Raw genomic sequence first — 67,998 nt, 5'->3', positions numbered from 1 at the left:
TCCTTGAACTTTCTTTGAGTATCAGCCATATTTCTGTCAATCTGATTGTTTTTTTACAAATAATTTTGATTCGACAGAATTGGCTGTAGGGCAAACTGTTTTTCAAGGGAAGTGGGTGACAACTATCGGCCCTCAACCAACTGTTACGATCAGTAGGTTTCCTGTAAAGATCGGTGGGTGACAACTATCGGCCCTCAACCAACTGTTACGATCAGGTTTCCTGTAAAGATCGGTGGGTGACAAGTATCGGCCCTCAACCAACTATTACGATCAGTAGGTTTCCTGTAAAGATCGGTGGGTGACAAGTATCGGCCCTCAACCAACTGTTACGATCAGTAGGTTTCCTGTAAAGATCGGTGGGTGACAAGTATCGGCCTTCAACCAACTATTACGATCAGGTTTCCTGTAAAGATCGGTGGGTGACAAGTATCGGCCCTCAACCAACTATTACGATCAGTAGGTTTCCTGTAAAGATCGGTGGGTGACAAGTATCGGCCCTCAACCAACTGTTACGATGAGCAGCTTTCCTGTAAAGATCGGTGGGTGACAAGTATCGGCCCTCAACCAACTGTTACGATCAGTAGGTTTCCTGTAAAGATCGGTGGGTGACAAGTATCGGCCCTCAACCAACTATTACGATCAGTAGGTTTCCTGTAAAGATCGGTGGGTGACAAGTATCGGCCCTCAACCAACTATTACGATCAGTAGGTTTCCTGTAAAGATCGGTGGGTGACAAGTATCGGCCCTCAACCAACTATTACGATCAGTAGGTTTCCTGTAAAGATCGGTGGGTGACAAGTATCGGCCCTCAACCAACTATTACGATCAGTAGGTTTCCTGTAAAGATCGGTGGGGTGACAAGTATCGGCCCTCAACCAACTATTACGATCAGTAGGTTTCCTGTAAAGATCGGTGGGTGACAAGTATCGGCCCTCAACCAACTATTACGATCAGTAGGTTTCCTGTAAAGATCGGTGGGTGACAAGTATCGGCCCTCAACCAACTATTACGATCAGTAGGTTTCCTGTAAAGATCGGTGGGTGACAAGTATCGGCCCTCAACCAACTGTTACGATGAGTAGGTTTCCTGTAAAGATCGGTGGGTGACAAGTATCGGCCCTCAACCAACTATTACGATCAGTAGGTTTCCTGTAAAGATCGGTGGGTGACAAGTATCGGCCCTCAACCAACTATTACGATCAGTAGGTTTCCTGTAAAGATCGGTGGGTGACAAGTATCGGCCCTCAACCAACTGTTACGATGAGCAGCTTTCCTGTAAAGATCGGTGGGTGACAAGTATCGGCAAGTCTGTCATGGAAAGAGCAGGTGTTCTTAATGTTTTGTACACTCAGTGTATATCAGTGCTTTTTACTTTTCAATAAAAGTAGCCTTCAGTGCAAATATTCTCCCTCAATCATGTGTTATGGAGTGTGTTTATTTTCCAGGCAATTTGAGTTTTGACTTATTTCTCCTACAACACATCCTGACTCTCCTCCTCCACTCTGCTGTTCTGGGGAGCGTTCAGCGGAAAGCAACGTTTTGGAACGATCAGATAGATATATATAGTAGTAATAATAATAATAATTATTATTATTAATATATTTGCAAAAGCGCTTTCCACTATACAAGAAAATTCTCAAAGTGCATAAAATAAAATAATTATAATAACAAATAACCATATCATGAAAAGCAACAAAGTCTAGGAGGGTAGCTACAGGATAGAGATATCAAACTGTCTCAGAGGAGTGCTGATTTAGGATCAGTTTTGCATTTAAGATCACAATGAATAAGATTAGAGGACAGAGGGGTGTGACCTGGGCCCTTATCCACAAAGAGTCTCAGAGTAGGAGTGCTGATCTAGGATCTTTCCATATAATCAATAAAACTGATCCTAGATCAGCCCTACTCTGAGAGGTTTAATACATACAGCCCCTGGTGTTCTGTGGAGCCTGGTCTCCCCTCCTGATTCACTGATCACAGCACAGACCATCCCCAACAGAACACAGACCATCCCCAACAGAACACAGACCATCCCCAACAGAACACAGACCATCCCCAACAGAACACAGACCATCCCCAAAAGAGCACAGACCATCCCCAACAGAACACAGACCATCCCCAACAGAACACAGACCATCCCCAACAGAACACAGACCATCCCCAAGAGAACACAAACCATCCCCAACAGAACACAGACCATCCCCAACAGAACACAGACCATCCCCAACAGAACACAGACCATCCCCAACGGAACACAGACCATCCCCAAGGGAACACAGACCATCCCCAACAGAACACAGCGACCATCTCTAACAGAACACAGACCATCCCCAACAGAACACAGACCATCCCCAACAGAACACAGACCACCCCCAACAGAACACAGACCATCCCCAACAGAACACAGCGACCATCTCTAACAGAACACAGACCATCCCCAACAGAACACAGACCATCCCCAACAGAACACAGACCATCCCCAACAGAGCACAGACCATCCCCAAAAGAACACAGACCATCCCCAACAGAACACAGACCATCCCCAACAGAACACAGACCATCCCCAACAGAACACAAACCATCCCCAACAGAACACAGACCATCCCCAACAGAACACAGACCATCCCCAACAGAACACAGACCATCCCCAACGGAACACAGACCATCCCCAAGGGAACACAGACCATCCCCAACAGAACACAGCGACCATCTCTAACAGAACACAGACCATCCCCAACAGAACACAGACCATCCCCAACAGAACACAGACCATCCCCAACAGAACAAAGACCATCCCGAACAGAACACAGCGACCATCTCTAACAGAACACAGACCATCCCCAACAGAACACAGACCATCCCCAACGGAACACAGACCATCCCCAAGGGAACACAGACCATCCCCAACAGAACACAGCGACCATCTCTAACAGAACACAGACCATGCCCAACAGAACACAGACCATCCCCAACAGAACACAGACCATCCCCAACAGAACACAGACCATCCCCAACAGAACACAAACCATCCCCAACACAACACAGACCATCCCCAACAGAACCCAGACCATTCCCAACAGAACACAGACCATCCCCAACGGAACACAGACCATCCCCAAGGGAACACAGACCATCCCCAACAGAACACAGCGACCATCTCTAACAGAACACAGACCATCCCCAACAGAACACAGACCATCCCCAACAGAACACAGACCATCCCCAACAGAACACAGACCATCCCCAACAGAACACAGACCATCTCCAACAGAACACAGACCATCCCCAACAGAACACAGACCATCCCCAACAGAACATAGACCATCTCCAACAGAACACAGACCATCCCCAACAGAACACAGACCATCCCCAACAGAACATAGACCATCTCCAACAGAACACAGACCATCCCCACCAGAACACAGAACACAGACCATCCCCAACAGAACACAGACCATCCCCAACAGAACACAGACCATCCCCAAAAGAACACAGACCATCCCCAACAGAACACAGACCATCTCCAACAGAACACAGACCATCTCCAACAGAACACAGACCATCCCCAACAGAACACAGACCATCCCCAACAGACCATCTCCAACAGAACACAGACCATCTCCAACAGAACACAGACCATCCCCAACAGAACACAGACCATCCCCGACAGAACACAGACCATCCCCAACAGAACACAGACCATCCCCGACAGAACACAGACCATCCCCAACAGAACTCAGCGACCATCTCTAACAGAACACAGACCATCCCCAACAGAACACAGACCATCCCCAACAGAACACAGACCATCCCCAACAGAACACAGGCCATCCCCAACAGAACACACAGACCATCCCCAACAGAACACAGACCATCCCCAACAGAACACAGACCATCCCCAACAGAACACAGACCATCCCCAACAGAACACATACCATCCCCAATAGAACACAGCGACCATCCCCAACAGAACACAGACCATCCCCAACAGAACACAGACCATCCCCAACAGAACACAGACCATCGCCAACAGAAGACAGACCATCCCCAACAGAACACAGACCAACCCCAACAGAACACAGACCATCCCCAACAGAACACAGCGACCATCCTCAACGGAACACAGCGACCATCCCCAACAGAACACAGCGACCATCCTTAACAGAACACAGACCACACAGACCATCCCCAACAGAACACAGCGACTATCCCCAACAGAACACAGCGACCATCCCCAACAGAACACAGCGACCATCCCCAACAGAACACAGACCATCCCCAACAGAACACAGACCATCCCCAACAGAACACAGACCATCTCTAACAGAACACAGACCATCCCCAACAGAACACAGACCATCCCCAACAGAACACAGATCATCCCCAACAGAACACAGGCCATCCCCAACAGAACACACAGACCATCCCCAACAGAACACAGACCATCCCCAACAGAACACAGACCATCCCCAACAGAACACAGACCATCCCCAACAGAACACAGACCATCCCCAATAGAACACAGCGACCATCCCCAACAGAACACAGACCATCCCCAACAGAACACAGACCATCCCCAACAGAAGACAGGACCATCCCCAACAGAAGACAGACCATCCCCAACAGAACACAGACCAACCCCAACAGAACACAGACCATCCCCAACAGAACACAGCGACCATCCTCAACAGAACACAGCGACCATCCCCAACAGAACACAGCGACCATCCCCAACAGAACACAGACCACACAGACCATCCCCAACAGAACACAGCGACCATCCCCAAAAGAACACAGCGACCATCCCCAACAGAACACAGCGACCATCCCCAACAGAACACAGCGACCATCCCCAACAGAACACAGACCATCCCCAACAGAACACAAACCATCCCCAACAGAACACAGACCATCCCCAACAGAACACAGACCATCCCCAACAGAACACAGACCATCCCCAACGGAACACAGACCATTCCCAAGGGAACACAGACCATCCCCAACAGAACACAGCGACCATCTCTAACAGAGCACAGACCATCCCCAACAGAACACAGACCATCCCCAACAGAACACAGACCATCCCCAACAGAACACAGACCATCCCCAACAGAACACAGACCATCCCCAACAGAACACAGACCATCCCCAACAGAGCACAGACCATCCCCAACAGAACACAGACCATCCCCAACAGAACACAGACCATCCCCAACAGAACACAGACCATCCCCAACAGAACACAAACCATCCCCAACAGAACACAGACCATCCCCAACAGAACACAGACCATCCCCAACAGAACACAGACCATCCCCAAGGGAACACAGACCATCCCCAAGGGAACACAGACCATCCCCAACAGAACACAGCGACCATCTCTAACAGAACACAGACTATCCCCAACAGAACACAGACCATCCCCAACAGAACACAGACCATCCCCAACAGAACACAGACCATCCCCAACAGAACACAGACCATCCCCAACAGAACACAGCGACCATCTCTAACAGAACACAGACCATCCCCAACAGAACACAGACCATCCCCAACGGAACACAGACCATCCCCAAGGGAACACAGACCATCCCCAACAGAACACAGCGACCATCTCTAACAGAACACAGACCATCCCCAACAGAACACAGACCATCCCCAACAGAACACAGACCATCCCCAACAGAACACAGACCATCCCCAACAGAACACAGCGACCATCTCTAACAGAACACAGACCATCCCCAACAGAACACAGACCATCCCCAACGGAACACAGACCATCCCCAAGGGAACACAGACCATCCCCAACAGAACACAGCGACCATCTCTAACAGAACACAGACCATGCCCAACAGAACACAGACCATCCCCAACAGAACACAGACCGTCCCCAACAGAACACAGACCATCCCAACAGAACACAAACCATCCCCAACAGAACACAGACCATCCCCAACAGAACACAGACCATTCCCAACAGAACACAGACCATCCCCAACGAAACACAGACCAGCCCCAAGGGAACACAGACCATCCCCAACAGAACACAGCGACCATCTCTAACAGAACACAGACCATCCCCAACAGAACACAGACCATCCCCAACAGAACACAGACCATCCCCAACAGAACACAGACCATCCCCAACAGAACACAGACCATCTCCAACAGAACACAGACCATCCCCAACAGAACACAGACCATCCCCAACAGAACATAGACCATCTCCAACAGAACACAGACCATCCCCAACAGAACACAGACCATCCCCAACAGAACATAGACCATCTCCAACAGAACACAGACCATCCCCAACAGAACACAGACCATCCCCAACAGAACACAGACCATCCCCAACAGAACACAGACCATCCCCAAAAGAACACAGACCATCCCCAACAGAACACAGACCATCTCCAACAGAACACAGACCATCTCCAACAGAACACAGACCATCCCCAACAGAACACAGACCATCCCCAACAGAACACAGACCATCTCCAACAGAACACAGACCATCTCCAACAGAACACAGACCATCCCCAACAGAACACAGACCATCCCCGACAGAACACAGACCATCCCCAACAGAACACAGGCCATCCCCGACAGAACACAGACCATCCCCAACAGTACACAGACCATTCCCAACAGAACACAGACCATCCCCAACGAAACACAGACCATCCCCAAGGGAACACAGACCATCCCCAACAGAACACAGCGACCATCTCTAACAGAACACAGACCATCCCCAACAGAACACAGACCATCCCAAACAGAACACAGACCATCCCCAACAGAACACAGACCATCCCCAACAGAACACAGACCATCTCCAACAGAACACAGACCATCCCCAACAGAACACAAACCATCCCCAACAGAACATAGACCATCTCCAACAGAACACAGACCATCCCCAACAGAACACAGACCATCCCCAACAGAACATAGACCATCTCCAACAGAACACAGACCATCCCCAACAGAACACAGACCATCCCCAACAGAACACAGACCATCCCCAACAGAACACAGACCATCCCCAACAGAACACAGACCATCCCCAAAAGAACACAGACCATCCCCAACAGAACACAGACCATCTCCAACAGAACACAGACCATCTCCAACAGAACACAGACCATCCCCAACAGAACACAGACCATCCCCAACAGAACACAGACCATCTCCAACAGAACACAGACCATCTCCAACAGAACACAGACCATCCCCAACAGAACACAGACCATCCCCGACAGAACACAGACCATCCCCAACAGAACACAGGCCATCCCCGACAGAACACAGACCATCCCCAACAGAACTCAGCGACCATCTCTAACAGAACACAGACCATCCCCAACAGAACACAGACCATCCCCAACAGAACACAGACCATCCCCAACAGAACACAGGCCATCCCCAACAGAACACACAGACCATCCCCAACAGAACACAGATCATCCCCAACAGAACACAGACCATCCCCAACAGAACACAGATCATCCCCAACAGAACACATACCATCCCCAATAGAACACAGCGACCATCCCCAACAGAACACAGACCATCCCCAACAGAACACAGACCATCCCCAACAGAACACAGACCATCCCCAACAGAACACAGACCATCCCCAACAGAACACAGCGACCATCCTCAACAGAACACAGCGACCATCCCCAACAGAACACAGCGACCATCCTCAACAGAACACAGACCACACAGACCATCCCCAACAGAACACAGCGACCATCCCCAACAGAACACAGACCATCCCCAACAGAACACAGACCATCCCCAACAGAACACAAACCATCCCCAACAGAACACAGACCATCCCCAACAGAACACAGACCATCCCCAACAGAACACAGACCATCCCCAACGGAACACAGACCATCCCCAAGGGAACACAGACCATCCCCAACAGAACACAGCGACCATCTCTAACAGAACACAGACCATCCCCAACAGAACACAGACCATCCCCAACAGAACACAGACCATCCCCAACAGAACACAGACCATCCCCAACAGAACACAGCGACCATCTCTAACAGAACACAGACCATCCCCAACAGAACACAGACCATCCCCAACGGAACACAGACCATCCCCAAGGGAACACAGACCATCCCCAACAGAACACAGCGACCATCTCTAACAGAACACAGACCATCCCCAACAGAACACAGACCATCCCCAACAGAACACAGACCATCCCCAACAGAACACAGACCATCCCCAACAGAACACAAACCATCCCCAACAGAACACAGACCATCCCCAACAGAACACAGACCATCCCCAACAGAACACAGACCATCCCCAAGGGAACACAGACCATCCCCAAGGGAACACAGACCATCCCCAACAGAACACAGCGACCATCTCTAACAGAACACAGACTATCCCCAACAGAACACAGACCATCCCCAACAGAACACAGACCATCCCCAACAGAACACAGACCATCCCCAACAGAACACAGCGACCATCTCTAACAGAACACAGACCATCCCCAACAGAACACAGACCATCCCCAACGGAACACAGACCATCCCCAAGGGAACACAGACCATCCCCAACAGAACACAGCGACCATCTCTAACAGAACACAGACCATCCCCAACAGAACACAGACCATCCCCAACAGAACACAGACCATCCCCAACAGAACACAGACCATCCCCAACAGAACACAGACCATCTCTAACAGAACACAGACCATCCCCAACAGAACACAGACCATCCCCAACGGAACACAGACCATCCCCAAGGGAACACAGACCATCCCCAACAGAACACAGCGACCATCTCTAACAGAACACAGACCATGCCCAACAGAACACAGACCATCCCCAACAGAACACAGGACCGTCCCCAACAGAACACAGACCATCCCAACAGAACACAAACCATCCCCAACAGAACACAGACCATCCCCAACAGAACACAGACCATTCCCAACAGAACACAGACCATCCCCAACGAAACACAGACCATCCCCAAGGGAACACAGACCATCCCCAACAGAACACAGCGACCATCTCTAACAGAACACAGACCATCCCCCAACAGAACACAGACCATCCCCAACAGAACACAGACCATCCCCAACAGAACACAGACCATCCCCAACAGAACACAGACCATCTCCAACAGAACACAGACCATCCCCAACAGAACACAGACCATCCCCAACAGAACATAGACCATCTCCAACAGAACACAGACCATCCCCAACAGAACACAGACCATCCCCAACAGAACATAGACCATCTACAACAGAACACAGACCATCCCCAACAGAACACAGACCATCCCCAACAGAACACAGACCATCCCCAACAGAACACAGACCATCCCCAACAGAACACAGACCATCCCCAAAAGAACACAGACCATCCCCAACAGAACACAGACCATCTCCAACAGAACACAGACCATCTCCAACAGAACACAGACCATCCCCAACAGAACACAGACCATCCCCAACAGAACACAGACCATCTCCAACAGAACACAGACCATCTCCAACAGAACACAGACCATCCCCAACAGAACACAGACCATCCCCGACAGAACACAGACCATCCCCAACAGAACACAGGCCATCCCCGACAGAACACAGACCATCCCCAACAGTACACAGACCATTCCCAACAGAACACAGACCATCCCCAACGAAACACAGACCATCCCCAAGGGAACACAGACCATCCCCAACAGAACACAGACCATCCCCAACAGAACACAGACCATCCCCAACAGAACACAGACCATCCCCAACAGAACACAGACCATCCCCAACAGAACACAGACCATCTCCAACAGAACACAGACCATCCCCAACAGAACACAAACCATCCCCAACAGAACATAGACCATCTCCAACAGAACACAGACCATCCCCAACAGAACACAGACCATCCCCAACAGAACATAGACCATCTCCAACAGAACACAGACCATCCCCAACAGATCACAGACCATCCCCAACAGAACACAGACCATCCCCAACAGAACACAGACCATCCCCAAAAGAACACAGACCATCCCCAAAAGAACACAGACCATCCCCAACAGAACACAGACCATCTCCAACAGAACACAGACCATCTCCAACAGAACACAGACCATCCCCAACAGAACACAGCGACCATCCCCAACAGAACACAGACCATCTCCAACAGAACACAGACCATCTCCAACAGAACACAGACCATCCCCAACAGAACACAGACCATCCCCAACAGAACACAGACCATCCCCAACAGAACACAGGCCATCCCCGACAGAACACAGACCATCCCCAACAGAACTCAGCGACCATCTCTAACAGAACACAGACCATCCCCAACAGAACACAGACCATCCCCAACAGAACACAGACCATCCCCAACAGAACACAGGCCATCCCCAACAGAACACACAGACCATCCCCAACAGAACACAGATCATCCCCAACAGAACACAGACCATCCCCAACAGAACACAGATCATCCCCAACAGAACACATACCATCCCCAATAGAACACAGCGACCATCCCCAACAGAACACAGACCATCCCCAACAGAACACAGACCATCCCCAACAGAACACAGACCATCCCCAACAGAACACAGACCATCCCCAACAGAACACAGCGACCATCCTCAACAGAACACAGCGACCATCCCCAACAGAACACAGCGACCATCCTCAACAGAACACAGACCACACAGACCATCCCCAACAGAACACAGCGACCATCCCCAACAGAACACAGACCATCCCCCAACAGAACACAGACCATCCCCAACAGAACACAAACCATCCCCAACAGAACACAGACCATCCCCAACAGAACACAGACCATCCCCAACAGAACACAGACCATCCCCAACGGAACACAGACCATCCCCAAGGGGAACACAGACCATCCCCAACAGAACACAGCGACCATCTCTAACAGAACACAGACCATCCCCAACAGAACACAGACCATCCCCAACAGAACACAGCGACCATCTCTAACAGAACACAGACCATCCCCAACAGAACACAGACCATCCCCAACGGAACACAGACCATCCCCAAGGGAACACCAGACCATCCCCAACAGAACACAGCGACCATCTCTAACAGAACACAGACCATCCCCAACAGAACACAGACCATCCCCCAACAGAACACAGACCATCCCCAACAGAACACAGACCATCCCCAACAGAACACAGCGACCATCTCTAACAGAACACAGACCATCCCCAACGGAACACAGACCATCCCCAAGGGAACACAGACCATCCCCAACAGAACACAGCGACCATCTCTAACAGAACACAGACCATGCCCAACAGAACACAGACCATGCCCAACAGAACACAGACCGTCCCCAACAGAACACAGACCATCCCAACAGAACACAAACCATCCCCAACAGAACACAGACCATCCCCAACAGAACACAGACCATTCCCAACAGAACACAGACCATCCCCAACGAAACACAGACCATCCCCAAGGGAACACAGACCATCCCCAACAGAACACAGCGACCATCTCTAACAGAACACAGACCATCCCCAACAGAACACAGACCATCCCCAACAGAACACAGACCATCCCCAACAGAACACAGACCATCCCCAACAGAACACAGACCATCTCCAACAGAACACAGACCATCCCCAACAGAACACAGACCATCCCCAACAGAACATAGACCATCTCCAACAGAACACAGACCATCCCCAACAGAACACAGACCATCTCCAACAGAACATAGACCATCCCCAACAGAACACAGACCATCCCCAACAGAACACAGACCATCCCCAACAGAACACAGACCATCCCCAACAGAACACAGACCATCCCCAACAGAACACAGACCATCCCCAAAAGAACACAGACCATCCCCAACAGAACACAGACTATCTCCAACAGAACACAGACCATCCCCAACAGAACACAGACCATCCCCAACAGAACACAGACCATCTCCAACAGAACACAGACCATCTCCAACAGAACACAGACCATCCCCAACAGAACACAGACCATCCCCGACAGAACACAGACCATCCCCAACAGAACACAGGCCATCCCCGACAGAACACAGACCATCCCCAAAAGAACTCAGCGACCATCTCTAACAGAACACAGACCTTCCCCAACAGAACACAGACCATCCCCAACAGAACACAGACCATCCCCAACAGAACACATGCCATCCCCAACAGAACACACAGACCATCCCCAACAGAACACAGACCATACCCAACAGAACACAGACCATCCCCAACAGAACACATACCATCCCCAACAGAACACAGACCATCCCCAACAGAACACATACCATCCCCAATAGAACACAGCGACCATCCCCAACAGAACACAGACCATCCCCAACAGAACACAGACCATCCCCAACAGAACACAGACCATCCCCAACAGAACACAGCGACCATCCTCAACAGAACACAGCGACCATCCCCAACAGAACACAGCGACCATCCTTAACAGAACACAGACCACACAGACCATCCCCAACAGAACACAGCGACCATCCCCAACAGAACACAGCGACCATCCCCAACAGAACACAGCGACCATCCCCAACAGAACACAGCGACCATCCCCAACAGAACACAGACCATCCCCAACAGAACACAGACCATCCCCAACAGAACACAGACCATCTCCAACAGAACACAGACCATCCCCAACAGAACACAGACCATCCCCAACAGAATACAGACCATCCCCAACAGAACACAGGCCATCCCCAACAGAACACACAGACCATCCCCAACAGAACACAGACCATCCCCAACAGAACACAGACCATCCCCAACAGAACACAGACCATCCCCAACAGAACACAGACCATCCCCAATAGAACACAGCGACCATCCCCAACAGAACACAGACCATCCCCAACAGAACACAGACCATCCCCAACAGAACACAGACCATCCCCAACAGAAGACAGACCATCCCCAACAGAACACAGACCAACCCCAACAGAACACAGACCATCCCCAACAGAACACAGCGACCATCCTCAACAGAACACAGCGACCATCCCCAACAGAACACAGCGACCATCCCCAACAGAACACAGACCACACAGACCATCCCCAACAGAACACAGCGACCATCCCCAACAGAACACAGCGACCATCCCCAACAGAACACAGCGACCATCCCCAACAGAACACAGCGACCATCCCCAACAGAACACAGACCATCCCCAACAGAACACAGACCATCCCCAACAGAACACAGACCATCTCCAACAGAACACAGACCATCCCCAACAGAACACAGACCATCCCCAACAGAACACAGACCATCCCCAACAGAACACAGGCCATCCCCAACAGAACACACAGACCATCCCCAACAGAACACAGACCATCCCCAACAGAACACAGACCATCCCCAACAGAACACAGACCATCCCCAACAGAACACAGACTATCCCCAATAGAACACAGCGACCATCCCCAACAGAACACAGACCATCCCCAACAGAACACAGACCATCCCCGACAGAACACAGACCATCCCCAACAGAACACAGACCATCCCCGACAGAACACAGACCATCCCCAACAGAACTCAGCGACCATCTCTAACAGAACACAGACCATCCCCAACAGAACACAGACCATCCCCAACAGAACACAGACCATCCCCAACAGAACACAGACCATCCCCAACAGAACACAGACCATCCCCAACAGAACACAGACCATCCCCAACAGAACACAGCGACCATCCTCAACAGAACACAGCGACCATCCCCAACAGAACACAGCGACCATCCTCAACAGAACACAGACCACACAGACCATCCCCAACAGAACACAGCGACCATCCCCAACAGAACACAGACCATCCCCAACAGAACACAGACCATCCCCAACAGAACACAGACCATCCCCAACAGAACACAGACCATCCCCAACAGAACACAGACCATCCCCAACAGAACACAGACCATCCCCAACGGAACACAGACCATCCCCAAGGGATCACAGACCATCCCCAAGGGATCACAGACCATCCCCAACAGAACACAGCGACCATCTCTAACAGAACACAGACCATCCCCAACAGAACACAGACCATCCCCAACAGAACACAGACCATCCCCAACAGAACACAGACCATCCCCAACAGAACACAGCGACCATCTCTAACAGAACACAGACCATCCCCAACAGAACACAGACCATCCCCAACGGAACACAGACCATCCCCAAGGGAACACAGACCATCCCCAACAGAACACAGCGACCATCTCTAACAGAACACAGACCATCCCCAAGAGAACACAGACCATCCCCAACAGAACACAGACCATCCCCAACAGAACACAGACCATCCCCAACAGAACACAGCGACCATCTCTAACAGAACACAGACCATCCCCAACAGAACACAGACCATCCCCAACGGAACACAGACCATCCCCAAGGGAACACAGACCATCCCCAACAGAACACAGCGACCATCTCTAACAGAACACAGACCATCCCCAACAGAACACAGACCATCCCCAACAGAACACAGACCATCCCCAACAGAACACAGACCATCCCCAACAGAACACAGCGACCATCTCTAACAGAACACAGACCATCCCCAACAGAACACAGACCATCCCCAACGGAACACAGACCATCCCCAAGGGAACACAGACCATCCCCAACAGAACACAGCGACCATCTCTAACAGAACACAGACCATGCCCAACAGAACACAGACCATCCCCAACAGAACACAGACCGTCCCCAACAGAACACAGACCATCCCAACAGAACACAAACCATCCCCAACAGAACACAGACCATCCCCAACAGAACACAGACCATTCCCAACAGAACACAGACCATCCCCAACGAAACACAGACCATCCCCAAGGGAACACAGACCATCCCCAACAGAACACAGCGACCATCTCTAACAGAACACAGACCATCCCAACAGAACACAGACCATCCCCAACAGAACACAGACCATCCCCAACAGAACACAGACCATCCCAACAGAACACAGACCATCCCCAACAGAACACAGACCATCCCCAACAGAACACAGACCATCCCCAACAGAACATAGACCATCTCCAACAGAACACAGACCATCCCCCAACAGAACACAGACCATCCCCAACAGAACATAGACCATCTCCAACAGAACACAGACCATCCCCAACAGAACACAGACCATCCCCAACAGAACACAGACCATCCCCAACAGAACACAGACCATCCCCAACAGAACACAGACCATCCCCAAAAGAACACAGACCATCCCCAACAGAACACAGACCATCTCCAACAGAACACAGACCATCTCCAACAGAACACAGACCATCTCCAACAGAACAGAGACCATCCCCAACAGAACACAGCGACCATCCCCAACAGAACACAGTGACCATCCCCAACACAACACAGACCATCCCCAACAGAACACAGACCATCCCCAACAGAACACAGACCATCCCCGACAGAACACAGACCATCCCCAACAGAACACAGTGACCATCCCCAACAGAACACAGACCATCCCCGACAGAACACAGACCATCCCCAACAGAACACAGACCATCCCCGACAGAACACAGACCATCCCCAACAGAACTCAGCGACCATCTCTAACAGAACACAGACCATCCCCAACAGAACACAGACCATCCCCAACAGAACACAGACCATCCCCAACAGAACACAGACCATCCCCAACAGAACACAGACCATCCCCAACAGAACACAGACCATCCCCAACAGAACACAGCGACCATCCTCAACAGAACACAGCGACCATCCCCAACAGAACACAGCGACCATCCTCAACAGAACACAGACCACACAGACCATCCCCAACAGAACACAGCGACCATCCCCAACAGAACACAGACCATCCCCAACAGAACACAGACCATCCCCAACAGAACACAGACCATCCCCAACAGAACACAGACCATCCCCAACAGAACACAGACCATCCCCAACAGAACACAGACCATCCCCAACGGAACACAGACCATCCCCAAGGGATCACAGACCATCCCCAAGGGATCACAGACCATCCCCAACAGAACACAGCGACCATCTCTAACAGAACACAGACCATCCCCAACAGAACACAGACCATCCCCAACAGAACACAGACCATCCCCAACAGAACACAGACCATCCCCAACAGAACACAGCGACCATCTCTAACAGAACACAGACCATCCCCAACAGAACACAGACCATCCCCAACGGAACACAGACCATCCCCAAGGGAACACAGACCATCCCCAACAGAACACAGCGACCATCTCTAACAGAACACAGACCATCCCCAACAGAACACAGACCATCCCCAACAGAACACAGACCATCCCCAACAGAACACAGACCATCCCCAACAGAACACAGCGACCATCTCTAACAGAACACAGACCATCCCCAACAGAACACAGACCATCCCCAACAGAACACAGACCATCCCCAAGGGAACACAGACCATCCCCAACAGAACACAGCGACCATCTCTAACAGAACACAGACCATCCCCAACAGAACACAGACCATCCCCAACAGAACACAGACCATCCCCAACAGAACACAGACCATCCCCAACAGAACACAGCGACCATCTCTAACAGAACACAGACCATCCCCAACAGACACAGACCATCCCCAACGGAACACAGACCATCCCCAAGGGAACACAGACCATCCCCAACAGAACACAGCGACCATCTCTAACAGAACACAGACCATGCCCAACAGAACACAGACCATCCCCAACAGAACACAGACCGTCCCCAACAGAACACAGACCATCCCAACAGAACACAAACCATCCCCAACAGAACACAGACCATCCCCAACAGAACACAGACCATTCCCAACAGAACACAGACCATCCCCAACGAAACACAGACCATCCCCAAGGGAACACAGACCATCCCCAACAGAACACAGCGACCATCTCTAACAGAACACAGACCATCCCCAACAGAACACAGACCATCCCCAACAGAACACAGACCATCCCCAACAGAACACAGACCATCCCCAACAGAACACAGACCATCCCCAACAGAACACAGACCATCCTCAACAGAACACAGACCATCCCCAACAGAACATAGACCATCTCCAACAGAACACAGACCATCCCCAACAGAACACAGACCATCCCCAACAGAACATAGACCATCTCCAACAGAACACAGACCATCCCCAACAGAACACAGACCATCCCCAACAGAACACAGACCATCCCCAACAGAACACAGACCATCCCCAACAGAACACAGACCATCTCCAACAGAACACAGACCATCTCCAACAGAACACAGACCATCTCCAACAGAACAGAGACCATCCCCAACAGAACACAGCGACCATCCCCAACAGAACACAGTGACCATCCCCAACACAACACAGACCATCCCCAACAGAACACAGACCATCCCCAACAGAACACAGACCATCCCCGACAGAACACAGACCATCCCCAACAGAACACAGTGACCATCCCCAACAGAACACAGACCATCCCCGACAGAACACAGACCATCCCCCAACAGAACACAGACCATCCCCGACAGAACACAGACCATCCCCAACAGAACACAGCGACCATCTCTAACAGAACACAGACCATCCCCAACAGAACACAGACCATCCCCAACAGAACACAGACCATCCCCAACAGAACACAGACCATCCCCAACAGAACACAGACCATCCCCAACAGAACACAGACCATCCCCAACAGAACACAGCGACCATCCTCAACAGAACACAGCGACCATCCCCAACAGAACACAGCGACCATCCTCAACAGAACACAGACCACACAGACCATCCCCAACAGAACACAGCGACCATCCCCAACAGAACACAGACCATCCCCAACAGAACACAGACCATCCCCAACAGAACACAGACCATCCCCAACAGAACACAGACCATCCCCAACAGAACACAGACCATCCCCAACAGAACACAGACCATCCCCAACGGAACACAGACCATCCCCAAGGGATCACAGACCATCCCCAAGGGATCACAGACCATCCCCAACAGAACACAGCGACCATCTCTAACAGAACACAGACCATCCCCAACAGAACACAGACCATCCCCAACAGAACACAGACCATCCCCAACAGAACACAGACCATCCCCAACAGAACACAGCGACCATCTCTAACAGAACACAGACCATCCCCAACAGAACACAGACCATCCCCAACAGAACACAGACCATCCCCAAGGGAACACAGACCATCCCCAACAGAACACAGCGACCATCTCTAACAGAACACAGACCATCCCCAACAGAACACAGACCATCCCCAACAGAACACAGACCATCCCCAACAGAACACAGACCATCCCCAACAGAACACAGCGACCATCTCTAACAGAACACAGACCATCCCCAACAGAACACAGACCATCCCCAACGGAACACAGACCATCCCCAAGGGAACACAGACCATCCCCAACAGAACACAGCGACCATCTCTAACAGAACACAGACCATCCCCAACAGAACACAGACCATCCCCAACAGAACACAGACCATCCCCAACAGAACACAGACCATCCCCAACAGAACACAGCGACCATCTCTAACAGAACACAGACCATCCCCAACAGAACACAGACCATCCCCAACGGAACACAGACCATCCCCAAGGGAACACAGACCATCCCCAACAGAACACAGCGACCATCTCTAACAGAACACAGACCATGCCCAACAGAACACAGACCATCCCCAACAGAACACAGACCGTCCCCAACAGAACACAGACCATCCCAACAGAACACAAACCATCCCCAACAGAACACAGACCATCCCCAACAGAACACAGACCATTCCCAACAGAACACAGACCATCCCCAACGAAACACAGACCATCCCCAAGGGAACACAGACCATCCCCAACAGAACACAGCGACCATCTCTAACAGAACACAGACCATCCCCAACAGAACACAGACCATCCCCAACAGAACACAGACCATCCCCAACAGAACACAGTGACCATCCCCAACAGAACACAGACCATCCTCAACAGAACACAGACCATCCCCAACAGAACATAGACCATCTCCAACAGAACACAGACCATCCCCAACAGAACACAGACCATCCCCAACAGAACATAGACCATCTCCAACAGAACACAGACCATCCCCAACAGAACACAGACCATCCCCAACAGAACACAGACCATCCCCAACAGAACACAGACCATCCCCAACAGAACACAGACCATCCCCAAAAGAACACAGACCATCCCCAACAGAACACAGACCATCTCCAACAGAACACAGACCATCTCCAACAGAACACAGACCATCTCCAACAGAACAGAGACCATCCCCAACAGAACACAGCGACCATCCCCAACAGAACACAGTGACCATCCCCAACACAACACAGACCATCCCCAACAGAACACAGACCATCCCCAACAGAACACAGACCATCCCCAACAGAACACAGCGACCATCCCCAACAGAACACAGCGACCATCCCCAAGAGAACACAGCGACCATCCCCAACAGAACACAGACCATCCCCAACAGAACACAGACCATCCCCAACAGAACACAGACCATCCCCAACAGAACACAGCGACCATCCCCAACAGAACACAGCGACCATCTCCAACAGAACACAGACCATCCCCAACAGAACACAGACCATCCCCAACAGAACACAGACCATCCCCAACAGAACACAAACCATCCCCAACAGAACACAGACCATCCCCAACAGAACACAGACCATCCCCAACAGAACACAGACCATCCCCAACGGAACACAGACCATCCCCAAGGGATCACAGACCATCCCCAAGGGATCACAGACCATCCCCAACAGAACACAGCGACCATCTCTAACAGAACACAGACCATCCCCAACAGAACACAGACCATCCCCAACAGAACACAGACCATCCCCAACAGAACACAGACCATCCCCAACAGAACACAGCGACCATCTCTAACAGAACACAGACCATCCCCAACAGAACACAGACCATCCCCAACGGAACACAGACCATCCCCAAGGGAACACAGACCATCCCCAACAGAACACAGCGACCATCTCTAACAGAACACAGACCATCCCCAACAGAACACAGACCATCCCCAACAGAACACAGACCATCCCCAACAGAACACAGACCATCCCCAACAGAACACAGCGACCATCTCTAACAGAACACAGACCATCCCCAACAGAACACAGACCATCCCCAACAGAACACAGACCATCCCCAAGGGAACACAGACCATCCCCAACAGAACACAGCGACCATCTCTAACAGAACACAGACCATCCCCAACAGAACACAGACCATCCCCAACAGAACACAGACCATCCCCAACAGAACACAGACCATCCCCAACAGAACACAGCGACCATCTCTAACAGAACACAGACCATCCCCAACAGAACACAGACCATCCCCAACAGAACACAGACCATCCCCAAGAGAACACAGACCATCCCCAACAGAACACAGCGACCATCTCTAACAGAACACAGACCATGCCCAACAGAACACAGACCATCCCCAACAGAACACAGACCGTCCCCAACAGAACACAGACCATCCCAACAGAACACAACCATCCCCAACAGAACACAGACCATCCCCAACAGAACACAGACCATTCCCAACAGAACACAGACCATCCCCAACGAAACACAGACCATCCCCAAGGGAACACAGACCATCCCCAACAGAACACAGCGACCATCTCTAACAGAACACAGACCATCCCCAACAGAACACAGACCATCCCCAACAGAACACAGACCATCCCCAACAGAACACAGACCATCCCCAACAGAACACAGACCATCCCCAACAGAACACAGACCATCCCCAACAGAACACAGACCATCCCCAACAGAACATAGACCATCTCCAACAGAACACAGACCATCCCCAACAGAACACAGACCATCCCCAACAGAACACAGACCATCTCCAACAGAACACAGACCATCCCCAACAGAACACAGACCATCCCCAACAGAACACAGACCATCCCCAACAGAACACAGACCATCCCCAACAGAACACAGACCATCCCCAAAAGAACACAGACCATCCCCAACAGAACACAGACCATCTCCAACAGAACACAGACCATCTCCAACAGAACACAGACCATCTCCAACAGAACAGAGACCATCCCCAACAGAACACAGCGACCATCCCCAACAGAACACAGTGACCATCCCCAACACAACACAGACCATCCCCAACAGAACACAGACCATCCCCAACAGAACACAGACCATCCCCAACAGAACACAGCGACCATCCCCAACAGAACACAGCGACCATCCCCAAGAGAACACAGCGACCATCCCCAACAGAACACAGACCATCCCCAACAGAACACAGACCATCCCCAACAGAACACAGACCATCCCCAACAGAACACAGCGACCATCCCCAACAGAACACAGCGACCATCTCCAACAGAACACAGACCATCCCCAACAGAACACAGACCATCCCCAACAGAATACACAGACCATCTCCAACAGAACACAGACCATCTGCAACAGAACACAGTTTATCAGTGAAGAGTAGTCTACACTGTACAGAACACAGTTTATCAGTGAAGGGTAGTCTACACTGTACAGAACACAGTTTATCAGTGAAGAGTAGTCTACACTGTACAGAACACAGTTTATCAGTGAAGAGTAGTCTACACTGTACAGAACAATGAATGAAAGGGAAGATATCAATTGCATTTGTGACGCATATAAAATGTATAGTCACATTTGTGTTTTTATTTAATTTAAGAGGAATATTTTAATTTCTGATTCATTCTGGGTATAACTTGAGTCCTCCCAATGGTTTCCTATTGTCAGGTCGCATCAATTCGAATCTGGTATCACAACAAAATAGTCAGCACATTGTAACTTCTGATTTCTTTGTACTTTAATTAATGCAAACACTTGAATGGTAAATAGGTGGTTCGTATATACGGGCTCCCTGTAACACCTCGCAGGGCAGACAGAGAACTGAGTTACACATCCTTTGTTCTTCATTAAATACTCTGACAGAGATAGTTCCCGCTCACTGCTGGCCTGTCAGAGGGAGGATGAGCGTGGTTTAAACTTACTCATCCTATCGTTGGCGTGCAGGTTGGTCCCAACCTCGAGACGCCTCCTGTTGCCGGGCGTAGTTATTATCTTTGGCAGTCGATTTATCTTGTGACTGCACAATGTACAGTTCTCTAAAACCCCCGACACCCCTCTGCATATACATTTCACCCATATCCTGCCCTTATCTTTTAACAAGCTCTTCCACATCCCTGATTCACAGCATCTGCATTCTTTCCATATGACTCAACATCCCATGAGCCCCTTCCTCTCACACAGCAGTATGCTCTTATCATATAGAGTATAAACTTAATATTATAGCATAGCTTCTTTCTTATATTATATAGGTTATGCAAACAAATAGTTGGTCAAACCCTAACACTATTGAAATGTATTTATACGTATTGTTGCCAGTAGTGAGGAAGCAAATGGTACGTTTTTTTCTTCACATCTGGTCACTTTTTTTATGAACTGCTGGAGCTTCCTCATTCTTCTGAGAGAAGCCTAACAGGACAGACGAAAACGTTATCCTGCCGCATCTTGTCTCCTGTTTTACAGGTTGGTACTATGTACAAACACATAATGTCACATAATAGTAATTGGACAAGGTTAGCTAAATGTAGACGAGTCTGTAGACGAGTTGTGAAGTGTGTACTGGTTAATATAACCGAGTAGAACCAGGCTTAGTTTTCCGGACGGTAGGCTAGCTAGTTGTTGTGAAAGTACTGTATTATAGTGGGGGAGGGGAAACTGGTGTCAAGTAGAAACACAATGTCGAAGGGCTGGAAGTGAAATGGACGTGAGTGAGGACGAGTTAAGTGAAGTGGAAGGGATAGTGAAGAGCTCAGAACCCGAGCCTTTTATCGACAGACATGTTGAAGAAGAATCTGGTCCAGTAGGAGTGACATTTTTGGAGAGTGGATTGGATCTGATTGGATCCTGGCCTTTTGGCGGGTCCATGTGTGGTTTCAGCGTGGGTGTAAAATGAGTTGAGTCAGTGAAGGTTATCTGTAGTGGGCTTGTGATGTGTACTTCTTCCTCCCAGAGGGAGCTGGCGATCAATATCACGCAACTCGGGACCAGATCTGTTGTTTGCTTTGTTCTTAGGAACAGGGCGCCATTTAAAGGAGTGATTTACTGGGGGAGCTGGAAATGTGAAGGAGAACCAGTTGAAGGAGAAGATTCCCACCTCGTCGTTTGTTGTGATGTAGGCAGGATGGAGTGAAGGATGAGACAGAAGAGTCACTAGCTCTATTCGGACGCGATTAGTTTTACTGGGAGAGGTCGGGTAATGTAATGATGTGCTCCAGCACAAAACAGCACATCTGTAATTTTAGTCCCGTCCGAATCTGCCATGTCATACATTTGTACATGGCAGGAGAGCAGTGGTGGAAAAAGTACCCAATTTTCATACTTGAGTAAACGTAAAGATACCTTAAAAACAAAATTACTCAAGTAAAGTGAAAGTCACCTACTTGAGTAAAAGTCTAAAAGTATTTGGTTTTTAATGAACTTAAGTATCAAAAGTAAAACTATAAATCATTAAACATTTATTATATTAAGCAACGATTTGTATTATTATTATTATTTACGGATAGCCAGGGGCAGTTAAACACTCAGACATAATTTACAAACATAGCATTTGTGTTTATTGAGTCCTCCAGATCAGAGGCAGTAGGGATGACCAGGGATGTTCTCTGTTTAGTGAGTCCACCAGATCAGAGGCAGTAGGGATGACCAGGGATGTTCTCTGTTTAGTGAGTCCTCCAGATCAGAGGCAGTAGGGATGACCAGGGATGTTCTCTGTTTAGTGAGTCCACCAGATCAGAGGCAGTAGGGATGACCAGGGATGTTCTCTGTTTAGTGAGTCCTCCAGATCAGAGGCAGTAGGGATGACCAGGGATGTTCTCTGTTTAGTGAGTCCTCCAGATCAGAGGCAGTAGGGATGACCAGGGATGTTCTCTGTTTAGTGAGTCCACCAGATCAGAGGCAGTAGGGATGAACAGGGATGTTCTCTGTTTAGTGAGTCTACCAGATCAGAGGCAGTAGGGATGACCAGGGATGTTCTCTGTTTAGTGAGTCCTCCAGATCAGAGGCAGTAGGGATGACCAGGGATGTTCTCTGTTTAGTGAGTCCTCCAGATCAGAGGCAGTAGGGATGACCAGGGATGTTCTCTGTGTAGTGAGTCCTCCAGATCAGAGGCAGTAGGGATGACCAGGGATGTTCTCTGTTTAGTGAGTCCTCCAGATCAGAGGCAGTAGGGATGACCAGGGATGTTCTCTGTTTAGTGAGTCCTCCAGATCAGAGGCAGTAGGGATGACCAGGGATGTTCTCTGTTTAGTGAGTCCACCAGATCAGAGGCAGTAGGGATGAACAGGGATGTTCTCTGTTTAGTGAGTCTACCAGATCAGAGGCAGTAGGGATGACCAGGGATGTTCTCTGTTTAGTGAGTCCTCCAGATCAGAGGCAGTAGGGATGACCAGGGATGTTCTCTGTTTAGTGAGTCCTCCAGATCAGAGGCAGTAGGGATGACCAGGGATGTTCTCTGTGTAGTGAGTCCTCCAGATCAGAGGCAGTAGGGATGACCAGGGATGTTCTCTGTTTAGTGAGTCCACCAGATCAGAGGCAGTAGGGATGACCAGGGATGTTCTCTGTTTAGTGAGTCCTCCAGATCAGAGGCAGTAGGGATGACCAGGAATGTTCTCTTAATAAGTGTGTGAATTGAACCATTTTCTTGTCCTGCTAAACATTCCAAATGTAACGATGTACTTTTGCGTGTCAGGAAAATGTAAGGAGTAAAAAGTACATTATTTTCTTTAGGAATGTAGTGACGTCAAAGTAAAAGTTGTCAAAAATATAAATAGTAAAGTACAGACACCCAAAAAAACTACTTAAGTATTACTTAAAAGTTTTTTTACTTAAGTACTTTACACCACAAACTCCAAAGTCCTCTGATAATACTAGTCCCGTGCGAATCGACATCCTTTTGCGAGAAATGTCTGAGTTTGACAGGTGTTTTGTTGCTCACGGTTTGAGCAAGAAAACAACTGATTTGATGAATTGAACAATGTGCTGGGCATAGCCTATATATGAAGGGCCTACATGTACCAACTTCCACAGTGAATCCTTATGTATGCCAAATGCATAATTCAAAATATTGTGCCTATTTAATGCAACCCTTGCTGTTAATAGATGGCAAAGCAGCAGCAAACTGAGCTAAACGTTTAGAACAAGTTCACTTTCTCATTCATAGCCTAAAAACACATATCAGGTGGAAGTGCCCTGTTTAGCTCACATCTGAAGGCTGGGGACATTTAGGACGTCTACTGCGGATCACTAAAACATCCTAATGATTATGATGAAACTTCCTCAATTAAAATAGTAGTATGGCGACACTATAACGTTACCAAATATGGTGTGGTATGGTTTAGAAACTTGGGAACTAAGCTGGAGTTATCAGTGTAGGCTGTTATCTAAGCTGGAGTTATCAGTGTAGGCTGTTATCTAAGATGGAGTTATCAGTGTAGGCTGTTATCTAAGCTGGAGTTATCAGTGTAGGCTGTTATCTAAACTGGAGTTTTCAGTGTAGGCTGTTATCTAAACTGGAGTTTTCAGTGTAGGCTGTTATCTAAACTGGAGTTTTCAGTGTAGGCTGTTATCTAAGATGGAGTTATCAGTGTAGGCTGTTATCGCCCGGACTTGTTGAATAAATGTAATAAGATCAACGTGGACTGCAAAAAAATGTAAAACATATTTAGCAAATATGAGCAGGCTATTTAACAAACTAGGCTATAAAGGACTAACATTTAAATTGGAGTTGGATGACAACGCAATACATTAAAGACCGTAAATACACAACTTGAAGCAACCACATATTTAGCCATGGAGCAGATTCTGATTGGCCAGTTTTGGGCCAAACCTCGACACATCGATAACTTGTTTATTCATTAAAAAACCCAGCACTTTAGTGAAAACCCAGCCGTGTCAGGTAGTGAAAATATAACCAAATATTAAGGACACACTGCCGAACCTATAACATGCTAGCCAACGTTAGCATGTTAGCTTGAGTGCTTGACTGCTGTTGTGAAGCCAGAACGCTCGGATCAACCCTTCTCCACGGCCAGAGCATCCCGTGAGATCTCTGAACCCTCTGAGAGCAAAACGCTCTGAATTTATGACCGGATAATCTGACAAAGCTCTGAATTTACGACCGGATAATCTGACAAAGCTCTGAATTTACGACCGGATAATCTGACAAAGCTCTGAATTTACGAACGCCCAGCGCGCACTCTGGCACTCCAGATTGAATTTATGAACACACCCTGTGTTGTTACACAATAGTATGGCGATAATAACACAAGTTTAGCAATCTAAAACTTTTCAATAATTGACCACTGTCTTTTGAACACACCTGTAATAACACAAGTTTATCAATCATGTCATCATAAGAGACTGTTTGGCTCACATTTCACTAATCATTTGGCATTTTCACAGATGACTGTCTACTCAACTAAATTGTAAAATGTAAAACAAGGTGATTTTCTAATTGTTATTATAATTATATCTCTCTCCATTACCTTCTATAGCTTGACCAAAAAGACAGTTGTTTTATTAATTTACTACCATCTGGTTTAGACAGGACCTCTCCAGAAGTTGAGGGTGGGGCAGGTATGTTACGCTCACTGCATGGGGGAGGGGGATTTATACAGTACCCTATATACACCACCGGTCAAAAGTTTTAGAACACCTACTCATTCAAGGGGTTTTCTTTATTTTTACTATTTTCTACATTGTAGAATAATGCAAAGCTGTCATCAAGGCAAAAAAAAAATGTAATGTTTTTTTTTACATTTAACTAGGCTAGTCAGTTAAGAACAAATTCTTAATTACAATGACGGCCTAACCCGGATGACGCTGGGCCAATTGTGAATGCTATAATTACAATGACGGTCAGCCTTGTTAGTGTTTATGTCTTTATATATATATATATATATTACAATGAGAAGGGAAGGATACAGGTCAGTCTTGTTAGTGTTTATGTCTTTATATATATATATATATATATATTACAATGAGAAGGGAAGGGTACAGGTCAGTCTTGTTAGTGTTTATGTCTTTATATATATATATATATATATATATATATATTACAATGAGAAGGGAAGGGTACAGGTCAGTCTTGTTAGTGTTTATGTCTTTATATATATATATATATATATATATATATATATATATATATTACAATGAGAAGGGAAGGGTACAGGTCAGTCTTGTTAGTGTTTATGTCTTTATATATATATATATATATATATATATATATATATATATATATATATATATATATATATATATATTACAATGAGAAGGGAAGGGTACAGGTCAGTCTTGTTAGTGTTTATGTCTTTATATATATATATATATATATATATATATATATTACAATGAGAAGGGAAGGATACAGGTCAGTCTTGTTAGTGTTTATGTCTTTATATATATATATATATATATATATATATATATATATATATATATATATATATATATATTACAATGAGAAGGGAAGGGTACAGGTCAGTCTTGTTAGTGTTTATGTCTTTATATATATATATATATATATATATATATATATATATATTACAATGAGAAGGGAAGGGTACAGGTCAGTCTTGTTAGTGTTTATGTCTTTATATATATATATATATATATATTACAATGAGAAGGGAAGGGTACAGGTCAGTCTTGTTAGTGTTTATGTCTTTATATCAGGTCATTATATTAATACAATTACAATGAGTTGATGCATGTACAGGGAGGAAATTGTATTTCACAAAATGTTCTGAAACAAAGGGGAAGTGAATCCGTATCCAAAATGTGGTCCCCATTCAAATGTAATTTGATCTATCATGACAAGTGAAAATGAGTCTACTCTTATAGTGAGAACCCATGTTATAATTGATATGTGATTGTGTTTCTTTTTGATCACACTGTAAACTTTGTTTTATTGAGTCCATTAAATGATGTTCAATTCATTGAACCACTCCTAGTTTGTTGTCAGCCTGATCCACCATCCTGACCTCTGAAACGAGAGCACAAAGTCAAAGGAGTCCTCAGTATGAGCACAAGGCGTTGAAAATTAATACACCTTTTGGGTTGAAAAGACGTCTCTTAACCAATCACTGGGCTTCCTATTCTTCAAACACCAAGACAGTATCATCATCATAAACCACAACAGTAGAACATCAGTGGTCTGTATCAGGGGAACACAACAGCAGTACATTAGTGGTCTGTTGTTGCGCATCTACAGACTATCCTAGAGAGTTACCAATGATAGCTGTAGTTGCTAACAACAAAAGTTGAGCTTGAATTTAGTGAAGAAACACCAGAATCAGAATTAGAACAATGAAGTTTGAAGAAAGCAAAGTCTCAAGTCTTTGGCATTGTGTTGATGCTAGTCCCACTAAGATAGCCATCACAGGGCTCTGTTTATCGCAGTGCCTTAGACCATTGCGCCACCCGGGAGGCCCATCAATTCCTTTCTTGAATGAATTGTTTTCACTTGTGTCTGCCAGTCACTTCTAATTGGAGAATAAACAAACCTACAAGCTGTAGGCTACTATACAATCACAACTTACTTTGCAACTAGTTGGAGTCAACTTAACTCATTGAGTGCCATTGGTACTGACAATACAGTAGGCTTGTTGTGTCTGTTTTACAAGCCGAAGACAGAAGAAAGGTGCTGGTGTATCTTGTAGTATTTTGTTCTTTATTAAAAACCCTGCAACCTACCTGTTATTGTCAACCATAAAATATCTAATAATATTTTTTTTAATAATGATTTCACAGGTCCAATGGCAGCCATGGTGAAATCTGAGCCTCTTGATGGCAATGTAAGTTAATACATGTATTTGTGTAAAATAAGTAATTTTTGTTTTAGTTGCAATCTATGCATGCCTTTTGATGGGTCACGTAATAAAAGCCTCATATTTACTTTTTTTTAATAAAATCAAAGTTGTTGTTCAGGATGCCTGATATGAATGACAGGGCAGGTAGCGTTGTCCTGGCATCTGCCAAACCCAGATTTGTCCGTCGGACTGCCAGACGGTGAAGCGTGATTCATCACACCAAAGAACGCGTTTCCACTGCTCCAGAGTCAATTGGTGGCGAGCTTTACACCACTCCAGCCAACGCTTGGCATTGCACATGGTGATCTTAGGCTTGTGTGTGGCTGTTCGGGCCATAGAAACCCATTTCATGAAGCTCCCGACGAACAGTTCTTGTGCTGACGTTGTTTCCAGAGGCAGTTTGGTACTCGGTAGTGAGTGTTGCAACCGAGGACAGACAATTTCTATGTGCTTTTATGTGTTCCGTTCTGTGAGCTTGTGTGGCCTACCACTTCGCAGCTGAGCCGTTGTTGCTCCTAGATGTTTCCACTTCACAATAACAGCACGTATATATAGTGTATGAAGGGGTGTTCACATACTGCTGTATATATAGTGTATGTTGAAGGGGTGTCCACATACTGCTGTATATATAGTGTATGAAGGGTTGTCCACATACTGCTGTATATATAGTGTATGTTGAAGGGTTGTCCAGATACTGCTGTATATATAGTGTATGTTGAAGGGGTGTCCACATACTGCTGTATATATAGTATATGTTGAAGGGTTGTCCACATACTGCTGTATATATAGTGTATGAAGGGTTGTCCACATACTGCTGTATATATAGTGTATGTTGAAGGGGTGTCCACATACTGCTGTATATATAGTGTATGTTGAAGGGTTGTCCAGATACTGCTGTATATATAGTGTATGTTGAAGGGGTGTCCACATACTGCTGTATATATAGTGTATGAAGGGTTGTCCACATACTGCTGTATATATAGTGTATGTTGAAGGGTTGTCCACATACTGCTGTATATATAGTGTATGTTGAAGGGGTGTCCACATACTGCTGTATATATAGTGTATGTTGAAGGGGTGTCCACATACTGCTGTATATATAGTGTATGTTGAAGGTGTGTCCACATACTGCTGTATATATAGTGTATGTTGAAGGGGTGTCCACATACTGCTGTATATATAGTGTATGTTGAAGGGGTGTCCACATACTGCTGTATATATAGTGTATGTTGAAGGGGTGTCCACATACTGCTGTATATATAGTGTATGTTGAAGGGGTGTCCTCATACTGCTGTATATAGTGTATGTTGAAGGGGTGTCCACATACTGCTGTATATATAGTGTATGTTGAAGGGGTGTCCTCATACTGCTGTATATATAGTGTATGTTGAAGGGGTGTCCACATACTGCTGTATATATAGTGTATGTTGAAGGGGTGTCCACATACTGCTGTATATATAGTGTATGTTGAAGGGGTGTCCTCATACTGCTGTATATATAGTGTATGTTGAAGGGGTGTCCACATACTGCTGTATATATAGTGTATGTTGAAGGGGTGTCCACATACTGCTGTATATATAGTGTATGTTGAAGGGGTGTCCTCATACTGCTGTATATATAGTGTATGTTGAAGGGGTGTCCTCATACTGCTGTATATATAGTGTATGTTGAAGGGGTGTCCTCATACTGCTGTATATATAGTGTATGTTGAAGGGGTGTCCACATACTGCTGTATATATAGTGTATGTTGAAGGGGTGTCCACATACTGCTGTATATATAGTGTATGTTGAAGGGGTGTCCACATCCTGCTGTATATATAGTGTATGTTGAAGGGTTGTCCACATACTGCTGTATATATAGTGTATGTTGAAGGGGTGTCCACATACTGCTGTATATATAGTGTATGTTGAAGGGGTGTCCACATACTGCTGTATATATAGTGTATGTTGAAGGGGTGTCCTCATACTGCTTTATATATAGTGTATGTTTGATTTTATTTTATTTGGATCTCTTTTAGTCCCCATTTGGACTAATCTTCCAAGAGTCCTTAAATATTAAAATACAATTTATATACGAACACATTTTCACATATAACACACTATTACAAACATACATAATATACTAACGTAATAAACCAATAAATAATCAATCTAAAAAATATGGATTCTTCATCTACTGTAATCCCACAACATTTCTGTGTATTATATTTAAATTGTTTTAAAATAATGTTTAAATTTATATATTGAAAGGTTTCTGGTTTGCTCAGTTAATTTATTCAATTTCTTTATTGCTCTAAATCGAAATGTTCTTTTGCCTATTTCTCTTTTCTGTCTGGATAACGCATAGATGGTGGCCAATCTATTCCTAGTATTTACGGAATGTCTGTCTCTTACCAACTGAATACCGTTGTGAATAGAACTTGGCCGTTTTAAATGATGTATATTATGAAATAAAATAAGCATGTTTTTTTCAATTATCTTGTTGATTGATGACCAACCAAGAACATTGCGTATGACTGCAACAGAAAAACCATATCTCCACCATAAAACAATCCTTGCTTCTTTGTTCTGTGCAATCTGCAGCCTCCTAACTTCACTTGATGATGCATTTCCCCAGACCACAGAACAGTAGTTCACTTGACGCTCAATTAAAGCTTGTGTTATTTGCTTAAGAATTTTTCCTGGTAAATATTTAGCTATCCTTCTGATTATACATGCTGTTTTAATATTTTTTTTACATAGATTAGTTATTTGAGACGACCATGGTAAGCAGTTGTCTAGCTGCACTCCTAATAGTTTGGTTTCTGCCACTTCTTCAATTTGTACTCCTCCCATACTTAATTGTATCCCATGCTGTTTTGGCCTTTTCCTAGTGGAACAGACCAACATATCTTTGGTTTTCTTGGTGTTTAAAACAAGTTTGTTCTGGCAAACCCACTCCCTAATATTCTTCAAATCTCCTTGTAAAGCTTGCTGTACCTGTTGAACCGATTGTCCTGCTGCATAAATTGTAGTATCATCTGCAAATATAGTAGCTTGAGTTTCAGCTAAGGCATAGGGAAGGTGGTTGGTATATATTAAATAAAGAAGTGGCCCAAGGCAGCTGCCCTGCGGTATTCCACAGTTTAACACATGAGGGGAAGAAAATGAACCATTGATATAGGTGGACTGTTTCCTGTCAGTTAGATATGACTGTACCCAATTCAATGTTACCTCCTTAAAACCATAATGCATTCATTTTGTCAAAATTATCTCATGATCCACTAAATCAAATGTTGCACTGAAATCTAAAAATAGTACCCCCACAAACTTGCCATTATCCATAGCATTGAGCCACTGGTCAGTCATGTCAACCAATGCAGTGGTAGTGGAATGATTTTTGCGATAAGCATGCTGATTGGCTGTAATCAGATCATTATTTTCCATGTACTCTCATATTTGTCTACTCACAATACCCTCCAATATCTCACTGAATGTAGGGAGTAGACTAATTGGTCGACTATTGGCAGGAGTAGCGGGTTCTTTGCAGTCTTTTGGAATAGGACACAGTTTAGCATGCTTCCATACATTTGCAAACACCCCCTTTTCCAGTGACCAATTAAATATGTATCTCAGTGGAACTGCAATCTGGGGAGCAGCACAGCGAAGCAAAAAATTGTCCATAAGATCATAACCTGTAGATTGACCATCAGGTAATGACTTCAAAAGGTTTAACACCTCCTCCACTGACACCGTTTGCAGACTAAAAGAGCGGATCTTGTTGCTCATAATATGATCATCAATCCATTGGACAATTGCTTGTTTGGAAGAATGTATGTTTACATTGTTGCTCAGTAAATTAATTTTCTTTGTGAAAAAATCTGCAAAATGATTGGCAATATCAATTGGTTTTGTTATTATTCTCCTGTCAACCTCCACACTAGATGGGCATGATGAGATAGATGTACCAAGTAAACCCTTAACTGTATTCCATACCTTTTTAGAATCATTTTTACAATCAATAAAAGCATTGTTGAAAAATAACTTTTTTTCCCTTTGATTCAATTTAACTGCATAATTACGCAATGTTCTATAATTCCGTTCATCAATTTCTGATTTTGATTTGGCTGCTAAGACTTTTAACATATTTCTTTGAGAAAAAGCCTCACCCAGTTCATCAACAATCCATGGAGATGGACGAGCACCAACTGTACTCTTTCTTACTGGGGCATGTTGAAGGTGTGTCCACATACTGCTGTATATATAGTGTATGAAGGGGTGTCCACATACTGCTGTATATATAGTGTATGAAGGGGTGTCCTCATACTGCTGTATATATAGTGTATGTTGAAGGGGTGTCCATATACTGCTGTATATATAGTGTATGAAGGGGTGTCCACATACTGCTGTATATATAGTGTATGAAGGGGTGTCCACATACTGCTGTATATATAGTGTATGAAGGGGTGTCCTCATACTGCTGTATATATAGTGTATGTTGAAGGTGTGTCCACATACTGCTGTATATATAGTGGATGAAGGGGTGTCCTCATACTGCTGTATATATAGTGTATGAAGGGGTGTCCACATACTGCTGTATATATATAGTGGATGAAGGGGTGTCCTCATACTGCTGTATATATATAGTGGATGAAGGGGTGTCCACATACTGCTGTATATATAGTGGATGAAGGGGTGTCCTCATACTGCTGTATATATAGTGGATGAAGGGGCGTCCTCATACTGCTGTATATATAGTGGATGAAGGGGTGTCCACATACTGCTGTATATATAGTGTATGAAGGGGTGTCCTCATACTGCTGTATATATATATAGTGGATGAAGGTGTGTCCACATACTGCTGTATATATAGTGCATGAAGGGGTGTCCTCATACTGCTGTATATATAGTGTATGTTGAAGGGGTGTCCTCATACTGCTGTATATATAGTGTATGTTGAAGGGGTGTCCTCATACTGCTGTATATATAGTGTATGTTGAAGGGGTGTCCTCATACTGCTGTATATATAGTGTATGTTGAAGGGGTGTCCTCATACTGCTGTATATATATAGTGTATGTTGAAGGGGTGTCCACATACTGCTGTGTATATATAGTATATGTTGAAGGTGTGTTCACATACTGCTGTATATATAGTGTATGTTGAAGGTGTGTCCACATACTGCTGTGTATATATAGTATATGTTGAAGGTGTGTTCACATACTGCTGTATATATAGTGTATGTTGAAGGTGTGTCCACATACTGCTGTGTATATATAGTATATGTTGAAGGGTTGTCCTCATACTGCTGTATATATAGTGTATGTTGAAGGGGTGTCCTCATACTGCTGTATATATAGTGTATGTTGAAGGGGTGTCCACATACTGCTGTATATATAGTGTATGTTGAAGGGGTGTCCACATACTGCTGTATATATAGTGTATGTTGAAGGGGTGTCCTCATACTGCTGTATATATAGTGTATGTTGAAGGTGTGTCCACATACTGCTGTATATATAGTGTATGTTGAAGGGGTGTCCACATACTGCTGTATATATAGTGTATGTTGAAGGGGTGTCCACATACTGCTGTATATATAGTGTATGTTGAAGGGGTGTCCTCATACTGCTGTATATATAGTGTATGTTGAAGGGGTGTCCACATACTGCTGTATATATAGTGTATGTTGAAGGGGTGTCCACATACTGCTGTATATATAGTGTATGTTGAAGGGGTGTCCACATACTGCTGTATATATAGTGTATGTTGAAGGGGTGTCCACATACTGCTGTATATATAGTGTATGTTGAAGGGGTGTCCAGATACTTTTGGTCATGTAGTGTATGTGTATCCATATTATCATGATAAACATGGTATTTCATATTCTGAAAGTCCATATTGTATTTTCTTTAGAACCTTCAAACTCCTGTTATTTTTCTCTTCCAGGGTGATTCACTGTCAGATCAAAAGATGGAGAAGGTGAAGATGGCTGAGCCTAATGATAGCATGGTCAGTATAATGTTTATAACACATTCATTTGTTTTCTACCATGAAGTATTAGTTTGATCAATATTTGTTTTGTTTTAAATTTTCATAATAAGAGTAACATAATTATTTATTAAATGAGAGAAATGTATATTTTGTGGATAAAAGCTTCTGCTAAATGGCATATATTATATTACTTTATAAAAGCACATGCTATATTGATATGCATGAGCTGGAAACATATACAGGAAGTATTCATACCTCTTGACTTATTCCACATTTTGTTGTGTTACAGCCTGAATTCAAAATGGATTAAATTGTTAGTTTTTTCTCGCCCATCTGAACACAGTACCCCATAATGACAAAGTGAAGACATGTTTTTCGAAAAAATTTACGAATGTATTGAAAATATAATACTGAAATATTTAATTTACATACTGTAAGTATTCACACCCCTTTGCTATGACACTCCAAACTGAGCTCAGGTGCATCCAATTTCCTTTGATTATCCTTGAGATCACTACAACTTCATTGGAGTCCACCTGTGGCCAATTAAATTGTTTGGACAAAATTTAGAAAGAAAAACAAGTCTATCTAAGGTCCCACAGTTCACAGTGCATGTCAGAGCAGAAACTAAACCATAAAGTCCAAGGAACTGTCCGTAGATCTCCAAGATAGAATTGTAATGAGGCATATATCTGGGGAAGGGTATAAAATAATTTCTAGAATGTTGAAAGTTTCCAAGAGCACAGTGGTCTCCATCATTAGGAAATGGAAAAAATATGGAACTAAAACAAACTGAGCAACCGGGCAAGAAGGACCTTGGTCATGGAGGTGACCAACAACTCAATGACCACTCTGACAGAACTACAGAGTTCCTTGGCTGAGATGGGAGAACCTGCCAGAAGGACAACAGTCTCTACAGCACTTCACCAATCTGGGCTTTATGGGAGAGTGGCCAGACGGAGGACACTCCTGAGAAAAAGGCACATGACAGCAGGCCTGGAGTTTGCCAAAAGGCACGTGACAGCAGGCCTGGAGTTTGCCTAAAGGCACGTGACAGCAGGCCTGGAGTTTGCCAAAAGGCACGTGACAGTAGGCCTGGAGTTTGCCAAAAGGCACATGAAAGACTTTGAGATCATAAGGCAAAAGATTCTGTGGTCTGAGACAAACATTTTACTCTTTGGCCTGATGAGAACCTGCTTCAGAGTGCAAATTACCTTAAACTGGGGCGAAGATTTACGTTCTAGTAGGACAATGACCCCAAGCATACAGCCAACGCTGTAAGCAACGCTGGAATGACTTCAGAACAAGAATGTTAAAGTCATTGCGTGGCCCTGCCACAGCCCAGACTTGAATCCCATTGGAAATTGGTGGAAAGACTTGATGATTTGCTGCTCACCGCTGCTCCCCATCTAAGTTAACAGAGCTTGAGAAAATCTGCAAGGAAGAATGGGAGACAATTCCCAAATCCAGATATTCAAAGCTGATACAGGCATATCCAAGACGACTCAAAGCTGTAATATCCACCAAAGGTGCTTCTACAAAGTATTTACTCAGGGGTGTGAATACTCATAAAAATGAGATTTCTGTATTTCATTTTCAATACATTTGTAAAAATGTCTAAAAACACGTTTTCACTTTGTCATTATGAGGTATTGTGTGTAGATGGTTGAGAAAAAACATCAAATGAATCCATTTTCAAATCAGGCTGTACCACAACAAAATGTGGAATTAGTCAACAGGTATGAATAGAATACTTTCTGAAGGCTCTGTAGCTCTAAATGATTCCACCATGAGTAGGAAGATACTACTCTCCAGCAGGAAGTAGAGCCATACAAATAGTATGTACAGTTGAAGTCGGAAGTTTCCCTACACCTTAGCCAAATACATTTAAACTCAGTTTTTCACAATTCCTGACATTTAATTCTTGAAAAAATTCCCTGTCTTAGATCAGTTAGGATCCACACTCTATTTTAAGAATGTAAAATGTCAGAATAATTTTAGAGTGATTTATTTAAGCTTTTATTTCTTTCATCACATTCCCAGAGGGTCAGAAGTTTACATACACTCAATTAGTATTTGGTAGCATTGCCTATAAATTGTTTAACTTCGGTCAAACGTTTTGGGTAGCCTTCCACAAGCTTCCCAGAATAAGTTGGGCGAATTTTGCATTCCTCCTGACAGAGCTGGTGTAACAGAGTCAGGTTTGTAGGCCTCCTTGCTCGCGCACACTTTTTCAGTTCTGCCCACAAATTTTCTATGGGATTGAGGTCAGGACTTTGTGATGGCCACTCCAATACCTTGACTTTGTTGTCCTTAAGCCATTTTGCCACAACTTTGGAAGTATGCTTGGGGTCATTGTCCATTTGGAAGACCCATTTGCGACCAAGCTTTAACTTCCTGACTGATGTCTTGAGATGTTGCTTCAATATATCCACCTAATTTTCTTTCCTCATGATGCCATCTATTTTGTGAAGTGCACCAGTCCCTCCTGCAGCAAAGCACCCCCACAACATGATGCTGCCACCCCCGTGCTTCACGGTTGGGATGGTGTTCTTCGGCTTGTAAGCCTCCCTCTTTTTCCTCCAAACATAACGATGGTCATTATGGCCAAACAGTTCTATTTTTGACTCATCAGACCAGAGGATATTTCTCCAAAAAGTACGATCTTTGTCCCCATGTGCAGTTGCAAACCATAGTCTGACTTTTTTATGGCGGTTTTGGAGCCGTGGCTTCTTCCTTGCTGAGTGGCCATTCAGGTTTTGTCGATATAGGACTCGTTTTACTTTGGATATAGATACTTTTGTACCTGTTTCCTCCAGCATCTTCTCAAGGTCCTTTGCTGTTGTTCTGGGATTGATTTGCACAGTTCGCACCAAAGTACGTTCATCTCTAGGAGACAGAACGCATCTCCTTCCTGAGTGGTATGATGCCTACATGGTCCCATTGTGTTTATACTTGCGTACTATTGTTTGTATAGATGAATGTGGTACCTTCAGGCGTTTGGAAATTGCTCTCAAGGATGAACCAGACTTGTGGAGGTCTACACATTTTTTTCTGAGGTCTTGACTGATTTCTTTTGATTTTCCCAAGATGTCAAGCAAAGAGGCACTGAGTTTGAAGGTAGGCCTTGAAATACATCCACAGGTACACCTCCAATTGACTCAAATGATGTCAATTAGCCTATCATAAGCTTCTAAAGCCATGGCATCATTTTCTGGAATTTTCCAAGCTGTTTAAAGGCACAGTCACCTTAGTGTATGTACACTTCTGACCCACTGGAATTGTGATACAGTGAAATAATCTGTCTGTAAACTATTGTTGGAAAAATGACTTGTGTCATGCACAAAGTAGTTGTCCTAACCCGACTTGCCAAAACTATAGTTTGTTAACAAGAAATTTGTGGAGCGGTTGAAAATGAGTTTTAATGACTCCAACCTAAGTGCATGTTAACTTCTAACTTCAACTGTATGAGGGCAATACAAAATTAGCTATTTGTTGACTATATTGCTTTTAAGTCATATAAAAATAAAAAACATGTTTATTGCCAGTCTACAATATAAATATTATAGATACATACTATAGATATGAGTTAAAATAAGTGCATTGCAATTTGTTTATTTCTGTGTAGTCATGTATATTCAGTATACACCTATGTGTCAATGTAAGTGTACATACAGTGCCTTCGGAAAGTTTTCAGACCCCTTGACCTTTTCCACATTTTGGTAGGTTACAGCCTTATTCTCAAATGGATTAAATTGTTTTTTTTCTTCTCATCAATCTACACTCAATACCCCATAATGACAGTGAAAATGTTTTTCAAAATTGTTGCTAATTTATATTTAAAAAAAGAAAACGGAAATATCACATTTACATAAGTATTCAGACCCTTTACTCAGTACTTTGTTGAAGCACCTTTGGCAGTGATTACAGCCTCGAGTCTTCTTGGGTATGACGCTACAAGCTTGGCACACCTGTATTTGGGGTGTTTCTCCTTTTCTTCTCTGCAGATCCTCTCAAGCTCTGTCAGGTTGGATGGGGAGCGTCGCTGCACAGCTATTTTCAGGTCTCTCCAGAGATGTTTGATCGGGTTCAAGTCCGGGCTCTGGCTGGGCCACTCAAGGACATTCAGAGAGTTGTCCCGTCACCACTCCTGCATTGTTTTGGCTGTGTGCTTAGGGTCGTTGTCCTGTTGGAAGGTGAACCTTCACCCCAGTCTGAGATCCTGAGCGCTCTGGAGCAGGTTTTCATCAAGGATCTCGCTATACTTTTCTCCGTTCATCTTTCCCTCGATCCTGACTAGTCTCCCAGTCCCTGCCACTGAAAAACATCACCACAACATGATGCTGCCACCACCACAGTGCTTCACCATAGGGATGGTGCCAGGTTTCCTCCAGAAGTGACGCATGGCATTCAGGACAAATAATCTTTTTTCTCATGGTCTGAGAGTTTTTAGGTGCCTTTTGGCAAACTCCAAGCTGGCTGTCATGTGCCTTTTACTGAGGAGTGGCTTCCGTCTGGCCACTCTACCATAAATGCCTGATTGGTCGAGTACTGCAGAGATGGTTGTCCTTCTGGAAGGTTCTCCCATCTCCAAAGAGGAACTCTAGAGCTCTGTCAGAATGACCATAGGGTTCTTGGTCACCTCCATGACCAAGGCCCTTCTCCCCTGATTGCTCAGTTTGGTCGGGCGGCCAGCGCTATGAAGAGTCTTGGTGGTTCCAAACTTCTTCCATTTAAGATTGATGGAGGCCACTGTGTTCTTGGGGACCTTCAATGCTGCAGAAATGTTTTGGTACCCTTCCTAAGATTTGTGCTTCGACACAATTCTGTCTCAATTTTGAGTCTCATACCAAAGGGTCTGAATACTTATGTCAATAAGGTATTTCTGTTGTTTTTTTCTCAATACATTTGCAAATATTTCTACACCTGTTTTTGATTCATCACTATGGAGTATTGTGTGTAGATTGCTGAGGATCTTTTTTATTTAATCAATTTTAGAATAAGGCTGAAACGTAACAAAATGTGGAAAAAGTCAAGGGGTCTGAATACTTTCTGAAGGCAGTGTATGTGTATTCATATTAATGTCATTTTCATTGATTTCCTCACAGAATGGACATCTTCACTGCTTTCTCTTCAGATTCCCTGATAAAGAAGTCCAGCATGAAATCACCTGTAATAGCCCTTGCAGCGTGTTACAGGCTCTTGAAACAAGTTCCAAATTCTGTGAACTAAGGGAAAAGACTTGGAAACAGAAGATGGAGACAAGACAACAAGAGAAGACAATGCAAAGACAAGACCTTGTTATACAAACAACAAAAGGAAAGAAACCAATAGCAACACACTTCCCTTGTCATCTGCTTGAGAATGGTCAAATACTCACCATATCAACCATTTTCAATGATAGTGGAGAGGCCACAGCTGAACCAACACAGATTTATACAGGAAATAAGCAATACGTCAGTTTTTTTATTGAATCTAAAGGTGGTAAGAAAACCAAAACCAAGCAACTGCTCAAAAACAAAAGCCTTGAAAAATTTAGCCCTCTTTGCATCTACGGCATCTGTGGAGAGACAGTGGAGACAGCACTAACAAGAGATGGACGCTTCCATGACAATGTGTTCACTAAAACTTGCATTCTCGTTGAATCAGACTCAGATCCACCGAGGTGTGTTGAGATGAATGTACTAGTTGACTGTCTGGATAAACAAACCTTCAAAATGATCCTGGAAGAGAAAAACCCAACACAGGCTGCAACTGCCCCTCCACAAGCTGGTTCTAACCTTCTGAAAGAAGATGAGACGAACTCCATACAACTCCCCATGTTTAACACAAGCACTGAAACATCAGCTGCAGGGGAACCCCACAAAAAACAGGAACAGCTAGTCACAGTGCCAGATTCTGCTGATATTTTGAAGATTCTTCGCCACCAGTTTACTGATTTGGTGAAACAGATGAAGAAGAGGTACAATAAGAAGAAATATTCTGGGGTGCGAAGTCATTTAAGGGGGGAATTTGGAAAGAGCACCCAGGGTTTCTCTGAAGTCTACACAGTAAAGAAGCTGATGGAACTGAGTGACTCAGTCTGTATGATCGATGTCGAGGGGGTCGGGCAAGGCACTGGCTTCCTGCTGTTTGATCATTACATTCTGACAAATGCACATTTGTTTGAAAAAGATGGCATCTTGTATGTTGATGGAAATTACCATATCTCAGCCAAAGTAACTGCCACATTCAACAAAGAAAATCCCAATGGGTCAGATCTGAAGGTGATTGAGGTGAAATCAGAGATCATTGACTTTCAATGGGGATCTGACCACTACAATCGACATGTGGACTTTGCTGTACTAGAGCTTCAGGACATTGATACCTCAACCGGTCTTCTCCGTAGATATAGCCCAGATCCAAAGAAAGGTGGAGTCTGTCTCATTGGACACCCAGGTGGAGGAGTGAAAAGAACAGACCCCACCACCATTATTGAGAGAGAAAGAAGAGGTGAGGCTTTCCAAGGAGAGTTTGGGAAAAATGACAGAATGGATATGCTGATCAATACATCCATAGAAGAGAATAAAGTGAAGTATGACATGCTCATGAATCCAGACAACACTGATGTGACCTATGACACCTGCCTCTTCCATGGAGCTTCTGGCTCCCCAGTCTTTGATGAATCCTGCCATGTGATAGCCATGCACACTGGAGGGTTCCCCTACAAATATGAAGGAGTGAAGAGTGTGATTGAGTATGCCATCCCTCTCCTCACCATACTGGAGAACTTTCTGATCAAGATGAAGGACAGAAACAATGTTGAAATACTGACCAAGTTCACCAGAGAAGCCTTGACATGCCCCCATTTGCATGATTTCATTTACAATTTTATCAGACACCTGGTAATGGAATGGAAGCCCTCATTCAGTGCAGCCTTGACAGCAGTCTGGGAAGCAGTTGAGGAAAATGAGAACCATCTAAGAATTAAAGAACATCTTAGAAAATGGATCATTTCAGAAAAGGAGGCAGTACTGGAAAAAATTCAGAAAGCAGGAAATGAAGCTTTGAAAGAGTTCATGTTGAAAAACGACTTTTTGATTTGACGATCTTGTCAAGTTATCCAAGACTGATGATGACGATGAGCCCATTGATGAATAATAAGAGATTGTGTTGCAAATACATTTAAGGATAGTCAAATTACAAAATGGCACAATGGTTTCTTTACCTTGTAATGGACAAGGTATGACGGCAATCCATGTTTGTTTACCTGGCCACTGTTTTCAAATGCTGACGTATGTCAGTATGTATGTTGCACTAACCTTAGTGTCTTTCAGGCATTTCAAGGTAGATGACCTGTTCTCAGACCAAGGTACATGTTTTTTCTCTTGAAGACCATCTTGCCTCACCGTCAGCCCTCTATATAACTACCTAACCACCCCATCAGCCCTCTATATAACTACCTAACCACCCCATCAGCCCTCTATATAACTACCTAAGCACCCCATCAGCCCTCTATATAACTACCTAACCAACCCATCAGCCCTCTATATAACTACCTAACCACCCCATCAGCCCTCTATATAACTACCTAACCACCCCATCAGCCCTCTATATAACTACCTAACCACCCCATCAGCCCTCTATATAACTACCTAACCACCCCATACAGCCCTCTATATAACTACCTAACCACCCCATCAGCCCTCTATATAACTACCTAACCACCCCATCAGCCCTCTATATAACTACCTAACCACCTCATCAGCCCTCTATATAACTACCTAACCACCCCATCAGCCCTCTATATAACTACCTAACCACCCCATCAGCCCTCTATATAACTACCTAACCACCCCATCAGCCCTCTATATAACTACCTAACCACCCCATCAGCCCTCTATATAACTACCTAACCACCCCATCAGCCCTCTATATAACTACCTAACCACCCCATCAGCCCTCTATATAACTACCTAACCACCCCATCAGCCCTCTATATAACTACCTAACCACCCCATACAGCCCTCTATATAACTACCTAACCACCCCATCAGCCCTCTATATAACTACCTAACCACCCCATCAGCCCTCTATATAACTACCTAACCACCCCATCAGCCCTCTATATAACTACCTAACCACCCCATCAGCCCTCTATATAACTACCTAACCACCCCATCAGCCCTCTATATAACTACCTAACCACCCCATCAGCCCTCTATATAACTACCTGAACCACCCCATCAGCCCTCTATATAACTACCTAACCACCCCATCAGCCCTCTATATAACTACCTAACCACCCCATCAGCCCTCTATATAACTACCTAACCACCCCATCAGCCCTCTATATAACTACCTAACCACCCCATCAGCCCTCTATATAACTACCTAACCACCCCATCAGCCCTCTATATAACTACCTAACCACCCCATCAGCCCTCTATATAACTACCTAACCACCCCATCAGCCCTCTATATAACTACCTAACCACCCCATCAGCCCTCTATATAACTACCTAACCACCCCATCAGCCCTCTATATAACTACCTAACCACCCCATCAGCCCTCTATATAACTACCTAACCACCCCATCAGCCCTCTATATAACTACCTAACCACCCCATCAGCCCTCTATATAACTACCTAACCACCCCATCAGCCTTCTATATAACTACCTAACCACCCCATCAGCCCTCTATATAACTACCTAACCACCCCATCAGCCCTCTATATAACTACCTGACCACCCCATCAGCCCTCTATATAACTACCTAACCACCCCATCAGCCCTCTATATAACTACCTAACCACCCCATCAGCCCTCTATATAACTACCTAACCACCCCATCAGCCCTCTATATAACTACCTAACCACCCCATCAGCCCTCTATATAACTACCTAACCACCCCATCAGCCCTCTATATAACTACCTAACCACCCCATCAGCCCTCTATATAACTACCTAAGCACCCCATCAGCCCTCTATATAACTACCTAACCACCCCATCAGCCCTCTATATAACTACCTAACCACCCAATACAGCCCTCTATATAACTACCTAACCACCCCATCAGCCCTCTATATAACTACCTAACCACCCCATACAGCCGTGTGGAGCTCCGTTTGTTCTTCTTGTCATCTGGGCTCCCGAGTGGCTCAGCGGTCTAAGACACTGCATCTCAGTGCTAGAGGCGTCACTGCAGTACCTGGTTTCAATCCAGGCTGCATGACAATTGTCCCAGCATCCTCCGGGTTTGGCCGGGGTAGGTTGTCATTGTAAATAAGATATTGTTCTTAACTGACTTGCCTGGTTAAATAAAGGCCCTGTGACTTAACTCTACCCACAGTGGAGGTCAGATGTCGGTGCCTGGTTGCAAGGTGGACACGCAACACACACAACACACGCGCAACACACGCGCAACACACGCGCAACACACACGTAACACACACAACACACACGTAACACACACAACACACACACAACACACGTAACACATACAGCTGTTTGCTGTAATTGTCTGGTTCCTTATGATGTCCTTTGTATTTTCTGCATTTTTCTGAGACTTTGGGAAAAGGTTCAATAAATAGATAGAGGGAACATTCTAGATGCAACTGTCAAAATATAATTAAAAAAATGTATTATTGTGTTCTACATTTTTGTTACTTTGAGTTTTGGTCACTTGTCTTTGGTTTCACTTGTCACACTTTTTTTTAAGATAATAGCTCAATACTTTTTCATTTTGACGATACTTTTGTACTCTTCTGAGAATGTCTTCATAATTTCTTTGTATAAGGTGGTAATTGTCTTTATATTGGAATTCTGTATCATGTTGAAATTGTTATAACTCATGAAATGAAAACAACCATGCATGAAACTAGTGACAGACTAATCAATAAATGTGTTGACAATTACAGCTTGCTTATTGCTTCTTATTGCAAGTGGACCAAACAATGGTGTGTCTGATCACATCACTGTGACCACACAATGGTGTGTCTGATCACATGACTGTGACCACACAATGGTGTGTCTGATCACATGACCGTGACCACACAATGGTGTGTCTGATCACATGACTGTGACCACACAATGGTGTGTCTGATCACATGACCGTGACCACACAATGGTGTGTCTGATCACATGACTGTGACCACACAATGGTGTGTTTGATCACATGACTGTGACCACACAATGGTGTGTCTGATCACATGACTGTGACCACACAATGGTGTGTCTGATCACATGACTGTGACCACACAATGGTGTGTCTGATCACAAATAACATGAATCCATTTAGTCGACAGAGTATTATTGTCATGCTGCATTTCATCTAATGTCCTGGCTGTAGACCTTGTGATTTATATAGAAATATCTCCATGGTGATTTAGCCCTCAACTACAGCAGAAGAGGCAACCCTTTCTTTGCCACTAAACAGTGTAGGGTGAGACAGTGGTACATGTCTATTACATAATCAATACTTTCAGTGAAGTGATAAATAAGCAGAAAAGTACAACAAATAATGATACAGATATTATGTAACGTTTTAGACTAGAACAGAACAGAAAATGATTGGTCGTCAGTTCAACAACCATCAAGTCCTAATTCTTTCCTTTTTTATATATTAATAACTAGGTTAAATTCAGTGAAATCTCTTTGATTTTAAGAACACCACCAAAAGAGGTGCTGCATGAATCTCCTCAATGACATCTGGATTTATCATTTTGACTTATGTCATACATTTTTGCTAACCATAAGGGCTGTACAGCCCTACATTACTGGCTTCCATCGAAAATTGCACCCTATCCCTTATATAGTGCACTTTTGACCAGGACCCAAGGTAGTGCACTATATAGGGTATAGGGGTGTCATTTGGTACGTAGCCACATGCAGTTCTCATGGCTGCTGGTTCCAGTCCCACGGTTGTCTGTGTAACAGGTGTCTGAACGCTGAAGAATATGATGTGTTTTGTCCTACTGTCTGTGTTTCTACTGTCTGTGTTTCTACTGTCTGTGTTTCTACTGACTGTGTTTCTACTGTCTGTGTTTCTACTGTCTGTTTCTACTGCCTGTGTTTCTACTGTCTGTGTTTCTACTGTCTGTGTTTCTACTGTCTGTGTTTCTACTGCCTGGGTTTCTACTGCCTGGGTTTCTACTGTCTGTGTTTCTACTGTCTGTGTTTCTACTGTCTGTGTTTCTACTGCCTGTGTTTCTACTGCCTGGGTTTCTACTGTCTGTGTTTCTACTGTCTGGGTTTCTGCCTGGGTTTCTACTGCCTGGGTTTCTACTGTCTGTGTTTCTACTGCCTGTGTTTCTACTGCCTGTGTTTCTACTGTCTGGGTTTCTACTGTCTGGGTGTCTACTGTCTGTGTTTCTATTGACAATACTTTCCTGACATTCTTAAGCCAAAACTGGATAATGTGAACGAGCAGTCCCAAGAGCAGAAACTGGATTAATGCAGCTACATACCAGCTTGGACTGAGGACCTAGTGAGCAAACACTACTGTACCAGAGGTAGCAGGCTTCGGGGCTTTAGCAATATCTCTACTGATAGATATAATCACGTTTGCCTTCAAGACCCTGACCCCTCAAGAGAGCATGGAAGACGTTCTGAACCGTGTGTTTGCAGATGAGGCGTCCTCTGTGAGCGATGTCATAGAGGAAGGCCTGAAGACGATGTCATAGAGGAAGGCCTGAAGACGATGTCATGGAGGAAGGCCTGAAGACGATGTCGTGGAGGAAGGCCTGAAGACGATGTCATAGAGGAATGCCTGAAGACGATGTCATAGAGGAAGGCCTGAAGACGATGTCATGGAGGAAGGCCTGAAGACGATGTCATGGAGGAAGGCCTGAAGACGATGTCATAGAGGAAGGCCTGAATACGATGTCATAGAGGAAGGCCTGAATACGATGTCATAGAGGAAGGCCTGAAGACGATGTCATAGAGGAAGGCCTGAATAGGATGTCATAGAGGAAGGCCTGAAGACGATGTCATAGAGGAAGGCCTGAACACGATGTCATGGAGGAAGGCCTGAAGACGATGTCATGGAGGAAGGCCTGAAGACGATGTCATAGAGGAAGGCCTGAAGGCGATGTCATAGAGGAAGGCCTGAAGACGATGTCATGGAGGAAGGCCTGAACACGATGTCATGGAGGAAGGCCTGAAGACGATGTCATGGAGGAAGGCCTGAAGAGACGGAAGATGAACATGATGTGGAAAAGATGAAGAGATGCAAAGATGCAAACGTTGTGGATGATGGCCACATGAAGACTCGTCCTCTCAAGATCTGGATCAACGGAGACCCCTTCCATGTCCAGATGCTGATCCACCTGGCTTGACTGGAGGAGGGGGCTGATGGCTGCTCAGCGCATGCAGCCATCTCAACCTACCAGAACAACCTGAAAGAACTTCTCCTTAAAAGCTGACCGCCCCCTGAAATCGGGCATTAGGATTACTTCAAAAAAAGATATATATGTTTACATTACTTATTTTATAAAATCCCCACTGTTCTATAAGTCAAAAGACGGAAATCCAGACCTTCTAGGACCATGTAAAGGTCCTTTGTCGGATAAACATGTATCTACCTCCCTCTGGTGGTTGGCTGCATCATTACATCAATGTGTATCACTTCACTCCGACATCACATCAAATTGGGGCAGTCCTGAGAAAAACATTTATCCAACTCGACTGCTTCACAGCACAGACATGGCAAAGCAATTGCTGAATTTGTCTCGAGCAGTTGAATCTAAATATATAACTTTCATAGCTCTACAATAAAGAATGTGACCTACACACTTCCTTAAACCTAAAATAAATAAAGAAGTAATTATGTGTGGAAGTAAAGAAATGTTTTATGTTGGAGGCAGACACATTGCATATGCTACAGAACAACAAAATGGAGCCCTTTACCTAGCCCTTCTCCCCTTGTCTATAGGAGTAACACACGCTGTCTAAATGGCCCAAATGTTGATTTAGACATTGACAAATGTAACAGATTTTGACGATCACTAATGTCATGATATGTTTGGTAAAGTCGTAAAGAAGGTGAAATATTTTGGGTACATTTTCCTAAAACAATATATGGACATAATATAAAGTATGAAAATACTTATTTTATATCATATTTGTATATGTTTTATTATACTTTTATTGTGTACTAGATCATATGGGTTGAAGTGTTTATTGTGTACCAGATCATATGGGTTGAAGTGTTTATTGTGGACTAGATCATATGGGTTGAGTGTTTATTGTGTACTAGATCATATGGGTTGAAGTGTTTATTGTGGACTAGATCATATGGGTTGAAGTGTTTATTGTGTACTAGATCGTATGGGTTGAAGTGTTTATTGTGTACTAGATCGTATGGGTTGAAGTGTTTATTGTGTACTAGATCGTATGGGGAAACGTTTTTTTTCTCAGACATACAGTGTACGTGGAAAGTATTCAGACCCCTTAACTTTTTACAAATTTTGTTACATTACAGCCTTATTCTAAAACAGATTAAATTGTTTTTTCCCTCATCAATCTACACACAATAGTACACCTGGGGTGAGTTACTAGTATAGTTAGTAGTTAGAGGAGTACACCTGGGGTGAGTTACTAGTATAGTTAGTAGTTAGAGGAGTACACCTGGGGTGAGTTACTAGTATAGTTAGTAGTTAGAGGAGTACACCTGGGGTGAGTTACTAGTATAGTTAGTAGTTAGAGGAGTACACCTGGGGTGAGTTACTAGTATAGTTAGTAGTTAGAGGAGTACACCTGGGGTGAGTTACTAGTATAGTTAGTAGTTAGAGGAGTACACCTGGGGTGAGTTACTAGTGTAGTTAGTAGTTAGAGGAGTACACCTGGGGTGAGTTACTAGTATAGTTAGTAGTTAGAGGAGTACACCTGGGGTGAGTTACTAGTATAGTTAGTAGTTAGAGGAGTACACCTGGAGTGAGTTACTAGTATAGTTAGTAGTTAGAGGAGTACACCTGGGGGGAGTTACTAGTATAGTTAGTAGTTAGAGGAGTACACCTGGGGTGAGTTACTAGTATAGTTAGTAGTTAGAGGAGTACACCTGGGGTGAGTTACTAGTATAGTTAGTAGTTAGAGGAGTACACCTGGGGTGAGTTACTAGTATAGTTAGTAGTTAGAGGAGTACACCTGGGGTGAGTTACTAGTATAGTTAGTAGTTAGAGGAGTACACCTGGGGTGAGTTACTAGTGTAGTTAGTAGTTAGAGGAGTACACCTGGGGTGAGTTACTAGTATAGTTAGTAGTTAGAGGAGTACACCTGGGGTGAGTTATTAGTATAGTTAGTAGTTAGAAATGACCTGTGAAATGATTCAAATCAAATGTATTGGTCACATACACGTGTTTAGCAGATGTTATTGCGGGTGTAGTGAAATGCTTGTGCTTCTAACTCCGACAGTGCAGTAATATCTAACAAGTAATATCTAACAGTTTCACAACATTTACCCCAAAATACACGTAAATCTAAGTAAGGAATGGATTAAGAATATATACATATGTCAGAGCGGAATTGGACTAAGATACAGTGGCACAGTATAGAATACAGCATATACATATGAGATGGGTGATGCAATATTTACACAGAATTAAAGTGACTAAGATACCGTAGAATAGTATAGAATACAGTTTATACATATGAGATGGGTGATGCAATATTTACACAGAATTAAAGTGACTAAGATACCGTAGAATAGTATAGATTACAGTTTATACATATGAGATGAGTAATGCAAGATACTGAAACATTAAAGTGCCTATTGTTTCATTTCCTTAAAGTGGCCAGTGATTTCTAATCTATGTCTATAGGCAGCAGCCTCTGATGTGCTGGAGATGCTGTTTAACAGTCAGTGGTGTAGTATAGAATACAATACAGTATATACATAAGAAATGGGTGATGCAATATTTAAACACAATTAAAAGTGACTAAGATACCGTAGAATAGTGTAGATTACAGTTTATACATATGAGATGAGTAATGCTAGATACAGAAACATTATTAAAGTGGCTAATGATCCATTTCTAAAAGTGGCCAGTGATTTCTATGTCTGTCGAAAGGCAGCCGCCTCTGATGTGCTAATGATGGCTGTTTAGCAGTCTGATGGCCTTGAGATAGAAGCTGTTTTTCAGTCTCTCGGTCCCAGCTTTGATGCACCTGTACTGACTTCGCCTTCTGGATGAAAGCGGGGTGAACAGGCAGTGGCTCGGATGGTTGATGTCCTTGATGATCTTTTTGGCCTTCCTATGGCATCGGGTGCTGTAGGTGTCCTGGAGGGCGGGAAGTTTGTCCCCGGTAATGCGTTGGGCAGACCGCACCACCTTCTGGAGAGCTTTGCGGTTGTGGGCGGTGCAGTTGTTGTACCAGGCGGTGATACAGCCCGACAGGATGCTCTTAATTGTGTAGCTGTAAAAGTTTGTGAGGGTTTTAGGTGCCGAGCCAAATGTCTTTAGCTTCCTGAGGTTGAAGAGGCGCTGTTGTGCCTTTTTCACCACACTGACTGTGTGGGTGGACCATTTCAGTTTGTCAGTGATGTGTATGCCGAGGAACTTGAAGCTTTCAACCTTCACTGCGGTCCCATTTATGTGGATGGGGAGTGAACCCTCTGCTGTTTCCACGATCATCTCCTTAGTTTTGTTGATGTTAAGTGAGAGGTTATTTTCCTGTCACCACACTCCCAGAGCCCTCACCTCCTCCTTGTAGGCTGGCTCATCGTTGTTGGTAATCAAGCCTACCACTGTAGTGTCGTCTGCAAACTTGATGATTGAGTTGGAGGTGTGCTTGGCCACACAGTCATGGGTGAACAGGGAGTACAGGAGGGGGCTGAGCACGCACCCTTGTGGGGCCCCAGTGTTGAGGATCAGCAAAGACGAGGTGTTGTTTCCTACCTTCACCACCTGGGGGCGACCTGTCAGGAAGTCCAGGACCCAGTTTCACAGGGCGGCATTCAGACCCAGGACATAGAGCTTGATGATGAGCTTGGAGAGTACTATGGTGTTGAATGCTGAGCTATAGTCAATGAACAGCATTCTTACATAGGTATTCCTCTTGTCCAGATGGGATACGGCAGTGTGCAGTGTGGCGGCGATTGCATCATCTGTGGATCTATTGGGGCAGTAAGCAAATTGAAGTGGGTCTAGGGTGACAGGTAAGGTGGAGGTGATATGATCCTTGACTAGTCTCTCAAAGCACTTCACGATGACAGAGGTGAGTGCTACGGGGCGATAGTAGTTTAGTTCAATTACCTTTGCTTTTTTAGGTACAGGGACAATGGTGGCCATTTTGAAGCATGTGGGGACAACAGACTGGGATAGGGAGAGATTTAATATATCTGTAAACACACCAGCCAGCTGGTATGCGCATGCTCTGAGGATGTGGCTAGGGATACCATCTGGGCAGGCAGCCTTGCGAGGGTTAACACTCTTAAGTGTCTTACTCACTTCGGCCATGGAGAAGGAGAGCCCACGGTCCTTGATAGCGGACCGCGTCAGTGACACTGTATTATCCTCAAAGCGAGCGCAGAAGGTGTTCAGCCTGTCCGGGAAGCAAGACGTCGGTGTCCTGGTCGCTAGTTTTCCCTTTATAATCCGTGATTGTCTGTAGACCCTGTGATGGGGTTCACCTTGGGGTCATGATAGGGGCTGCACCAAATGATTGATGTATTATTATAATTGATTATGCTTATTTTGTATTAATAGAAGGGGAAGGGCTATAAGACCCCTCCCCCACTACATTTACAGGGTCCTGGACCACAGATTAGCAATATATATATTCATTATAAGGTTTAATAATGTTCCACAGTTCATTTCTAGTCTCTGCCTTTTATAGAAACGGTCTGAGAGATGTGTGAGTTATTGAAGTCAAAACAGGTTGTCTGTGAGAAAGCGCCTCAAGGCTAAAAGAGATTCATAGACACAGAACCCTGCAGGGGAGTAAAGAGATAAGAGACAAGTCAGACACACCACTGTAAACCACACGGGAATGGAAAAATTACTGCTGAGCCCTTAGAAAACACTGGAACTATTGTTCTCTCCTGCAATTTTGTATAACTGTATATGCATGGGCTTGGTCTCATGAGTAGAAGGTGTTGACGTAGGCAGTTACATCACTAGGGGTTCGACTGCAAGCATATTAAAGCAACTTTGACCTTTTTTTATTTTGCAGAACTTACTCTGAAACATGCCTGCTGTGTTTTCGTTGTCAACTTCTGTCTGCAATTGCATTAATAAATGTTTAATTGATTTACTTAAAGAAGATATTGTCCGATTGCTGATTTCACCAATAAGCCAATGATTGATAAGGAACAAGGAACCTACCCCAACACCTGCTACATACGTCTCGTGTCTGAGCCTTTCAACTGAGTCTCAACTTTGTCCCTATACCGACGTTTAGCCTGCTTGATTGCTTTGCGGAGGGAATAACTACACTGTTTGTAGTCTTCCATATTCCCAGTCTTCTTGCCCTGGTTAAATGCGGTGGTTCGCACTTTCAGTTTTGCGCAAATGCTCCCATCTATCCATGGTTTCTGGTTGGGGTAGGTTTTAATAGTCACATTGGGTACAACATCTCCTATGCACTTCCTGATAAACTCATTCACCATATCATTATTATGAAGTCCATTGGTTGATAAGAGGGTCATTCCATCAATAGTGCCTTTTGGGTAATTTGGTTTAAAACAACTATTTATGTCACCTAATTGTAACTTTGTCATAAAGAGCACATTCAACTTCACAAAGAAACATGTTTTCCCATCTCAAGAGGTTAAAGGACTCAGTGAAATGACGTAGCAACGAGCAGCTGACTAGGTATCCCCTTTCCCCTTCCCCAGCTCACCGGCTTTTACACTATAACTATTAGATGTTTCATGTTTCTTTTGAAACATTTTTTGTAAAGGAATAGTTTCACCATATTAAAATGAGAGTTCAGTTCAATAGACACCCCACCGGTGGTTCACAAGAACAAGCCAGATCCAATGGTACTCAATGACCAGCTAAGCTTTGGTTAAATGAATCTAGAAAAATCAGTTGTGATAGTGCTATGGCAACCATGTCTAAACCAGAGACTGTTGGTGATCACTGCATATATAGGGTACTGTATATTGCATATATAGCGTACTGAGCGTAACATACCCCACCCTCAACTTCTGGAGAGGCCCTGTCTAAATCAGAGACTGTTGGTGATCACTACATATATAGGGTACTGTATAAATGCCCCTCCTACTCAGTGAGCGTTACATACCTGCCCCACCCTCAACTTCTGGAAAGGTCCTGTCTACACCAAATGATTGTAAATTAATAAAGCAACTGTCTTTTTGGTCGGGCTATAGAAGGTAATGGAGAGAGATATAATTATAATAACAATTAGAAAATCACCCCTACACACACACACACTGTTCGCCCCCTAAACACACACTGTTCGCTTGGATTGGAACCTGTCTGTCCTGCTCTGTTTGAATGTGGCTCGATGGGGGAAAAAAACATAGTTCTTGGCATGTGATTGGTTCTGCTCTTGGGGGCGGCACGCAGCCTAGGAGACAGCACGTGTGTGTGTGTGTGCGTGTGTGTCTTTGTGCATGTGTGTGTGTGTTTGTGCGTGTGTGTGTGTGTGTGTGCGTGTGTGTGTTTGTGCGTGTGTGTGTGTGCGTGTGTTTGTGCGTGTGTGTGTGTGTGTGTGTGTTTGTGCGTGTGTGTGTTTACCCTGTCGGTAAAAACACCAGGGCCACATTCCCGGACATAAGCAGGCATTTAGAGGTCAATGGCCCCACCATGTTGACCCACAGGGTTTCCAGTAAAACCCTGCAAAGTCCATGTCACATTCTTTGGAATAGACGGACCAAGGCGCAGCGTGAGTAGCGTTCCACATCTTTTATTAGAAAGTGAAACTTAATGCAAATACAAAACAAATAACGAATAAACGAACCGTGACTACTATGATAATCAAACAAGCTACTAAACATAAATAATACCCCATAACCCACATGTGGAAAAAAATGCTACTTAAGTATGATCCCCAATTAGAGACAACGATTACCAGCTGCCTCTAATTGGGAATCACACAAATCACCAACATAGAAAATAAAACCTAGAACCCACATAGAAATAAATAAACTAGATCACCCCCAAGTCACGCCCTGAACCACTTCAACATAGAGAAACAATGGCTCTCTATGGTCAGGGCGTGACAGTACAGCTGACTAGGTATCCCCTTTCCCCTTCCCCAGCTCACCGGCTTTTACACTATAACTATTAGATGTTTCATGTTTCTTTTGAAAAAATAATTTATAAAGGAATAGTTTCACAATATTAAAATAAGAATTCAGTTCAATAGACACCCCACCGGTGGTTCACAAGAACAAGCCAGATCCAATGGTACTCAATGACCAGCTAAGCTTTGGTTAAATGAATCTAGAAAAATCAGTTGTGATAGTGCTATGGCAACCACGTCTAAACCAGAGACTGTTGGTGATCACTGCATATATAGGGTACTGTATATTGCATATATAGCGTACTGAGCGTAACATACCCCACCCTCAACTTCTGGAGAGGCCCTGTCTAAACCAGAGACTGTTGGTGATCACTGCATACGGTATATAGGGTACTGTATATTGCATATATAGCGTACTGAGCGTAACATACCCCACCCTCAACTTCTGGAGAGGCCCTGTCTAAACCAGAGACTGTTGGTGAACACTGCATAAATAGGGTACTGTATAAATGCCCCCTACACACACACACTCGTCGCCCCTTCTCACAATAATCTTCCTTATTAACAAAACATGGTAATGAGATGGGAGAACACATTGGGAGGGATTAGACCATTCCTCCATAGAGAACACATTGGGAGGGATTAGACCATTCCTCCATAGAGAACACATTGGGAGGGATTAGACCATTCCTCCATAGAGAACACATTGGGAGGGATTAGACCATTCCTCCATAGAGAACACATTGGGAGGGATTAAACCATTCCTCCATAGAGAACACATTGGAGGGATTAGACCATTCCTCCATAGAGAACACATTGGGAGGGATTAGACCATTCCTCCATAGAGAACACATTGGGAGGGATTAAACCATTCCTCCATAGAGAACACATTGGGAGGGATTAGACCATTCCTCCATAGAGAACACATTGGGAGGGATTAGACCATTCCTCCATAGAGAACACATTGGGAGGGATTAGACCATTCCTCCATAGAGAACACATTGGGAGGGATTAGACCATTCCTCCATAGAGAACACATTGGGAGGGATTAGACCATTCCTCCATAGAGAACACATTGGGAGGGATCTAAGACCATTCCTCCATAGAGAACACATTGGGAGGGATCTAAGACCATTCCTCCATAGAGAACACATTGGGAGGGATCTAAGACCATTCCTCCATAGAGAACACATTGGGAGGGATCTAAGACCATTCCTCCATAGAGAACACATTGGGAGGGATCAAAGACCATTCCTCCATAGAGAACACATTGGGAGGGATCTAAGACCGTTCCTCCATACAGAACAAAATCAAATCAAATCAAAGTTTATTTGTCACACGTGTGCCGAATACAACAGGTGTAGTAGACCTTACAGTGAAATGCTTACTTACAGGCTCTAACCAATAGTGCGAAAAAAAGGTGTGTGTGTGTGTGTGTGTGTGTGTGTGTGTGTGTGTGTGTGTGTGTGTGTGTGTGTGTGTGTGTGTAGGTAAGTAAAGAAAAAAAACAACAGTAAAAATACATTTGAAAATAAGAGTAGCAAGGCTATATACAGACACCGGTTAGTCAGGCTGATTGAGGTAATATGTACATGTAGATATGGTTAAAGTGACTATGCATATATGATGAACAGAGAGTAGCAGTAGCGTAAAAGAGGGGTTGGTGGGTGGTGGGTGGGACACAATGCAGATAGCCCGGTTAGCCACTGTGCGGGAGCACTGGTTGGTCGGGCCAATTGAGGTAGTATGTACATGAATGTATAGTTTAAGTAACTATGCATATATGATAAACAGAGAGTAGCAGCAGCGTAAAAGAGGGGTGATGGGGGGGGGGTATACAATGCAAATAGTCTGGGTAACCATTTGATTACCTGTTCAGGAGTCTTATGGCTTGGAGGTAAAAACTTTTGAGAAGCCTTTTTGTCCTAGACTTGGCACTCTGGTACCGCTTGCCATGCGGTAGTAGAGAGAACAGTCTATGACTGGGGTGGCTGGACTCTATGACAATTTTTAGGGCCTTCCTCTGACACCGCCTGGTGTAGAGGTCCTGGATGGCAGGCAGCTTTGCCCCAGTGATGTATTGGGCCACTTTTCTAAATCCTTGATATTCTTTGTCCGCACTTATGGACTGCCCCCTTTAATTCAAACCAACAGGATTTCAATGGGGTTCAAGTCCAGACACTGAAATGGCCATTGCAAAATGTTGACTTTGATGTGTGCTTGGCGTAATTTCCTTGCTGGAAGATCCACTTGCGGTCAAGGCAACCAGGTTTTTGGCAAAATGTACTGGTACCGGTTAAAGTTCATGATGCCGTTGACCTTGACAAGAGCCCCAGAGGAAGCAAAATAGACGCATAACATCAAAGATCCACCACCATATTTCACAGTAGGTATGGGGTTCTTTTCTTCATATGTATCTTTCTTTCTACACAAAGCCCACCACTGGTGTGGACAAAAAGCTATTTTCAAATCATCCAGCAAGTCTAAACCCCTGGAGATAAACTGAATTGGCACTTGGATTGGAACCTGTCTGTCCTGCTCTGTTTGAATGTGGCTCGATGGGGAAAAAAACATAGTTCTTGGTATGTGATTGGTTCTGCTCTTGGGGGCGGCACGCAGCCTAGGAGACAGCACGTGTGTGTGTGTGTGTGCGTGTGTGTGTGTGTATGTGTGTTTGTGCGTGTGTGTGTTTACCCTGTCGGTAAAAACACCAGGGCCACATTTCCGGACATAAGCAGGCATTTAGTGGTCAATGGCCCCACCATGTTGACCCACAGGGTTTCCAGTAAAACCCTGCAAAGTCCATGTCACGTTCGTTGGAATAGACGGACCAAGGCGCAGCGTGAGTAGCGTTCCACATCTTTTATTAGAAAGTGAAACTTAATGCAAATACAAAACAAATAACGAATAAACGAACCGTGACTAATATGAAAAGCAAACAAGCAACTAAACATAAATAATACCCCGTAACCCACATGTGGAAAAAATGCTACTTAAGTATGATCCCCAATTAGAGGCAGCTGGTAATCGTTGTCTCCATAGAGAACACATTGGGAAGGATTAGACCATTCCTCCATAGAGAACACATTGGGAGGGATCTAAGACCGTTCCTCCATAGAGAACACATTGGGAGGGATTAGACCATTCCTCCATAGAGAACACATTGGGAGGGATTAGACCATAGCTCCATAGAGAACACATTGGGAGGGATTAGACCATTCCTCCATAGAGAACACATTGGGAGGGATTAGACCATTCCTCCATAGAGAACACATTGGGAGGGATCTAAGACCATTCCTCCATAGAGAACACATTGGGAGGGATCTAAGACCATTCCTCCATAGAGAACACATTGGGAAGGATTAGACCATTCCTCCATACAGAACACATTGGGAGGGATCTAAGACCGTTCCTCCATAGAGAACACATTGGGAGGGATTAGACCATTCCTCCATAGAGAACACATTGGGAGGGATCTAAGACCATTCCTCCATAGAGAACACATTGGGAGGGATTAGACCATTCCTCCATAGAGAACACATTGGGAGGGATTAGACCATTCCTCCATAGAGAACACATTGGGAGGGATTAGACCATTCCTCCATACAGAACACATTGGGAGGGATCTAAGACCGTTCCTCCATAGAGAACACATTGGGAGGGATTAGACCATTCCTCCATAGAGAACACATTGGGAGGGATCTAAGACCATTCCTTCATAGAGAACACATTGGGAGGGATTAGACCATTCCTCCATAGAGAACACATTGGGAGGGATTAGACCATTCCTCCATAGAGAACACATTGGGAGGGATCTAAGACCATTCCTCCATAGAGAACACATTGGGAGGGATCTAAGACCATTCCTCCATAGAGAACACATTGGGAGGGATCTAAGACCGTTCCTCCATAGAGAACACATTGGGAGGGATTAGACCATTCCTCCATAGAGAACACATTGGGAGGGATTAGACCATTCCTCCATAGAGAACACATTGGGAGGGATTAGACCATTCCTCCATACAGAACACATTGGGAGGGATTAGACCATTCCTCCATAGAGAACACATATGGAGGGATTAGACCATTCCTCCATAGAGAACACATTGGGAGGGATCTAAGACCGTTCCTCCATAGAGAACACATTGGGAGGGATTAGACCATTCCTCCATAGAGAACACATTGGGAGGGATCTAAGACCGTTCCTCCATAGAGAACACATTGGGAGGGATTAGACCATTCCTCCATAGAGAACACATTGGGAGGGATTAGACCGTTCCTCCATAGAGAACACATTGGGAGGGATTAGACCATTCCTCCATAGAGAACACATTGGGAGGGATCTAAGACCATTCCTCCATAGAGAACACATTGGGAGGGATCTAAGACCGTTCCTCCATACAGAACAAAATTAAATCAAAGTTTATTTGTCACGTGCTGTCATGGTTGTCGTTGGGTATTGACGACCAAAACGCAGCAGGAATGTGGATGCTCATCTTGAATTTATTTAAATAAAGAGAGCACGGAAAAAGTAACAGAAACGACAGAAGACAGTATAACAGGCTATACAAATAACAGCAGTGCTAAATCAACTACCCACAAACCCCCCATGAAAACAAACTCCTAATTATAGGACCTTCAATCAGAAGCAATGATAACCAGCTGCTTCCAATTGAAGGTCCAACCCCAATAAACTAAACATAGAACTACAATACATAGACACAACATAGAACTATACTAACATAGAACAATACAAAAAACCCCGGAATACATAAACCAAACACCCCTCTAATACACACACAACCAGAACCATGTGAAACAAATACCCTCTGCCACGTCCTGACCAAACTACAATAACAAATAATACCTAAATACTGGTCAGGACGTGACATTACCCCCCCCCCCCCCCCCCCCCAAAGGTGCATACCCCGAATGCACCTAAACAAAAACCCCCAAAAATAAACCCCTACCTAAAGGGAGGGAAGGGAGGGTGGCTGCCGTCAACGACGGCTCCTGTGCTACACCCCCCCTCCCCAACCCATCTATAATGGAGGTGGCTCAGGTTCTGGTCTACAGCCACCCCCTGACCAGTCCACCCCTGCAGAATGGTCAGGGCTGTAGAGCGTCTCTGGGGGCTCCAGACTGTGGGCCGACTCACTCGGTTCCGGACCGTATGCAGACTCACTCGGTTCCGGACCATAGGCAGACTCACTCGGTTCCGAACCATAGGCAGACTCACTCGGTTCCGGACCATAGGCAGACTCACTCGGTTCCGGGCTGCAGGCAGACTCACTCGGTTCCGGGCTGCAGGCAGACTCACTCGGTTCCGGGCTGCAGGCAGACTCACTCGGTTCCGAACCATAGGCAGACTCACTCGGTTCCGGACCGTATGCAGACTCACTCGGTTCCGGACCATAGGCAGACTCACTCGGTTCCGAACCATAGGCAGACTCACTCGGTTCCGGACCATAGGCAGACTCACTCGGTTCTGGGCTGCAGGCAGACTCACTCGGTTCCGGGCTGCAGGCAGACTCACTCGGTTCCGGGCTGCAGGCAGACTCACTCGGTTCCGGACTGCAGGCAGACTCACTCGGTTCCGGACTGCAGGCAGACACACTCGGTTCCGGACTGCAGGCAGACTCACTCGGTTCCGGACTGCAGGCAGACTCACTCGGTTCCGGCTTAACACTCTCACAGGATACTCCTGACGGGGTACTGCTGTCGGATACTCTGGACGGGGCACTGTTGTCGGATACTCTGGACGGGGCACTGTTGTCGGATACTCTGGACGGGGCACTGTTGTCGGATACTCTGGACGGGGCACTGTCTCCGGACTCTCGAGGCTGGGCTGACGCACTGGAAGCCTGATGCGTGGTGCTGGTAGTGGAGGTACCAGGCTGGAGACACGCACCCTAGGGCTAGTGCGGGAAGCAGGAACCGGCCGAGAGTAACTAATATTACGCACTAGAAGCCTGATGCGTGGTGCTGCTACTGGAACTGCCAGTTTGAGAACACGCACCTCATGGCTAGTGCGAGGAGCGGGAACAGGCTGAGTAGGACTAGGCTGACTCACTGGAAGCTTGATGCGTGGTGCTGGTACTGGACGTGCCAAACTAGAGGTTCGCACTTCCGGGTCAGCACGAGAGGCGGGAACTGGAAAAACTGGGCCATGGAGGCGCACAGGTGGCCTTGATCGCACCTCCTGCACAACCCGTCCTGGCTGGATGGAACTAGCAGCCCTGTACGAGCGGGGTGCTAGTACAGGGCGAACTGGGCCGCGCAGGGGCTTGATGGTTACCGTGCATAGAGCGGGCATAAGGTAGCCTGGTTCTAGGAGGCGCACCGGTGACCAGACGCGCTGCGCAGGCATCCTCCTACCAGGCTGGATGCCCACTCTAGCACGGCATCTGCGAGGGGCTGGAATAGCTCGCACCGGCCTGTGCAAGCGTATGGGCGAGATCGTGCGCACTTCTTCAAACTTCGGCGCCCTCCACTCCATACGTTTCTCCATATAAGCACGGGTAGCTGGCTTATGGCTCTTCTTTGACCCAGCCAAACTACCCGTGTGCCCCCCCCAAAAAAATGATTGGGGGTGCCTCTCGTGCTTCTCCCTCAGCGCGTACAAGGCCTCATACCGCCGCCTCTCTGCCTTAGCTTCCTCTATTTCCTCCGGTGGGCGACGGTACTCCCCAGCCTGGTGCCAAGGTCCAGCCCCGTCCAGAACTTCCTCCCAGGTCCATTTCTCCCGCCAGTCCATATCAAATTCCCTTTGCTCCTTACTCCGCTGCTTGGTCTTTTTCTGGTGGGTTGTTCTGTCACGGTTGTCGTTGGGTATTGACGACCAAAACGCAGCAGGAATGTGGATGCTCATCTTGAATTTATTTAAATAAAGAGAGCACGGAAAAAGTAACAGAAACGACAGAAGACAGTATAACAGGCTATACAAATAACAGTAGTGCTAAATCAACTACCCACAAACCCCCCATGAAAACAAACTCCTAATTATAGGACCTTCAATCAGAAGCAACGATAACCAGCTGCTTCCAATTGAAGGTCCAACCCCAATAAACTAAACATAGAACTACAATACATAGACACAACATAGAACTATACTAACATAGAACAATACAAAAAACCCCGGAATACATAAACCAAACACCCCTCTAATACACACACAACCAGAACCATGTGAAACAAATACCCTCTGCCACGTCCTGACCAAACTACAATAACAAATAATACATAAATACTGGTCAGGACGTGACACGTGTGCCGAAGACAACAGGTGTAGACCTTGCAGTGAAATGCTTACTTACAGGCTCTAACCAATAGTGCGAAAAAAAGGTATGTGTGTGTGCGTGTGTGTGTGTGCGCGCGTGTGTGTGCGTGTGTGTGTGTTTGTGCGTGTGTGTGTTTACCCTGTCGGTAAACACACCGGGGCCACATTTCCGGACATAAGCAGGCATTTAGAGGTCAATGGCCCCACCATGTTGACCCACAGGGTTTCCAGTAAAACCCTGCAAAGTCCAACCCTGTTCAAACATCATATGTACATGTATTTACTTTTGATTACATTTAGAAAAGCAACATAAAGAGACAGCAACAGCCATTCTTCCACAGTCACATTCTCCTAACAACATCAAGAAGAACCCACAGTAGCCTAATTTAGAGGTGACTTCTTAAAAACTCTTTTCAGAAACTTAGAAACAATGGGAAACTCAGCAACAAGCTCAGAGAACACTGCATCTACAGCAGTCACACATATTTTCAACACCACTCCCTGGGATTTGGGAATTGACCATACTTTCCAGACATTCTTCACCCCGAACGCCCTGGATAATCTGAACAAGCAGTACAATGGACGAAAACTGGAAGTGGTCAGCGACATACCAATCTGGACTAAGAGCCTAGTGACATGCTTAGGAGGACTCACCCGTATACCAAAAGCAGCGGGCTTCGGGGCTTTAATCATATCTATAGTGATAGACATAGTCACGGCTTCCATCAAGGACCTGATCCCAGAAGAGAACAGCGCAGACATTCTGCGCCGCGTATTTGCAGAAGAGAAGGCGTCCACGGTGTACAATGAAATGGAGGAAGCCCTCAAGAGATGTACGATGAACATAAATAATGAGGCTAAGATGAAGAGCGGCATCGTGTATGTGGAGCGCAGACTTAGTGTTGCGCTGACAACTCTGAAGAACTCCATGCTACATGACCACATGAAGACTCGTTCACTCAAGATCTGGGTCAACGGAGCAGCCTTCCATGTCCAGTTGCTGATTCACCTGGCTCGACTGGAGGAGGGGGCTGACAGCCACCAAGCGCTAGCAGCCATCTTAATCTACCAGAAAAACCTGGAGCAGCTGCTCCTTAAGTACAAGGAATCTAAATCTAAGACTATCGTTGGAAAATATACCATGGGAAATCACCGGGTTTGCTGCCCTGTCTCGTACGATATTGTGGATGAAGACATTGGTCAATCTCTTTTGAGTGGATCATTTTATGCTCCCAAATATCCTCCAAACGTTTGGCCTCATCCACGAGAAATAGTAAAGGCATTGCATGATGACATTTTAAAATATCATCAAATTATACAGGTGCGAGAGCATTTCAGGGAAGTCAGGGAAAATCTGGTTGAACTAATCAGTCAGAGAGAATACTTCATACTGTCTTAGAGACTCCAGATCTATATATATATATATATATATATATATATATATATATATATATATATATATATATATATATATATATTTCACAATTAAGTTTCTTACATTATTCAGCAAAAAGTGTGAAGGCAGACTTATATACAGGGAGTACCAGTACCAGATCAATGTGGAGCTATATACAGGAAGTACCAGTACCAGATCAATGTGGAGCTATATACAGAGGGTACCAGTACCATACAGCCTCTCTCTCTCCTTACTAGCCAGGGGCGTATTCATTACATAAAGAGTTGATCGTTTATAACCAAATGGAAGCACACAGAGTAAAACCAGAGTTTCTATTGGAAAAATTCAGGAAGGTCCCTCCCCATTTCCTTCCTTTTAAGAACAGTTTTGCAACAGAAACGGTGTAATGAATACACCCCAGTTCCTTTGGTTTCTGTGTTTTACATTCAGCAAGCAAGAGCAAGCTGGAGTAAGTGGACAACAAGCTATTTTAACCCTAGTGTAGCTTTTCAAATCAAACTGTATTTGTCACATACAGATGTTTATGCAAGTGTAGCGAAATGCTTGTGCTTCTAGTAGCCTCTGAGTTAATGATTGCTGTTTAACAGTCTGATGGCCTTTGAGATAGAAGCGTGTTTTTCAGTCTCTGGGTCCCAGCTTTGATGCACCTGTACTGACCTCGCCTTCTGGATGGTAGCGGTGTGAACAGGCAGTGGCTCGGGTGGTTGATGTGATTGATGTCCAGGGACTCCAAGAGCTAAAGAGGAATGATAAGGAATAGTACTAATGTGAATAGCCTATAGGCCTACCCAATGAATTTACACAGTCAGATATCTTTTTTTTTTACAAATCAGTTGATGTGAAATCAAATCAAACGTTATTTGTCACATGCGCCGAATTCAACGTGTGTAGATCTTACCTTGAAACGCTTACTTACAAGCCCTTAACCAACAGTGCAGTTCAAGAAAGAGTTAAGAAAATATTTACTAAATCATCTAAAATAATAAAAAGTAACATTAACATGACAATAACGAGGCTATATACAGTGAGTACCGGTACTGAGTCAGTGTGTGGGCGTACAGGTTAGTCGAGGTCATTTGTACCTGTAGGTAGGGGTGAAGTGACTATGCATAGATGACAGGCGGCCTAGGATGACAAAAATATCACTTGAAAAAAGGAGGAGAACAATTCGTAGGCATACAGCCTGTCCAGCCATCCACATGGACTGTTGTCTTCCCCATTTGGTACCAACTACAAACACCCGATGTAATCACTTTTCCCTACCATTGAGGAACCATCTTCTTTCCACTCCAAAATTACATGGAACTTTTCAAGATTCTCTTCAGCAGACAGAGACTGCAACAGACCCTTCACTTTCCACATGCTGTGTTCCTTGTGTAATTGTGCGACGCCATGCTTGTTGTTGTTATAAACCAGAGTTTTTTTTTGGTGCTTTCAAGACAACAGGGAACTCAGGGGGAAAATGACGTAAAACAATGACGTCAATGATCTTCAGGTCAGGAAGTCGGAGCTTTAGAAAGATGCCAGAGTTTCCGACTTTTAATTCAGAGCTGGATGACCGTTCAAAACGATTTTGCCAGTCAGTTTCTTTATTTCCAGAGTTCTTAGTTATCTTGAATGCACTGACTCTGGAAGTCGGCGATTTCAGAATTCCCAGTTGTTTTGAATGCAGTATCTCTGTTGTTGTTAGATCCCTATGTCATCACTACAAGCATTACTTTACTCGCCAGATACTCTACATGCCCACATTCTGGATATAAAGGGGAAATGCCCACCCGGCCGGGCTCAGCGAGGAGAGCGAGAGAGCAAAGTTACACAGTCAAATTAAATTAGTTGTCACGGCTGTCGTAGGAAGGAGCGGACCAAAGTGCAGCGTGTGTGTCGTTCCACATTTTATTTTCACTGTGAAACTATGCAATACATACACATAAACTAAAGAACGAAAACAACAAACCGTGACGCGCAACTTACACAAACTCAAAAACAATCTCCCACAAACCCAGGTAGAAAAAACCCCTACTTAAGTATGATCTCCAATTAGAGACAACAAGGACCAGCTGCCTCTAATTGGAGATCATCCCAAACAAAACCCAACATAGAAATACAAAACTAGAACGTGACAAGATAGAAAAACTAAACTAGAAAACCCCCGTCACGCCCTGACCTACTCTACCATAGAAAATAACATCTACGGTCAGGACGTGACAGTACCCCCCCCCCAAAGGTGCGGACTCCGAATGCACCTAAACAAAACAACAACAACAACCCCCCCCCCCCAAAAAAGGGAGGGTAGGGTGGGTAACTATTGTCTATGGCGGCTCTGGTACAGTACACATAACCTTCTCATCCCGCGGATCCTCCAACAGAGGAGGCGGCTCCGGTTCTTAGATTTACGTGTTTTTTGGGTATATGTTGTGAAACTATTAGATATTACTTGTTAGATATTACTGCACTGTCGGAGTTAGTAGCACAAGCATTTCACTTCACTCACAATAACATCTGCTGAACACGTGTATGTGACCAATAAATTGGATTTGATATTGGAATCATTTCACAGGTCATTTCTAACTATACTAGTAACTCACCCCAGGTGTACTCCTCTAACTACTAACTATACTAGTAACTCACCCCAGGTGTACTCCTCTAACTACTAACTATACTAGTAACTCACCCCAGGCGTACTCATCTAACTACTAACTATACTAGTAACTCACCCCAGGCGTACTCATCTAACTACTAACTATACTAGTAACTCACCCCAGGTGTACTCATCTAACTACTAACTATACTAGTAACTCACCCCAGGTGTACTCCTCTAACTACTAACTATACTAGTAACTCACCCCAGGTGTACTCCTCTAACTACTAACTATACTAGTAACTCACCCCAGGCGTACTCATCTAACTACTAACTATACTAGTAACTCACCCCAGGCGTACTCCTCTAACTACTAACTATACTAGTAACTCACCCCAGGCGTACTCATGTAACTACTAACTATACTAGTAACTCACCCAAGGTGTACTCCTCTAACTACTAACTATACTAGTAACTCACCCCAGGTGTACTCCTCTAACTACTAACTATACTAGTAACTCACCCCAGGTGTACTCCTCTAACTACTAACTATACTAGTAACTCACCCCAGGTGTACTCCTCTAACTACTAACTATACTAGTAACTCACCCCAGGTGTACTCCTCTAACTATACTAGTAACTCACCCCAGGTGTACTCCTCTAACTACTAACTATACTAGTAACTCACCCCAGGTGTACTCCTCTAACTACTAACTATACTAGTAACTCACCCCAGGTGTACTCCTCTAACTACTAACTATACTAGTAACTCACACCAGGTGTACTATTGTGTGTAGATTGATGAGGGAAAAAACAATTGAATCTGTTTTAGAATAAGGCTGTAATGTAACAAAATATGTAAAAAGTTAAGGGGTCTGAATACTTTCCACATACACTGTACGTCTGAGAAAAAAAACATGTTTCCCCATATGATCTAGTACACAATAAACACTTCAACCCATATGATCTAGTACACAATAAACACTTCAACCCATATGATCTAGTACACAATAAACACTTCAACCCATATGATCTAGTCCACAATAAACACTTCAACCCATACGATCTAGTACACAATTAAAGTATAACAAAACATATACACATATGATGAATGATAAAAATAAGCCCTTTCATACTTTATACTATGTCCATGTATTATAGTTATATGTTTAAGGAATATCTATCCAACATATTTCAGGAGAGAAACATGAAACATGAGAAGATGGTGATATCCAGTAGTTAGTGGGGAGTTGTAATCTGTAAATTACTTCATGAGAAGATGGTGATATCCGGTAGTTAGTGGGGAGTTGTAATCTGTAAATTACTTCATGAGAAGATGGTGATATCCGGTAGTTAGTGGGGAGTTGTAATCTGTAAATTACTTCATGAGAAGATGGTGATATCCGGTAGTTAGTGGGGAGTTGTAATCTGTAAGTTACTTCATGAGAAGAAGGTGATATCCGGTAGTTAGTGGGGAGTTGTAATCTGTAAGTTACTTCATGAGAAGATGGTGATATCCGGTAGTTAGTGGGGAGTTGTAATCTGTAAGTTACTTCATGATAAAATGGTGATATCCGATAGTTAGTGGGGAGTTGTAATCTGTAAATTACTTCATGAGAAGATGGTGATATCCGGTAGTTAGTGGGGAGTTGTAATCTGTAAATTACTTCATGAGAAGATGGTGATATCCGGTAGTTAGTGGGGAGTTGTAATCTGTAAGTTACTTCATGAGAAGAAGGTGATATCCGGTAGTTAGTGGGGAGTTGTAATCTGTAAGTTACTTCATGATAAAATGGTGATATCCGATAGTTAGTGGGGAGTTGTAATCTGTAAATTACTTCATGATAAAATGGTGATATCCGATAGTTAGTGGGGAGTTGTAATCTGTAAATTACTTCATGATAAAATGGTGATATCCGATAGTTAGTGGGGAGTTGTAATCTGTAAGTTACTTCATGATAAAATGGTGATATCCGATAGTTAGTGGGGAGTTGTAATCTGTAAGTTACCTCGCTAGAAATATGCTACGTCAAAATAATAATAATTGTGTTACATTTGCAAAAGCGCTTTACATTACACAAAAAAAATCTCAAAGTACATGAAATAAAAGATCAACTAGAATTGAAAATAAATAAATCAATATAAATAACCATATCATGAAAGCAACAATCAAAGTCTAGGAGGAAGGCTAGCTAGGCCAGCCAATAGAGATGTTGTCACGTTGGTATGAATGATTCAGGAGACAGGCACAGGAATGCCTACGTTTTTTTTTATTGTACCCAAATTACGGCGTGCCGTGTAAAGGCACGGGGACGAAGACCAAACAAACACTATACAAAAACACAGGGTTGAAACCCAAACAAAAGAGCGAGGAGTACCTCGAATAAATAACACACGCACACGATGATAAACACACGGGACGAGACCCGCAATCCCCTGCGCAGTCCACAATGGCACGAAAGCCCAAAACACACAGCACA

The 67,998-nt window shown here is 44.9% G+C and overlaps 2 protein-coding genes across 5 annotated transcripts; both read left to right on the top strand.

Moving 5' to 3' along the window:
• The first annotated feature begins 22,676 nt into the window (after nucleotides 1-22,676).
• On the top strand, nucleotides 22,677-42,192 carry LOC115182055 (protein FAM111A-like). The gene is made up of 5 exons (XM_029743699.1): nucleotides 22,677-22,737; nucleotides 29,023-29,066; nucleotides 35,005-35,067; nucleotides 38,140-38,169; nucleotides 40,158-42,192. The coding sequence occupies exons 2-5, from the start codon at nucleotides 29,028-29,030 to the stop codon at nucleotides 42,132-42,134; spliced, it is 2,109 nt and encodes a 702-aa protein (XP_029599559.1). The 5' UTR covers nucleotides 22,677-22,737; nucleotides 29,023-29,027; the 3' UTR covers nucleotides 42,135-42,192.
• A 19,634-nt stretch (nucleotides 42,193-61,826) lies between these two features.
• Nucleotides 61,827-63,784, top strand: LOC115182060 (uncharacterized). Of its 4 annotated transcripts, none has more exons than XM_029743708.1 (2): nucleotides 61,827-62,935; nucleotides 62,978-63,784. In XM_029743708.1, the coding sequence occupies exon 1, from the start codon at nucleotides 61,954-61,956 to the stop codon at nucleotides 62,920-62,922; it is 969 nt and encodes a 322-aa protein (XP_029599568.1). In that variant the 5' UTR covers nucleotides 61,827-61,953; the 3' UTR covers nucleotides 62,923-62,935; nucleotides 62,978-63,784. The 4 variants fall into 4 exon arrangements, with proteins under 4 accessions (XP_029599568.1, XP_029599569.1, XP_029599571.1 ...); XM_029743709.1 differs by having other exon boundaries at nucleotides 62,968-63,784; XM_029743711.1 differs by having other exon boundaries at nucleotides 61,827-62,945; nucleotides 62,988-63,784.
• The last annotated feature ends 4,214 nt before the right edge of the window (nucleotides 63,785-67,998 follow it).

Source organism: Salmo trutta, unplaced genomic scaffold (assembly GCF_901001165.1).
Source record: "Salmo trutta unplaced genomic scaffold, fSalTru1.1, whole genome shotgun sequence".
Lineage (NCBI taxonomy): Eukaryota > Metazoa > Chordata > Actinopteri > Salmoniformes > Salmonidae > Salmo > Salmo trutta.
Note: the sequence above shows the minus strand (reverse complement) of the source record. Positions and strands in the feature narration are given on the sequence as shown.

What these genes read in the sequence shown, in the direction of transcription:
- LOC115182055 (XM_029743699.1), top strand. Translation starts at nt 29,028, where the DNA reads ATGGCAGCCATGGTGAAATCTGAGCCTCTTGATGGCAAT. An exon ending in CTGAGCCTCTTGATGGCAAT is followed by an intron (nt 29,067 to 35,004) that starts GTAAGTTAATAC and finishes TTTCTCTTCCAG; the next exon opens with GGTGATTCACTGTCAGATCA. An exon ending in AAGAGGCACTGAGTTTGAAG is followed by an intron (nt 38,170 to 40,157) that starts GTAGGCCTTGAA and finishes ATTTCCTCACAG; the next exon opens with AATGGACATCTTCACTGCTT.
- LOC115182060 (XM_029743708.1), top strand. Translation starts at nt 61,954, where the DNA reads ATGGGAAACTCAGCAACAAGCTCAGAGAACACTGCATCTACAGCAGTC.